This window comes from Adelges cooleyi, unplaced genomic scaffold, assembly GCF_023614345.1.
Source record: "Adelges cooleyi isolate 19-005CV unplaced genomic scaffold, UGA_ACOO_1.1 ACOO_flye_CR_arks_rails_tigmint_CR_PRNA_252, whole genome shotgun sequence".
Classification (NCBI taxonomy): domain Eukaryota; kingdom Metazoa; phylum Arthropoda; class Insecta; order Hemiptera; family Adelgidae; genus Adelges; species Adelges cooleyi.
The window spans coordinates 86,028-151,063 of record NW_026095918.1 but is presented as its reverse complement, the minus strand read 5'-3'; the positions used below and the strand labels follow the sequence as shown (position 1 = coordinate 151,063).

At 31.0% G+C, this 65,036-nt stretch overlaps 3 long non-coding RNA genes across 13 annotated transcripts; 1 reads left to right on the top strand and 2 right to left on the bottom strand.

Annotated features, from left to right (window-relative positions):
* Positions 1-4,979: 4,979 nt before the first annotated feature.
* LOC126837572 (uncharacterized) lies at positions 4,980-15,938 on the bottom strand. 3 transcript variants are annotated; one of them, XR_007685564.1, is made up of 4 exons: positions 15,800-15,938; positions 8,081-8,182; positions 7,887-8,001; positions 4,980-5,543 (listed from the first exon to the last, which is right to left on the bottom strand). It is a non-coding gene; the product is annotated as an uncharacterized LOC126837572 (long non-coding RNA). The 3 variants fall into 3 exon arrangements; XR_007685565.1 differs by lacking the exon at positions 4,980-5,543 and adding an exon at positions 5,692-7,771; XR_007685563.1 differs by lacking the exon at positions 4,980-5,543 and having other exon boundaries at positions 5,691-8,001.
* Positions 13,690-25,689, top strand: LOC126837573 (uncharacterized). Of its 9 annotated transcripts, none has more exons than XR_007685574.1 (10): positions 13,690-13,857; positions 22,451-22,535; positions 22,595-22,678; positions 22,754-22,822; positions 22,887-22,993; positions 23,855-23,939; positions 23,998-24,078; positions 24,231-24,417; positions 25,402-25,564; positions 25,655-25,689. It is a non-coding gene; the product is annotated as an uncharacterized LOC126837573 (long non-coding RNA). The 9 variants fall into 9 exon arrangements; XR_007685572.1 differs by having other exon boundaries at positions 22,883-22,993; positions 23,998-24,062; XR_007685571.1 differs by having other exon boundaries at positions 22,883-22,993; positions 23,998-24,074.
* A 6,092-nt stretch (positions 25,690-31,781) lies between these two features.
* On the bottom strand, positions 31,782-33,556 carry LOC126837577 (uncharacterized). The gene is made up of 3 exons (XR_007685577.1): positions 33,407-33,556; positions 32,209-32,267; positions 31,782-31,837 (listed from the first exon to the last, which is right to left on the bottom strand). It is a non-coding gene; the product is annotated as an uncharacterized LOC126837577 (long non-coding RNA).
* Positions 33,557-65,036: the final 31,480 nt, after the last annotated feature.

The window sequence follows — 65,036 nt, the reverse complement described above, 5'->3', positions numbered from 1 at the left end:
CTAATTTCAAGGTGAACATATTATATTAAAATTTTCTAATTATAATACTTTTAAAGTTATTTTTCTCCGCGTTATGACGAAAGTTTGATAAAAAAATGACTGTCGTAGAAGTCATTTTCTGGCGTATCTATTGGACGGATTTCAAGTTTTTTTTGCTTTTTTTGTGAAGCTTACTATTTTTTCTGTGGGGGCTAAAAGCATAGGCGCAAATGCGGGGGGCTAGGGTGGGCTTAGCCCCCCCCCCCAAAAAAAAATTAGGTTATGCATACAATTTTAAAATACAAAATATATTTACTTATATATATATTTTGAAAAAATGTCCTGCCCCCCCAAATTAAAAATTGAAATTGCGCCTATGGCTAAAAGTGAGTAAATAAGGGAAGTCCAGTGTAAACAGATAAAAAAAATACTATTAAAAAGTATTGTACCTAATGACGATAATGTGCTTGAAAATTAATTTTTAATATTAAAGTGGATACGATTATAAAGGGTTCATCGTCTGTCCCTAGTTAGTAGTTACCCGTGTACCTACCGTAATAATAATATAATGAAAATAATTTAGGGATTTCTAATAAGCGTTTTAATTTATTTATTTTTGTCAATAAAGTGCTGTACAGTATAAATGTTGTCTAATATTAATATATTCACATGCATTTTGAGAGTATAACTGATATGGACAATTTTTCATAATTACCGCAATAAATTATACAGTCTTTTTGTCAGTATGCAGACGTTAATGTCGTTAATGGAATTATTTAAAAGTTGTAAAATTGAGCCTTTGTTCTAATCAAAACGTTTTAAACTGATAGTTAATATTTATTTAATAAAAAAACACGTCTTGTTCTGTTTATGAAATATAACATTTGTATGATATTCTATAAACATGTTTTTTTTTCCTTTATTTTACATATACGATCTATACAATTTTAGTACAATAAGTTTATATGATGACACAGGTAAATTATAGACATTGAAAGCATGAAAAGAGAAGCCGTCCACTGACGACACTCTTATTAACTTCGTTTTTAATTAATTGTTAGTGAGAAGGTCTCTGCACCACTTCCTTTTAAAAGTCTTTTTGGTGGGTTGTTGGGCATTGAGGGTAATGTGAGATTATTTATTAGGGGATTTGGGTGATTTTTAAGAGAATTATGGTAACGTCTGTAGTGGTCTTTGGCAACTTGTGATAAACATGCTTAAACAAAAAACATAAATAAAAGTGCCGTATAGAAAACAATATTAACTTTGAGAATATTACAACATTCAAAAGTGGTTATTACAATATTTTACATAGCAATTATGACTTTTTTTTTAGTCACAGTTGTACTTCGGTTTGAAAAATTACACTTATTAGGTGGTATTTTTTCAAATAAAATAAAATCATGTTTTTTCATTACAGTGTGTTCCGTTATGTGCACAGAGCCAATAATTCTACCACGATATGAAATAACAAAAAAAAAAAAAAAGGACATTTTTATAAGAGAAAGCGCAGTGTCTCGATTATGCAGTTGCCAGTTATTTATTTGCACATTATTGATTCTACTCTGGCGGCAGCCCCAGACGACCCAGCGCGTACCGCACGGCGCACAATTATTATATATATAAGTATTTATTAATTGCATTGTAACCCGTCAGGAGGTACCGGGTGGATTATTGATTAATGTGCATTGTCAGCCAGGCGAGAAGTCCCGCCCACCGGTCCCGGGATCGATTAAACTGTGCAAAAGGATAGTGAAATTAATGTTATAGACACTAGCAGAAAAAAATTCCCGAACCGACAAACACCGGTTGTCAGTTTCCAGATAAACTTTAAACATAAATCATAATACAACCTACTATCATTGATTAAGTGTATTTAATCAATGCTACTATGTAGTATTAATAAGTATTAACAAATTGTAGATCATATATATATGTATGTATCATAACGTGTCCATATTATACATTTAATATATTGTGTTGTACATTTTTCTGAATTTCAACATTTTGTTTGTACTGTAACGGACCTACTTGTCTAGCTGGCTAGACTAGGCAAAGTGGCCGTCGATAAAGCTAAAATAGACGGATCCCCACGGGAAAACGGTTGGCTAGGCCGTTGTCTACGTCTAATTGGCCTTAAAGTCTCCCTTATTAACTTAATATATCGCCCGAGGAGCTAGAACGGGCGGTCACACTGTTAAATAATCTAACTCTCAGCTGCAGGCTACAAGATGTTTTATTCTAAATTAGGGTTTCTAAATAAAATACAAAATTATACAATAGATATATATATATATACACTCTGACCTGGGTTGGACGATGAAATGGTTGGTCAAAGCGGAGTTGAAACGGACGCACACAAAAGATAGTCGGATGGGCGGCTTGTAGTAAAACGGCAAAAATATAGAGCGCAAGGTCGAGGATATTGGCGGTCCGTGATGGTAAAGTCAACTGGTTAATTAGATGATACGCGACGTGCATTATCCTGTGTGTGCGACCGTTCCCCTACCTATAGTCGGGGGTGCTGTGTCAGTTGGTTTGGAACGCGAAGTAACGGTCAAGTGAAATATGATCGTTACATACCTTTCAGGTATGATTTTGATTTCTTAGAGGTGCTTCATGAATAAATTGGTTCAGCTTTTTAGATGATATGTGGGTCCACACATTATTGTAAAAACAATACTTTGTCAGCTACGCATCGAAGCTAAAAATACATTTTTATAACCAACTTTACTTGTTGTGTATAATACAATGGCTATTTAGATAGCTATTTTAAAAAGTAGGCTTAACTGTAACTGTTGGCTGTCCGATGACACGTTTTAACTAAATACTTTTAGAGTTATTAACTTTTAAAATTGAAGGCAAATCGTTTTTCAATAACAAATGAAATAACTTTTGTTTTAATGAATATTTTTAAGATTTTTTTTTTTATAATTTGTACTCATTTGCGCTGTAAGCACCGATAAGTTACTAAAGGTTAAAGGGTAGGATGGGAGATGGAGTGCGGTAGAGAAATGCGTGCAGATAAAAATAGCTCTAAGCGCTTACTCTACCGCACTCCACCTCCCATCCTACCCTTTAACCTTTAGTAACTTAAAAATTAATTATCCAAATCTTTTAACAAAATGGCTATATTGAAATTTAAAAAAAAAATGTAACAAAAAAAATTTTAAAAAAATTAAAAAAAGTAAAATAGTTAAGTGCAATAAAAAATGTAGAGCTATACTATAGCGCAAATGAGTATAAATTGTTTAAAAAAAAAAACTGAAAAATATTCACTAGAAGAAAAGTTATTTTATTTGTCAAATCATTGTGGGCCATCCTGTATAATATAGTATTATTATACTGTGGCCCTTATTATAAAAATTTATAATTATATGTAATTAATACACTTTAAATGTATTTTAATTAATCATCTTAAAAACAAAAAGTCTGTGTCATAAAACCAGTTTTATTAGCTTTCTAAACAACGAAATATATACCTTAATATTAAAAATAAATTAAAATTAAAAATATAGGTATTTGTATAAAATATAACCACAACTAACTTGTATTTTTGATAATATGATTAATCATTATTTTTGTAAATAGTTATCATAACATTAGCAACATTAATATGAGAATAACAGCCAACAGTCATATTGATAATATTATTTTCGCTGAAATGTGAACTAACGCCTAACATCCCTTTTCAACAAACCTTACCTGTATACTTACACCGTGAGATGGTTTCTTGACGAATTCGCTATCCGAGACTGGTCGTCAGTCCGTCGCCGTGTTGTTAGCTAGGTTTAGCTGTCATGCGTTTAAGTGTAAAACCAGAAATCGAAAATAAATAGATCTTTAAAAATTTGGAACTAGGTACCCACAATTGCTGGAATTACAATCTGATGCGAGGACGACGTCTATAGTCATATTACAAAGGCATGATTCGACCCCATGATGGTTTGCACTGCGATACGGAAGGCAAGGGGAAACCACCGTATAAATCATCCCAAGAAATAGCAAAAGCTACAAACAAATCTCAGGATTGAATACTAAAGAAGAAGATTCGACCCCGAGACACAAATAAACATTAAAATTTTTCATTAATTTACCAGCAAATTTACCCTGAACCATACAACTAATCATTTTTAAATAAAAACTAAAATGTAGTATTTTATGGTTTTTGTTAATTTACAAAGTCCAAATTCATTGAGTTAAGTATTATGAAATGTATGTGTCACACACTAATATTAAACCAAATTTAAATTACAAAAAAACGTACAATATAAAATATTATCTGATAAATTTATGAGGAACTTTGTTAAATAGGGCCCACGCTTTTCTCTTATGTCAAAAATTAAAGATGTTTAACATTATTTAAAATTGTAGTTAGTTTTCGGTTGTTTTCAAAGTAATTGACATTTTAAATTAAATGTGCTACAATTGATTGGTAAATTGTTCTTGTAATACAATTATTTTTTACTTTTTACTATTTATTAGAAAAGCAGTTAAGAACTGATTAGTGTCAATAAGTTCAGATCACAAACGATCTACCGACTAAAAAAAGAATGTCCGGCGCTGCTACTTGAATAAAAGTAGAGTATATTTGTTTTTATGTTTAAAAGAAGTATCTAAAGGTTAGACGGTTCAGAATTAAGTGTTTGGCGTTGTTTACTTTACGGATTTAGTAAGCAATGATTTAAAACATAAAGAATATCTAGAAATCAGTCAGCTAAAATATCAAATATCAGTAGTGTACTGTTACGGTGCAGTGGTGTACTGTTACGGTGCAGTGCAGTGAATGAATCACACACGACTGTCCGCCTTTTAAGGCTTAATTAAGGAATCCAGACGTGGTAGGAAGTTACTCTGTATCAACCCTATAATTCCTAGAGACTATTTATGTATTTTTATAATCACCTGAAAATCAAAAGGGTTGTCGTACCTTAAAATCAAGTAACTAAACTCTCAAATTGCAACGTACAATGCTATTTATTATACAAATTTAACGACGAGTAAGAACTAAGTTATCGATTAAAATATTAAAATGAATAAAAAGCAGTATGTATATAAAGGTTTTACACTTGTTACCTGGGTCCGTGTTAATTCGGATATAAAATAGGCGGAGTGACACACACAAAAAATATAAAAAAAGAGCCGAACAATTATTAGGTAATTACTTGTTAGTAAATAGGTGTTGTATGGTATATATTAAAAAAAAAAAAATTACATTTCAAAGTTGGCTTATTTCTACGTTTTATTATTAGTGTGGCACAAATAATGTGATGGTGCATTTAACAAGTTTTTTTTTAAGAAAAAATAGTTTTATTAGTTTCATATTATAATACAAAAAATGCAATTAATTTATCCTAATGGCCATGGAAAAAAGTTGCCAAAAACCATAACCATATACAATGTATTCTTAAGTTAAGGATGCATGTGCTTTGGGGTTAAACATGTTTAAAATTAAATTAAATTAAATATTTACAGTTAAATTAAATTATAAAGCTACCTATAATAATTGGACTCAGGATTTTCCGCGATAGAGAAAATTATATTATAAAATCATAACTCATAATCTGTAATATGATACAAAAAAATGTACATTTTAATATCTTGCTGATGGCTAACTTGCACTTTATATTATAATATGCTTTGTGTAATTAATAGCTTTATATTAAATATATTTACAGTTAAAACTAAAAAATATAAAAACAAATAGGTAAATAAAAATACATACTTTGAGTTAATTTATATAAACTGGAATGGAATAAACATATAATTATTGCTTTTGCTCTTTTAGAGCGAAGCATTTTATTATTATATTATAACGTTTTGAAAAAAAAGTAATGTTTTAAGCTACGAAATAGTACGTTTAGGCAAAAACCAATTATCTCAATCGATTTGTCGCCAGTTTTACTCTAAGAATCGATGTCTTACTCAATTTTGTCAAAACTGGAGATTACACGTTCAGAATGGAAACATCTCATTAATAAGGAACGGGGCTTTTAAAAATCACAGCAAAGTACGAAAAACGAAGAAAACGGTCAACGCAACGGATTTACGTCGGTCACGGAAACGACGTTTCGGAATTTTAATCACTTTAGCCGACTGATTTATTAGAAAAGAAACGATTGTAATGATATTATATTATTCAAATGTACAATTCTTGATTCGTTATGTTCCATAGTCCCAATGCTCAAATGACTCCTATTATGAACATTAATTTTGATATATAAATGTTTTTTTTAAAAATTTTAGACGTACTCGTGTGTAGTATGACTTACCAGGTTAGCAGACAGTGAAAATTAATTTTGCAAATCTATGGCCACTCGAATATTGTTATCAGAGTTAGGATTATACCGTCGTTTTTCTTATATACCAGCCGGTATGTTTTGACCAGAAACCGGGTGTGTATACAGATTGAATAAAAAAATCAATTGAAACGGAACTCTAGAAAAATGTGTAATTTTTCCGAAATATAAGACGGAATAATTACACATTTTTAATTGTCTATGCTTTATGTTGGCTACCATATATTACGGTCACCTTAAATGGTCAATTTGGTCACCCAAATATGGTACCAGTTGAAACCAATGGAATTAGTCTATTAATTGCCAAGGTAAGTCTAATCAAGTATTTTATTATCTGTTACCATAAACCGTTCAACATTTATTGTTAGAAGCCATCAGAACAACGAGATTTCCCAAGAGTCCCTGTGTGAATTTAATTGTTTTCTTGTGTGGCGCTTATGAGTGGGAAAAAGGCTGAGTGGTTTAAATTTTTCACCATGAATAACGATTAATTAAATATTTATTAAGTATAAAATAAAAAATAGAAAAAAGGTCTCTGTTACTATTTAAAAAAGCGTATGTAATAGTTATAAGTTGAATTCATTTAAATATGAAGTACAAAATAGTGTATCATTTTTAAAATTTTACAAACAGTTGTGGGTAGAGCTTAAATTTATACTTGTAATTGTAATTTACTACGAATCGTCGAAAAAAAATTGTTTATGTTAAAGGGCTAGAAGAATATCTCAAACACTAATGTAACTAGTTAGACTGGAAAATTTACATTTACACTAACATTGACTTATCTTATTGTTATTACAACTATAATAATTATATTTTCTAGAGTTCGGTTTCAATTGATTTTTTCATTCAATCTGTATACACACCCGGTTTCTGGTCAAAACATACCGGCTGGTATATAAGAAAAACGACGGTATAATCCTAATTCTGATAACAATATTCGAGTGGCCATAGATTTGCAAAATTAATTTTCACTGTCTGCTAACCTGGTAAGTCATACTACACACGAGTACGTCTAAAATTTTTAAAAAAAACATTTATATATCAAAATTAATGTTCATAATAGGAGTCATTTGAGCATTGGGACTATGGAACATAACGAATCAAGAATTGTACATTTGAATAATATAATATCATTACAATCGTTTCTTTTCTAATAAATCAGTGGGCTAAAGTGATTAAAATTCCGAAACGCCGTTTCCGTGACCGACGTAAATCCGTTGCGTTGACCGTTTTCTTCGTTTTTCGTACTTTGCTGTGATTTTTAAAAGCCCCGTTCCTTATTAATGAGATGTTTCCATTCTGAACGTGTAATCTCCAGTTTTGTCAAAATTGAGTAAGACATCGATTCTTAGAGTAAAACTGGCGACTAAACACGATTATTATTTTCTACGTATTAATCAAATAAAAAATAGGTGTTTCGATTTAAAAAAAAATTAAGTTTTTTTTTTACAAAAAAAATGATGCTTCTTATAAATAAAATGTTCATTATTCTGAAATTTATAACCGTTAAGTTTAGCAAAAATAGTTATATATTTTCCAAAGAAAAGTGTCTTTATGTCTAACGAATAATTTTGTAAAGATTTGTTGTAAATACTTGTTACGTACATCGTTTTCGTAAACCATATTTGATATTGCCAAGTTGTTTAATTTTGTAACTTCTAGTTTTCAATTGATATCTAGTTTAGTTCATCTGCTGTAATTTCATTGATCTTAATAATACCTAAATAAAAAACATAATATTTATGATTAATAATATTTGTATGCGTTGATTTGTAAAAATAATTATAATTGAAAATTACTTTTATAGCGTTTTCCACTCTTCTGAACTATTGCATCCAGGTGACAAATTAACCGGGATAATCGTAGTGAAATAAAAAAATGCAATACAGTATGCCCCAATTCTGTAGGTTAAACAAAATAATATTCATTAGGAAAACATTATAAATAACTAAATAATAATAATAAATATAATAATTAAAATTAATTTTATGTTTAACAACTCTGTGGCTTGGTGCAAGAAGGGCCAATGTCAAAATTTGTTAATATGATTTAATAATGATTTGTTAATTTGTTTTGATAATTCAGCTGTAGTCTAAATTATACCTGCTGTAATATTACTCAAAATTCTTATCTTTTATTATCCACCTCCCGTCATCAGTCATTCTCACTTTCAAATGAATATAACTTTTGAACGGATGAATAAAAATACAAATTTTTTTTACCAATTCTTTTTTCAAAATTATTTTGAACAAAATGGCTATCTTGAAAAAAAATAAAAATATGTAATAAAATTTTTTAAAAAACTATTAAAAAAAGTAAAACAGGTAAGTGCAATAAAAACCACGGTGCTTATAGCGCAAATGAGTATAAATTATTAAAAATAAAAAATCTCAAAAATATTCACTAGAACAAAAGTTATTTCATTTGTCAAATCTTTGTGGGTCACCCCGTATACTATAAACGAATTAACGCAGGTAGACGGACAGCGATGTGCTGTTTTTATTAACACTAACACACAACGTTTAACGTTAATTTAAAATATATATGCGTTTCATTCCATTGGAATATCATCCTGTATACTATAAACGAATTAACGCAGGTAGACGGACGTATATTATATCTGTACGACGTTATTCTTTATCTATGATTATTATTATATTTTGTTTGGTACTTGTTATTATTATTATATCAGGCTTTCAGTAAAAAAAAATGTAATTTTTTAATTTAAACTGCCCCTACTTGCCCCCCCCCCCTGCGGACGCCCTTATCTGAGAGGTGGTAATTAGTTTTTGTGGAAATTCTCCTCATCTATACATTTTTAGTCAAATATGATTAAGTTAAAACTGTTTGTGTAATGATATTTTATTGAATACGTGTACAATATACACTATACGAATAATACTATGAATAATAAAATAATAGTAATATATTGAACTACGTTATATTTAATTAACGTGTTCAGAAAGCTGGAAGTGTCTTAATCGAACTATGATACTTTTTTGGAAAACTACAAACTTAAAAATAGTGCTTTTCAAAATACCTACATTTATTTCTTAGTGAGAAATTTGTTGAAAAATAAATAAATGTAGCACTAATTTTAAGCTTCAAATATTTTAGAATCCCAAGGCTCCCTCCCCTAATCTCCGCTAATAAACTGTCAAAACGTTTTTTAATGTATCTAAAAATAAAGTTAAAAATAAGTATAAACCTATATGTACATGCGCTTAATTTTATTCATTGAATTTGCACAAGATAGTATTTACCTTTATACATAATAAATAAATATATACTTTAATTGTATTATAATAAACTATATTTTAAGCCTTCATAGATAATTAACTTATAGCTAATAATAACGATTTTCAATTGATATTTGCAAATTTTTCTTAATTATGTTCAACATATAAATGATTTAATATTGGTTGTTTATACAAGATTACATTAGATAATATTATGCATTCAATTTTATAGCGTAAAAACTTAACTACGCAGAATGCGTTTAATCGTTCTATTGTCGGCGTTGTGGGAAAATATCTAATATGTAACCGAAAACAAATGATATTAAAGAGATACTATCACATTTGATTTTTAGAAAAAAAAACAGTAAAACGCAATCTGCGTGGATATATTTTGGTACAATTAATGTAGTTATTAACGAACGTTGTTGATGGTCTGATAAAATAACTGATTGTACAAATAAATTTAGTCTGGACAAAAAATTACCTACGAGTACATCAAACTTTTTAATAATTAGGCTGTAAAACGTCCTTTTAACTCCGAATCCGAAATCCTATTATTTGTACATCTTTTAATGCATTTTCAGATTCGTCAGTCGTTCAATTATTGCTCTGTTGACTGTTTGTCTGTAGACATTTTTTAAAAAGTTTATTCAGGTGTTAGAGGTCTACGGCGTTTATACAATTAAAGCATTATACGCTTTTATTGGGTATCACAAACGAGGCATACACATTACGGTCGATTGCAGTCGCGTCTTAATTGTATAAGGGTGTATCAAATATTGAATTAGTATAAGTTCAATTATACGCCTTTGCCTAATAATCAAAGAGCAGTAAAAAAATGCATTTACCATGTAAACATTAGGGCGGAATTGGTAATGAGATTCAAGCTTGTTACGGGGAAAAAAGTATTAAAGGGGATAAATAACGACAAATTGTCAGATCAAATAAAAAATAATATATTTATAAAAAATAAAACAGTGCGAGTGACGAGTGTTTCATACTTTTATAAAAATATATACCAATTTTTTATTTTCTATACAATTTTTTTTTTGTATTATAGACCATAAATATTTCATACCTAATTAAAAATAAATACAAATACAATAACTTTTATTATTAAATTTCATTTTAAAAATCCAAAACAGCTTTGTTTAAAATTAGAATATTTACTATGAATTTGTGTTACATCACTGTCGATTCCATGTGGTATGCAAAACGAAAAACCATAACAAATTAACCAACTATATAAAATATTTAGCACATAAAAGAAAGATGTAAGCTTTGCTATAATATAATATTAACAGTGAAAACTAATTACCAATCTAATGCATTTGATTTGGATATTGCGATTTAAGAGAGTTGTACAAACAGAACTACTGATGAACAGCTCTAATAATTAATAGAAGGTGCAGAGTTAGACTTTAAACAATGTTTAAGAGAAATATATTTAGTTATTATTGAAACCACGAATACCTTAGGTAATATTGATCTTTTTTTGTATCATAACTTTAATAAATACTATAAAAAAGTTTAATTAAAAAAATTAAGAAAAGGTGAAATCGTAAAAAATTCATCCAAAAGCACTTACGATTTTTTTTAAATTGCATGTAGAGGAAACCAAAATAAGCATATAAAAGCTAACTATAGTTTACTAAATACTAAATGCTATTAGAAATATCGTTTGAAAAATTCAATAAAAGTTGAAAAAACGTGATTTAATGGTGAATTATAAATTTAAAACAACTTCCGTAGCGCAGAGTAAACGTTCTTAACTGGCTTTAACTGTTTGTATTTTTTTATCTAAGGTATTTATTGAGCTGTACTACTGGAAGTTCATTGAAATGTTTTTTTATTAAATTGTAAAACACATTCGGCATAAAAAAAAAATCGAACAATATTTTGGAGTACAGCTCGGTCATAGTTGGTTTGCTTATATAAAAGTAGTAAAATTGTAACTTTTTAGTTAATATACTTAACCTGACAACTTTCCAAGAACTTACAGCAGTTTAAAGTTAAATTTGGAACATTTAAAATTGTTTTTATAATTTTCAAAAGGGAGTAGTAACCTTGTAACCTTGTAGTTATTTATTTGTTATGAATATATCTATATATATATATATACAATTACATATTTTAAACACGTAGCGGTCTTAACTTATAGGCCCTAATAATAGTACAAAAAAGGAAGTTCCCACAAAAACGGTATATTAGTATTCTAACATCCGAGTTCGGTCTCTCCTGAAATAGCCATTCCGGGTTCACACTGAAAGAAAATTCTTATTCGCGTAGATGGCTGTCAAACGCCGAATATAGAAACCGCCTGGAGTGCACAAGCGGAAATCACTTCTCAAAGTACATTTATATACATTGACAGTATAGCTGTGGTCGATAGGGATAAAACCAAGTTGTATCAACAATTTTAAGTCACCGTGTAGAGCTAATAGTCATACAGTAGGTAATACGAAAATGAAATACTTTTATAAGAAGAAAATATGTCATTTCCACTGATATTCAGTAATAGCTTTTCCATTGTTGACAATTGAAATTGAAATAAACTGTCATCGTAGTAAAATGTTAGCACAGTAGGGGAAATAAGCAATTACGCTATATTGATTGAAGTATGAAAAAGTTTAAACGAAATAAAATCGCCTACCACAATATGTAATACAGAACGACGTAAGACTCATTTTCTAGGAAAATGTTTTTCCCCTAAACTTTGAGGTAAGTATTTTACTATATTTTTCAATACGAAAAAAAGTTTTGCATTTATCGCTTATAATAAAAGAAGTATGGACTTCATTTTTTTCAAATGAGAACATGTGTTTTTAGTTCCAAAAATATGTAGGTTTGAATTTTGAATTTTCATCAATCTGTTCGTTTGCTATGACATTACAAAGATTTGAATTTAAGATCAATATTTCAATATTCGTTTGGTTTCTACAACAGTAGTACAATAGTTTTCCATTAAATAAAAATATTGACCCCCGTCGATAACACTTGTCACCGTCACTGTGCTTGAATATGTAGATAAGGTCCACTTGTCTATCATTATTACAAAACGTTTCATTATGTCTAGTTATTGGGTTCTCACATACAAAACAATGCGAACATAAATATGAATTTAGCAAACCGAAAACATATGATAATTGTAAGAGGAAATGTAATATATTTGCAAAGCATATAGCAAATTAACAGATTGACGAAAATTATAAAATTCAAACGCTAACATTGTTTGTCTACATATTAATGGAATTAAAAACATGTGATCCATACACGCATTACGTATAATGGATGAAGATAACTAACCTAACCTAACATACAAACATAGGAAAAACATTATTATTAAAACATTCATATTTTCTGAGACAATTATTGCCTTACATCAAATGGATACACTCTGTATATGTGTTATGGTAAGTTGTATATAGTACTGTCAAATTAAGATCAGTAACACAAATTTAATATAATATGTAACATAAACTGCAACTAAATAAAAGACTTTTACAAAAAAAAACACTAATTTGTTTATTTCTTGCTTCTTGCGTGAAACACAAAAGTATTTTTTTCATGGGAAGTCTATAAGGTTCTATATGATGGTGGTGATCCATTTTGTGTAATTCCGGCGATACTGTTTATCGCATGCAAGCGTTATCACCAGGGTCGTTTGACGATATTAAATTATGTTATGTATGATTAAATATCAATATCCTTCATGAAATTAATTAAATCACGATTTAACAACATGTTATACCGGTAATACTATGTACTGCATATTAATGAACGGGCGTTCGTGAATTGTCACCTTCCATATTAAATTTAAAAACTAAGCCTCCGAAATGTTAAAACAGTTATAGGAAACTAATTTATTAGCTGTACCCGGTAGTAGAAAAAAATTCAAATATGTGTAATTAGTTGTAATAGAATGTGTTATAAATTATGTTGAGTTGATATTATTTTCAAACGTTGACAGTCTTTTGATCCAGTCCTATCGTCTGAGGTTGCGTTAAATATTAGCCCTTTGAGTGTTTTTTGTTTAATGTTTTGTGTAAACACCACGCGTAGACTACCAAAGGGATGTGGACGACACGAAAACGAGAATCAGAACGGGTGAACCCTTTTTTGAAATTTAACACCACCACGACCCTTCCCTTACTAGCTGCAGTCTCCCAGGGCAGTACCCGACAGTCTGTTATTAAATGTTAACCGAGCCGCACGCACACTCCGGTTAGGCAGTCTGTTAGCCGCGTAAATTTCGAAATTATGTCTACTTTATAATTTGGTCGACAACGAGCAAACTTTGAACCATCAGTTATCAGCGGTCCTGTTAAAAGTAAACGGTAAGTAAATCTCACATCGTTTTATATTTTTTATGTGCTAGTGTTGTATAGTTTTTTCTGGACCAATTACGGTGATGAGACAACGTCTGTCTATAATAATTTGTTTCCATGGTTACTTATATCGTAATAATAATATAATGAAAATATTTTCAAATATTTGTTAACTGTTGATTCATAAACATTAGTGACCTAGAAATTTACAACGGTCAAAGTTTATGATCTTCTCTGTTTTTGGGTTTTCCTTAATATAAAAAAACTTTGACTACAGATTTTTTTTTAAAAAAACCGTACATGCTCTAGATCTATCTTCAGTCTAATATTCAGACCTTCAGTCCTAAAACTTAGAAACAAAGGAAAACATTTCTACCCCTTTTTTAAAATAAAAGTTTTATGATATAAGGTATAATAATATTATCTTTTAATAATACCACGTATAAAAGATAAAGATAGCGACATAATCAGAATAAACAAAAATATTTAAAAAAAAAAACTATGCAGTCACAATCAACAGATTTAATTTTATAAAAATGATTGTGTTTGTTTAAAATGTATAATAATGTAATTTTTCAAATGGTTTTTTAAATATTTTTTCTATTTTTGTGACTGGACTCACGTTTACCCTGCGTTACTACTCTATACAAGTGTTACACCGCTGCTACTCTGGGTCTCCTGGACCCAGTTTTTCAAATTTACCTCAAATTCCCAAATATACTTCTAGAATATTTATTTAACATAGTAAAAACAAATTCCTTTTTTATTTATAATATACCGATAATATATACCGAGATTTGAACCACGGCTAGTGCGTAGAAACACTGCACAGTGGTCTAAAATCAAAAAACGGTGGCCAAAAATAAAAAAATAAAAATGGAAGATGTAATTTTTTTTTTAGGTTGTTACAATACTACTTAAGTTCTCTGAAAATTAAAATTAGAATTTAAAATATTGATTTGAAATTTTACTGACGAGTTGTTGAAGTTGGAAGAATCGAAAATAATTTGGTTGCTAATTCACGATTTTTATTATAATATATAATTATTTAAATTTTTTGGTAGTTAATTATTTTTTTAGGACAATTACATCATACTCAATCGTGATTTAAATGATTTTTTTCATCTAGAATGCATTTTACCCGGTGCATATTACAATTAGTGTAAAAACTCTTATTATAAAATCAAAAGATAACAACATTTTGCAGACAATATGTTATCGAATTAAAAAAAAATAATAGGAAAAAAGTTAAAATTATTTTGAAAAAGTAAAAAAAAGGTGATTTAAATCTTTAAATATTAGGTTTATAAAAAAAAGCTATGACATTGTTTCCAAAATCTTGTTATCCCCTCATTTTCGTTATAGGTATTTTGGTTTTAAATCGACAAGCAGCGATGGAACGCAATATGTGTAGGTATGTTTTAACGCTGGCAAATAAGATGTAATCGACGCGTCATAATGGGTACAATTTAAAATTATTAAACATAAATGTTGTCTACTGTTGTACTAAAACATAAATAAAAAAATTCTCAAAAAGAAACATCACAAATTTGCAAATATTTTAAGAGTAAACTCTAGTATAGGGAAAGAATAACCCGGTATATACTATAGTAAAGAGGAGCGAAAACTTTGTTTATTAAATAGCAAAATATATGCAACAAATGACAAAAATCTATTTTGTAGCCATTTTAAATATACCATCTAGTTTTAAAAAGAAAAAATATTAAGTTTTTCTAGTTATACAACTTTAATTTTTTAAACGGATTTAAATTTTGTTTCATGTAGCTTACTATTTTCTCTGTTCGAGCTAAAATGCTGATTTTTGATGAAAAGTTATTAATAAGTAAAAACTTAAATGCTTTAATGACATTTTAAAAACAAAAATAAAAAATAGAAAATTTGCCGGTTTTTGTTCCATTTAATTTTAAGGTATTTAAAATAAAAGTCTTACTTGAAGTCGTGACTGATGTCGTATTCTTTTCTGTCTGGTATAACCATCGGGTGATATCGGATAGCTAACTGATGGCAGAAAATTTTATCCACTCTTGTTAAAGTTCCAACATTGACTACAACGCCTTTATCGGAAAAATTGAATATATGTACCGCCTCTGGGGTAGAGTAAGCGCGTAGAGCTATTTTTATCTGCGCGCATTACTCTACCGCACTCTACCTCCCATCGTACCCTTTAACGTTTAGTAGCTTAAAAAGTAATTATCAAAATCTAGTTATCGACCAGTCAACATTTTCATCAAACTAATCTTAGTAAAATGGCTATCTTGAACTAAAAAAAAAAATAAAAACATTATTTAAAAAAGTAAAATAGTTAAGTGCAATAAAAAACGTGTTGCTTGTAGCGCAATTGAGTATAAATTGATAAAAAAAAAAAATAAAAAAATATATTTTTTTCGTAACGTACTTATATTTGCAACAATTTTTTTAATGCTTTTAATCTGAAAATTCTATTTGTTATCATTAAATGTTTTAATATAATAAAAACATATTTAAAAAACCAGTGCAGTGGGGTCGGGGCATAGTGGGGACGGGGAGGTCACAGGTTTACAGGAATTTTTAATTTTGAAAGTGATAAAATCACTTCCGAAAAACTCCTTTGATGCAAATCGGTAGTTAGATTTTCAAGCCAGTACAGTCCAAACCAAGCGCAGTATAAACCAGCAAAGTTAGAAAGTATTAAATTGAGTGCATCTACTGTTTTTTTTGCAAAAACATAGTTGACCAAATAACACATATACTTGTTTGTCTTGTTATTTTACTATATGTCAATAAAAATAATAATACTCGGAACGACAGCGGATTGACACTCCAGATCAATGTTAAATCAATAACTGATTGTCGAATTACCGAATACCGACTACGTACAAATGTCATCACCCCCGACCTCTCTCTCATACACCATGGCCGGCTCGGTCCGATAAGGGGTTTTTCGTTCCCACCTGTACCGTGTACATGAGACGATGAACAGTTGATAACGCGACCAGGCTAATCGCTATAAACGTTTTCAAATAAATGTTCACTTAAAAATTACAAAATAAAAAACCGATTATCAATAAACAATATTATTTTAGTTTTGATTTTTGCAAAAAAAAACTCTAATATTTTTGTATTAAACTTTTATCGATTATCACTTTACAAATGTCATAATACCTGAAAAAAAAATTGAATTTGTGTAAAATAAAAGTCAAAAGTGGTACTTGAGTACAAAACTTAGTAGTATCATTCTACATAGGTCAACATAAAATTGTTTTAATTATTTGATACATTTTTTTTTAAGATTTTAGGTCTGTTTGTTAAAATATACGCAATCTGCGAAAACACAGTTTTCAGGCTATTAAAAAAAAACTGTAGTGCCGAATTTTTTTTCCGTTTTATATAGTTATGGATACATATGAGTTCTAACTACTGGCAAATTTTCAACCCAAAGGTCTTAAAATTACGGCTAAAAACCCCGAAAAACAAAAAACTTGTACCCCCCTAGGGAGGTGGGAAATGGGTATAGTTTAAATTTGATACAACTGACGTATGCGGGCATACCAAATAATTATTTCTTATACATCTCAACTCGATCCGACTCTTTTTCTCGAAATCATAGCCAGTAAAAGTTCTAACTTAAAAACTCGTACGTTTTTTTTTTTGTTTTTTCAAATTTCGTCTGTAAAGAATTAAACTTTTTCAACTTTTACCCCCCCCCCCCCCCCCCCCAAAGTACAAACTAGATAAAATTTGTGATTTATAGAGTTGCTATTCGAAGGAATTGGTCAAGTATTAAAAAAGTTACAGTGTATACAGCGAAAAAAAAGCCCACATCAGAGTAAAACCAATACCTTCTCGCTTTGCATCGAAGTTAAAAATTAAAGGTTACAATAATATTTATGGAAGACTATAGATAGGTTATTTTTATACAAAGTAGAAGACTATAATAAGTTCTACGTTTTAATAAGGAAATTAATTATTTTTTTTTTTTTTTTAAATCTTTTGTTGCATCAAATTTATTTTTTGCTTTACTAAAATCAAAACCTAGTTTTACGCCATAAGAAATAATCATTGGAAAAAAAAAACAATTATATATTTAATGTTGATTAATATAATGTATCACACCAAATCTAACTTAATTTATTATTAAATTACAAACGTATTTGTTTAATACAAATTCACAACGTTTTATGAGCGTATTACTTAATATTTTTATGTTTTTATTAAATTTCGACCATGTTGATTAATTTACCGGTTAATTTATATGAGCTTCATGGTATTATTTTTAATTTAAATAATTTTGTCTATGAGTAAAAGCCATTTTAGTTAATATAATAGTACATTTTTTGTCCATCGCACAGGCTGAACCAGTAATCCGATAAGTAATCTGAAAACAGATTTGAATTTGTCATGAAGTTTACTTGAGATCGGTCAGCGTACTTTTTTGATATCTTATTCCTACTACGCATAAAACACGTTTGAACATTTTATAAAATTTAAATTTTAAAATCAAATTTGGAAAGGGTTAAAACTAAAAATTGAAAAAAGTGCTCTGACCGATCTCAAGTAAACTTCATGACAAGTGAATTAGTAAATTCATATCTGTTTTTTGATTGCTTATCGGATCAATGGTTCACCCTGTGCGTTGGACAAAAAATTATGTGTTTTGGCTGAAAAAAACGGTCGGTATCCAGGGGCCTTAAGCTGCGTGACGTTTTGGAGTTGCAGTAGGAGGAGAGGGATGTGGGTAACTTTCGGAGGGTAATGCATAGCAGCAATGCATCCCACCTGTTGCCCAGCGTTATTGATTTATTGCGGAGAAACGCACCCTACTGGTTTGACTTCCATTTATGGCCTTGCAGTTCTGGTAATATAATAATTGCATAATGATTTATACAGGGTGGCCCACAATTATTTGACAAATGAAAAAACTTTTGTTCTAGTGAATATTTTTAAGATTTTTTTTTTAAAAATAATTTATACTCATTTGCGATATAAGCACCACGGGTTTCATTGCGCTTACCTGTTTTACTTTTTTAAATTGTTTTATTACATTTTCAATTTTTTTTCAAATTGAATTCATTTTATTCAAAATAATTTTTAAAAAAGAATGGGTGAAAATCTCAAAAATATTCACCAGAACAAAAGTTATTTCATTTGTCTAATCATTGTGGACCACCTTGTATATGAATAGTTACAAAACTCAAATATGCAATTAAATATTTTAATAAATAACTAATTTAGTAAAGTTTAAAACACGAATTACGCTACTAATTTGTATTTAAAACACTGTTGTTTTATTTGTTAGTATTTACTGTGGTTTGATTTAGTATAACATTACTCCTTAAAGTATAGTTCTAGAAGTATCGCCCCAATTTGTTAAGTAGATTTTTATACAAGAAACTATGTTTAACATTTTTTTCTGTAATGTTGATTTAGAAATTGAGTTAAGTATACTTGATTTAAATATTTTATCTTTATTTATAAATAATTAAACTTAACTGCTCTTGAAGATTTTTTTTTCTTTGATGCGGAGCTGAAAAGTTGTATTTACAATGATGTGTTTTTATTTATTTATTTTTTTTGTGTCTACCGGTCTTCTAAGCCACTTATCCGATTTTTTCGTATAGCAACTCTAAAGATTAGAAGTCGTAGCTGTTTGATAAATTTAAGAAGTGTATCCCTTTCCCTTTAAAATGTAGAAAAAAAAATTGTTCGACCTAAAATTCGTATCCACCATTTTACTAAAATGTATTTTTAAGTAAATAATTGTCATTAGGTACAATGCTTTTAACAATATTTTGTATTTTTGTCTGTAAATACTGGACTTACCTTACTTACTCACTACTACTAATACTAATTACTACTACTACTCACTTACGTGCTATACTTTCTTACTATGCTGGTTTATACTTGGTTTGGAGTTTGGACTGTTCTGGTTTGTACAAACTACCTATCCTTAGATTCGCATCGAAGCGTTCATTTGAAAGTTATCTTATAACTTTTAATTATAATAATTCCTATATAGACATATGACCTCTCCACCATCCTAATCATAGATAACAATACTTTTTTTTTTTATAGATAAATCTAATTTTATTATAAGTACTATAAAGTACGAACCAGTATTAACTAGTAAAAATTATCTACATGCAATAATTCTTAAAATCCATGTTTGATAATTTTTTTTTTTTTAAACAACTGTGTAGTGAAATGTGAATACTGTAGGCAATGGTTTAAACATATACAGTTAAGTGTTACGTATATTATACTAAGTCTATGTTTCTCTTTATATTACTAAGCCTATACAAAAGAAAAGCGACCAATTTTATGCGGTATTTCCTCTTCATAGTTATTATCCGCCCGTTTATAAACTATGGCGGGGTACCTCTGCTTGACACGCGAGAATCCGTTATCCGTCTTTATTTATAAGTTATGACCCTTTGTAAAATTTTCAAGGGGATTGATAATAACGACTTTCTATTTTATTATTCATTACGAACTCCGTACAATGTAATTTATTTCGCCAAGTTATTTCCTGATAGTGTTCTACGGCAATTATCTTTCAATTTTTTACCCCATTAAATAAAAAAAACAAAACAACCTTTACCACAAAATATGTTTATGTTATGCAAAATTACACATTTTGCATAACATAATGCCTTTTTCTATAATAACCTCATGCCGTATAAGCTTTTACTTTGACAAATGTTGTTATCCAACGATAAAGAAATTATACTTTATGAAAGGTTGTTAATTTTTCAATATTATGCAAATTGAATTTTCATTCTTACTCCGTCGAGTGTATTTATGAACCTTAATTGAAGTCGAAAGTGTTAAATTCATTTTATAATATACCCATTTTGGTTTTTAAGAGGACTAGTCGCTAAGATGGTTAGCGTCAGTGTACACTGTTTGCCGGGCGAGAGAAACCGTCTGATAAAAAAAGGCCACCCTTCTCTTATTCCCCGTCTCTGGCGACAGACTGACGCGGCGACCCTTCCCGGATAGCGATTTTTTTTAGAAAGGTGTAAAGGTGTGTACACTTAGGCAAACTTTTAGCAATTTCTAAATTTGATTGCGGACGAAGCTAAATCGCATTATGCCTACTTTTTTTTTACAGCCTACCAACCGATTTTATTAAATTGAATTGAACGATGAAATACCACTTGATTTCTATTTGGCATTGAGTATATAAGATAATTATATACTCTTTATCCGGTATATTACGATAAATCTTTAAAAAAAATGGTGTGGTCAATTCTACGTTGAGTATACTATAAGTTTTTACATTCAGGGGGGTTAAAATGTTATGAGTTTATACGTAATTAGTTTAATTAATAGATGGTGTGTGCAAAGTATTCCGCATTGATACATTTTCCTAAAAACGTTTAATATCTTATAAAATAATGTAATTTAATGTGGAATTTAATTCAAAATAGTCTCTCAGCTCTGCATCGAAACTAAAATGTGATATTTGTGGTTGACACCGGCTAACACATTTTCATGTTAACAAAAATTGTTAAAATTAATTAATGTGGCAGATAAATTATCTGTTATATTTTGAAACTATCCTATTTTTTTGTATACTTCAAATAACAATTTTATTACCCATAAGGATTTGACCTTTCTGATATATATCTTCTGAAAATTATTATTTAAAAATAAATCCTTTTCAGAATCAACATTTGTTCTTCAGCGGTGTATAAGACTTTACTCTAATGATCATAATAGGGTATACCCTACAATTGTCAAAGTTAATCTCATACTATAATAATAGATGAAGTCCTAGTGTTCTATTTCTCACTTTGTTTAACGCACATAGTATTATATTGTTTAACAAATCTTTTGGACTTTATTTTAAAAAACAATGTATTTTGTTTCCGTAAAACTCTTGGAATGTTTATCAAACCCGGTTTTGACTTAATTAAAAATGATAATATTATATAAGCTAAGCACTTAGTTAAAAAATCGATACACATTTTATTTGTATTCACATCATCAATGTGACTTAGAAAATAATAAATATTATGTTATTATTTAACAAACAGCTAAGCAACTATGGTTATTATAGTTAAAAAAAAAAGTTAAGTATTTCAAAAACCCTAAACTACAAAAAATAATTAACTTTATTGTTTACGCGTATTTTAGTAGCAATGCTATCATTGTCAGGGCTTACAACAGATTTGGTCTGAACTTTTAAATATTTGGTTATTTTAATTCTTATCCATCATGTTATAAGAGGTTAGTGAAGTGTGGTGAAACCACCATTATATTTATATACCATTCGGTTCAGAAGAATGAATAAAATTTAAAGACAATTTGACGACAGTCAGTTTTGGTTCAAACAATGCTTTTTTTGGACTGTGATTGGTTTAGAATATGCAGATTTACACTGTACTAATTTTTTGAATAGATTTTTATTTTAAGTTATTACTAAAACGTTTAGTTAAAACAGCGATAGATATTTTGTTTATACGCGAAGCTATTAAACGTCCAAAGATGATATTTACAAATTATAATGTAAAAGTTCGAATTTATCATATTTTAACAAGTTTAATGACAAAAACCTTATAACTGTAAATAATACGTTATTATTTTTTTGTTTTTGCAGGAACCTCATTTACAGCCGTCAATTCCTGGGGGTCCTGCTGAAATACAACATTTCTCATTATTGGATTAAGACAGTTGTGGTTATAGTTAGTATAAACGAAATTACTGATAATTTTAAAATAATAATTGTTTTACCTTACCTTAGGAAACTTGAATAATGGCAACCGATTCTTACAATTTTCACTGACTGGCAACATATCTTCTGTTTTTAATTTAATAATCGTTCGTGGTAAGTATAGCCATAAATAATGATGATTAAAATAATTATTAATTTTTGTATTTTTTTAACGAACATAATTTACAGCGACCAATTTTTGTGACATGCGCTGAGTGGCTACAAGTCATCTTTTTTTAATTAGAATAGTCGTGTTTGGTGAGTATATACATAATAATTGGTTATTGTAAAATTTTAACTTTTTTTTTCTTCCCCCAGGAAGTATTTATTTATAGCAACCAATCTTATAGCTGCTCATTTCAACTATTGTAGTTATCAAATGGAGTATTTGCTGTCAATTCATAATCTGGAATAATTAAGAAATTACAAGTATTTCAAAGAATTCAATATTCTTTATGATTAAGGTTATAATATATCAACCTAACAAGATGTGGATTAAGTGGAAATTATAATTTGTTTATATACTTGTAATAAAATATTTGTTCATACATTCCAATACTTTTGAATATATTCTCCTAAATATATTAAAAAAAAAAATTAGAAAAGGCAGAGTAAAAAAGGAGGAGAGTAACTACTCCAAAATTAATTTACTCAAAATTGTTTGTTGCGCCTTGGTTCCAAAAGAAAAGTCTATTTAATTAAATTGTATTTTTCATGGTCTCTTCGGTTTATTTAAAATCTATTCTAGGAGAGTTACTAATTTAAGGGAATGAAAATCCCTTTTACTGTTTTCTGCGGTAGGTAAATAGGGTTCCAGAAAAAAATGTTACCTAAAAACCATATCATAAAAATTGATCGGTTTTTAAAATAAACTGTGTACAATATCTAAAAGTTAACATTTAAACCTTAAAAAACTACCTAAGTGTACCTCAGGAAACTCTGTCTTATTTTAAATACGTTTTTATTCATCTTTTATTTAGAATGTACCAATGGGTTAAAATACTTTTTAGAAGTATCTTTTTACAAGACAATATATTGTAACTGTTACGCTCTAAAAATACCCTAGAAAAACTTTTACAACAAATATTTCATAGAAAAAGTTACTAGTTAAAAATACATTTTTTTAATTTAAAGCCCTCTACAGACAAAAGTTTTATTCGTGACGTGATATGCAAAAAGCATATCCAAAGTTTATGAATGTTTGTTTATCAATAATATTAGAATACATTTAACGTGCTTTTAAGTAATCTAAATTTTAGTTCTTGTCACTAATATTCCGTCTCTTTTTAGATTATACCGCACTATCAACACTAAACAATTAAAGAATAACATAAAAATAAGTTACAGTGGTTACAGACAAAAAAATCATTATAAAGTATGGTTTAATGTTATAAATTATATTAATAACTAACTAACTTAGAAAATGATTAAAGGTTATACATTATAATGCGAAATAAATTGGATACTCAACGTTTCTGGGCTCATAGAAGTTATTTAAGTACACACTTATGTTGGTCTGTTATTAAATAATACTATCTATAATATAATCGTTTTACTTTTGGTGTGTACATGCATATAATAAATATACATATAGTATATTTAATCTATGGTACATGTAAATATGCACTCCACAATGCAATATTTTAATTTGGTTTGTTGTTTGTAGGACACTGGATTAAAAGTGGACGCCTTGCAAAGAGCTAGTGGCCGTCTTTGTTAAATCAACCGATTTATGGAGCGCTTTCCATGCAGCTTATAACAATTAAAAAACTGGGAAAGCTACCTATCCCTAAGAAAAGATGCTTGGAATTGGGAATACCACTCAAAAAATTCTTCGATGCGAATTTTAGATGGTAATATTATTAAATATCAATATAAATTACAATATAGACATTAGGTATATGTGTTTATGGTGATAGGTTGTATGTATTTTCGGAAGACATCAATTTTCTCGAAAAATAATTAAAATTGTACGATTACTTAGCCGTCTACAGTTATAATAAAAAAAAATTGTTTGATGTTTGATAGAGTCCCACCAACCTAATCTAAAAAACAAAACTATAAAATTGACTCGAAAAAAAACGAAATTTGGAATATTATGGCTGAATTGGAACAATGAATGTTTTGAGAATGAAAAAAGTGAAATAAGATAGTTAAAGTTTCCAAGTAAATAAACACACCCCTGGACCTCATATCCTCGAAATTGGGCTTATTGAATTATCGGGTGAATGAAAAACTAAACGTTTTAGAATCTATATAATAACATACCTACTATTTTACAAAATAAATGTAAAAGTGTGTAGTGAGTAGTATATTTGTCAGTCGATATAGCGGTTATCATTATTATTTACTATCGGTGAATTATTTACCTAAAGTAAATAGTGTTTGGTACGGTTATGATTTTTAAACGCTACAATAGCTATTGTCAAAGTTAATTGTCAATAAATAATAACAGAGAGCAGTCACATTAATATGTTAGCGTCTCCAAGATATTTAATTTATTTTTTACACTCCCTTTAATTTTAAAACTGTGTAGCTCGTTAACTACTCAATCGATTTAGCTAATTTGTATGCCTAAAATTAAATTTAAAAAAAATAAACACGATCATCAAAAAAAAATTGGGGGTTACCATTTAAAAATCTAAAGTTGATATGGTTTTAAACGCATAAGGGATGGTGTTAAAATTTTGAAAAATACATTAAATTTGTCCCACCTAATAACTATAATAGTACAAAAAAAAAATAATTAAAAAAGTCTAATATCTTCTAAGATATTGAGTGGTCCTTAGTTAACTAATCACCCGTTATTATAATAATATAGTATCATAACTTACTAGATCTATGAACTTGTCAACATTTATTGTGTTTTAAATAATAACATTGATATTAAATATCCATAATCAATGTGAATACCAAGATGGAGTTTTGCTCAAGTGACAAGTCTATAAAACCTATAACCTTACTTATAAAATGTATGCACATCAAATATCAAAATTAAAGGTACTTATAATAATAATATGTTATTTAAAATAAATAGAGTAATTTGAATTATGCTTGATGATATTTTAATTGAAACTTTTATTCTTACAGTATTATGTCTTTGTTCTGAGAAACTTATAAATGTGTAGCTTTGTGTTTTAATATATTGGTATCTGAATTCAAAGAAAAAAATAACATTTTTTATGAAAAAATTGAATCTTCAATCATCATTTACTGAATCAACAATAGGTAAGATAATGTATTTATTAATATAGGTGTATTGTATAAGTACATTTTTTTATTAGAAAAATATAATTAATCGTTTTTCATTATTCATGAACATGTAAAATGTTTTTAAATAATAAGTTTTTTTGGATTACTTATGTTTATCATACTTAATATGTTTAATTAAAATGCGTTACTTAAAAATTAACGTTTGACTTAAAAATTATCATACTTGTATAATTATAAAAAATATATGTGTATACTGATATTTGTTGCTTAACCATATAATTATTTAAGTATCTAAGGAACTTATTTAATTTTTTTAATTATATGTTTCAGTATGTTCAATATTAATATGGACTATCTCAACTTAAATTGATATTTGTTATTGTCTACAACTACACTACTACCAACGTCAAATTCGGTGTATTATATTATTGTAGTCAATCAGTCTAATCTTATTCCATCAATACATTGTCAAATGTTGTGGTATTCAATTTTCAGTAAATTTATAGGTGTTTTATTTTAAGGTAAAATATATAAGATCATCAGTTTGCAATAATTTAGTTAATTTCTATGAATTCATCTCTAACAATTTATTTTTATTATTATTTTTTTTTAGTTACTGTGGCACACTATTGCAGATAACGAATTTCCATTAAGTCAGTAAGAAGAAAAAGATGGATTCACAAGTTCAAATCAAATATTAGACAACTATATATATTTAGTTATTCGGCTAAAAATGTAATTCAATAAAATAATTTAAAAGTACTTTATCATTTTAAAAGTGACATAAAGTTTTTAAACACACATATACTTAACATATCTATAATTATTATACATTATTTATTAATTATTAATGATGAATTCTTTATTTAATATTAATTTAATCTAAAATGCTGCTGAGAATGTTAATATTTCTAAAATATGTTATTGTCTTAATCCAAATCTTGAAATTATTTTCATGATGGCATAGTTTTGGCATTAGCTATTACAGAATTTATTGACAACTTTCTAGTGGTTTACGATTAAGTTTTTATAAGTAATAAAGTAAATAAAATTATAAAACACAAAATAGAAAAAAAAAATGTTAACTATTGAATTAAGTGTAAAAAAGTAAATTGAATGAATATACTTATAAATATTTTTTAACTTAAATATGTAAATGGAGATGGATTTCTTCTAGTGGGAAATTATCAAACAAACTTTACTGTCCAAGGTAACTTCCTATAAATACATCACTATATACAGCAATATGTTGTACCTCTATTATTTACAAGTTAATTATAGATATGTTAATTTTATTTAGTCTTAGTTTTTCAATATGATTTAGCAAATAAAAATGTTTATTGGTATCTTATAAGCGTATTATTTATCTTGTTACTTGTTTTTTTATTTTACTATTATCATAATAAACATAACATAATATAGTATTTAAATGTTTGTTAGTAATATTATTATTGAATTTTAAACTTATGACTGTTAAAAAAGCCATACAAAAACAAAAAAAATTGTACTTTTTCATTGTCACTCTAAATTTTTGTTTATACCTCGTACAACGAAAAAAACAATCATTTATTAAATAAAAAACATACTTTTACTCTTCATATTATGAACACATTAAAATAAGTAAGAATAGTCAATACTATGAAATATATACAGTATAATATAGTAGTGTAATATAATAAAGAGTTAATAAATAAATACAGCTTTTAATAATTAAAAACACTGAACTAGAAATAGTTAAAATTAACGCGTTACAACTTTAAATTATAAAAATGAAAATTTATTTTAGTGCACAAGTATTGGATGAACGTATTTCTTATGGAATCCTTTGTTATCTAAACATTTTAAGAAACACACTAGATGCCTTATAAAGATGTTGTTTGACATCTTAAGTGCCTATCATAACCAGTTCAGACAAATGCTAAAATAGTTTCTGTACATATTAAGTTTAGTTTTTGTTTATTTCTGTATATATTCTGTACATATTATCTATAAACTGTATGTAATACAACATTATACTAAAAAAACAAAAAATTGAATGTTATTTATTAAAGTTTTTTTGAAAATATTTTCACTAACAGAATTAATAATTTGACTAGTTAAGACACCAGTACAAGTAACACTTATTAAGACCAAGACGCTAAATATTTAAAGTAAAAACCAAGACGCTAAATAACCATAATAATTGAAAAATTAGAATAATGAACTTTTTTATTAGTTTTCAAGTAGTCGTATTTTTATAATAATTTGTTCTGTGTTGGTATTAATCTACACTAGTAACGAATCGTTTTGGTAGAACCACGGTATATACTCTATATAAGACCGTGATTAGACCACGGTAACCTATGGTTGAAATTGAAAAAAAAACTATTTACTAGGGCTCATAATATTGTTTGTTAACAGCAGCTAATGCCTAATATTCAATACGTACAGGTACACCGCACCGCTAGGAACACTACAGAAAAAACAGATAAGAAGACATTACCCATATAATATTGTTATAGATTTATTATTAGTTCGTTTTCATTGTGACCGACGACCGTCAACTATTAACTTTAATCTACAACCGTATCGTTGATCAATCTTATTTTGTGAAACGTGAGATCCGGCGATAAACGATTTTTTTCTTTAGCTGTAAAACTTATAAAAGCATCTCATATAAGCTAATATTATAATATTACGTATACAACGATTTGTTTTTGAAAAATCGATCAGCACATAAAAAAACACCACGACGTCGTCGTGTCGGCGATGATAGCGTATAATCCTCTAAACAATATTTCCTTATAATAATAATATTACTATGACGTATCTTAAGACAATCTTAAGATCATGGGCCGTCGCGTACTACCGCACAGCTGAAAGAATATTGTGACCCACACTGCAAAAGCGAGTACTTTGGGTAAACAACGATTTAAAAAGTTGTTGTAACAAATCGAGTTTCGTTTGCATAGAGTTGTTTTCTATTCAAATCTTTACTACTAACCTGACCGCCACCACGTGGTATAGGTAGGGTTAAGCGGGACAAATGTAAAAGCGTTTTTTTCAAATGTCAGTAAAAGTATTGAGTTAAAAGTAATTGTCGACGGTATCTAAAAATAGCTTCACTACATATGTTCTGTTGTATAACGGTATTAATAAAAAAGATCCGATAACATGCGATATTTCTACAAAATATATTTGCATAAAAAAACAAACTAGTAAACTTGTGAAATACAAAATCATTTTATGATTGTATAAGTGTTGTATATGTGTATAAGACGGGTTACGCACCATGGCTGTGGTGTACAGCTACTTGGAGTATATACAATTATTTTGTACAAAAATAATATAAGTTATGTGAAAATTGTTAATGTATGATAACATTATATGATATGTGAACGTTTCAAATGAATAACGATATAAATTACAATGACACTGACGATTATCCATACTAGAAACAGCGGCAGAAATACCATGATGGTCAGTAGTTTCAGGAACAGTGCATAAGAAGTCAATATAAGTATCAAAGGTGCAATAGCCGTGAGTAAGAGTACCAGTATGACAATACTAGCAAAAATCAGCACAATAGCTACTGCACTGACCACAACTCCGTAACACACCTTTGCGAATAGGCCTTTGCCCATTTCTCGGATGCCAGTCAGAAAGGTCGTTCCAACAACCTGTTAAATAGATTTAAAGAATACAGCGATAGAGTAAAATTCAACAATTAATTTTAAACTTACAAGTTCTGGTCGGTGGGGTAGGTATATAACTGTTAAAAACAAAATAATATGTAAATTTCTATGAGAAGTTTATTACCTGTGTGTCGACCTGCAGGATCGGCAAATTTGGTTTTCCAAATTCAATAAGTGAAGTTCTGTCAAGGTTTTTGACTTCGGGCAACACCATGCCAAAACCCGGGTAGGAAATCATATGTACATTGCAGTGCAAATGGCGGCTGTCCATCGTCAAATTCCAACTGACTTGTTCTTCCTTATATAACTTTTTAAGAGAGGTATTTTATATTTTAATAGATTTCGGAGAAACTTTTAAGCACAAAATATTTAAATTTCTATGAGAAGTTTATTACCTGTGTGTCGACCTGCAGGATCGGCAAATTTGGTTTTCCAAATTCAATAAGTGAAGTTCTGTCAAGGTTTTTGACTTCGGGCAACACCATGCTAAAACCCGGGTAGGAAATCATATGTGCACTGCAGTGCAAATGGCGGCTGTCCATCGTCAAATTCCAAATGACTTTATCTAGTCCTGACTGGCACGTTGTTCCAATCAACACAACGACCATCAACACAAAAACAGTAAAATACAGTTTAAACATATTGTATTAACTGTAAGAAATTCATTGAAACAGGAAAAATTAGCAAAAACAGTTTGGAGAAATATGTTGTTTTACACTGAAAGGGTGCGGTGAAACAAATGTAATATTAACATCAATAATAACAGTTACTATATAAACAAGCCGTTTTAATACATATGTACCTATATTAAGAGTATTTGCCAGCATATAAATAAGTATATAATGTTTTTTAAATAACACATGTGCTACTTTTTCTCTTTTGAGTGCCGTATTCGTATATGTTAGACTTATCTTTTAAGACTAATTTCCAACTCGAAAATTCTAAAATTGCGCATAAAAAGAAAATAACGCATACATTTTATGAAAAAAATTGTGTTTTATTTTATAAAATATTATTTTACACCAATTCCTTATAACTATAGATATATTGTAGGAAAATGTATTTATTATTTTATCGGGTGAGCCCAGCATTGGTTCACTCTCAAAATAATTGTAATTTTTTATTTTTGTAAACATTTTTTACTACAATATTGAACAATATTTAAATTTTTATCTTTTTTTTTTTGGCATTTTCTAGAGCTTTATCGACCTTTAAAACTATATATTTATTTAGTTAACTATACAGGGCGATCCAACTAACGTAAAACGCTGATTTTCTCGGAAAATATGAATATTTTGAAAAAACATGTTTTCCTATTCTCTTATGCATAAGTTATACTACATTTTTCAATGCTTTGAACATTTGTATTTTCGTCCTTTATACGATTAAAAGGGTCTAAGTTCACGTTTTAAAATGGCAACATATGTTTTTAATTCCATAAATTTGTAGGCGAAAAATTAAAAAATATGTTATCGTTTGAATTATTAGTTTTTATCCATCTAGTCGTTAGCTATGACTTTGTAAAGATATTACATTTTCTCTTAAATATTGTTATATTTCTTTGGTTTTCCAAAGACCGGGAGCCAATAAAATACTTATTTATGATCGCATTGTCCGATAGATGAGTATACAGATAACCAAACACAATAAAATGTTTTGTGATATTTTGGTTGACCAACGATTCATATTTTTTGATTACCGACTTTTCTAACACACCGTCATGACAGGTAGGTTGACGGACCTATATTGACAGCGGCTAACGAATGGCTATTTAACCAAAACAATCAAAAACCGAGTTGGGGGTAGTTTTTTTTAAGAAATGATAACGCGTGATAAGAAATAAATGTTACATAACATGTCATGATATCCCTGACTTATACTTTATCCAAAGTATTGGAAAAACGTATAATAATCTAAAAATAACGTTTTTATGCGCCTTAAAAAGTATAAAATAACCCTCCGGTGGTCTTGATAACCAAATAGGACAAGTGAACTAGAAAAACGTGGGGCGAATCTTTCTACTTAGATATTAAAACCTAAGCTTTCATCAATGTACAATGCAGTTATTTAGGAAAAATAATTCCTATTGAACTAATATATTCTGACAACAGTATTTTATACGACCAAGTTTCTGATAGTATCGACTCCTTAGGACATCTTGAAAGTTTAATATCAAAGTTTCAAGAAAAATATATATGTAAAGGAGTTGATATAAAAGAATAAAATATTATACTTAAAACACAAGTTACAAATATTGATACTTTAATAATAATTGACATAATAATTGTGGTTGGACCCTGGTGTTATTCACCAGGATCACTACTGTTGCGGGCCTAGTCTGGTAATGTGTCGTTCATGATGATGGTTGATGTTGATGTCCAATATGCTGTAAATAGATTTAGTTCGACATAAAATTAGAGAAAATAATAGAGAAATTAAAGATTGACGAAGAATTATTTACAGTATACAAATATGTAAAGATGAGTTAGCCGAAAGAGTTAGAAATTAATATTAAATATTCTGTTAAACTAAGAAATATTAAGAATCCTCTTAAGTGGGCTGATTTCAAGGAGTTTTATTTAGGCAATAACTAAGAATAAATTGTTTTTTTAAAAAATGTACACCATGTCAATTTATTGACAGATTTATTTGTAAAAGTATTATTATTGTTGGAATGAAATCCTTATTCAAAAACGTATCAAAATAAAATTGGTTTTAATATTTTTAAAATATGAAAAAAAAAAATGATATACTTACTTATGTAAATGGGCCTAACACTCGAATAGTCCTGGCCGTGGCTCTCTGATACTTCGTTTCTGAAAATTAATTTTTTTTTAAATCAGGCTCATATTTATTATACATAGTTTCCAGGAACTCTAGGGTGTAAGAACTAAGATCTGAGACACAAATGTTAAGAAGGGGATAGACAACTGTAAATAATAATATACAAATATAAATCATAATAATTGTGTTGGTTTTATGCAGACTTCCAAGCTTCTGTCAGACAAAAATATTTATAGTTTATATGGTGGTAATTTTTTTAAAAAATGTACATGAGTTATCAGGTTTGATCTAGAGCTGAAACAGTTAAATGGCTGCGGGGAAAAAAGATCAATGTCAATTATTGTTTATTCTGAGAAAATCATGTTTTTAACTTCAAAACGTAATACATTTTGCCTGTATGTCTAAATTTCCGGCGGTCGTTACTCTCGATTAATCTGTATTTTTCCTTGATTCGAGTGCATGAAAAATACAATACGTCAATACAAATAATTTGATACCAAAATCTTATTTTCAAAAAAAAAAATTGACATTGATCTGTTTTCCCCCCAGCCCCTTCAGTTTTTTAAATAATACAAAGGCATTTCTATAGTGAACAATTGTGAACTCGAATATTGCATTAGGAAAACTATATGAAATGCAGTTTAATGACGTTGTCGAGTTCATAGGGAAGTGTGACGATTTAGTAGTTGACTCTGAAGAAAAGGTACATTATTCTATTTACTAGTAAAAATACTTAATTATTTTAATGAAGGTTGTATACTTAAATACAAAATGTATATTTTAGATATTTGATTTTATCATTGGTTGGGTAAGCGTTAACACGAATGAACGAAATCACTTGTTACTAGAATTAATGAAACACAAACGGTTGCATTTAATTTCAAAAGTGGAACTTCGTCAAATTCGTAATGAAACTTTAGTGGGAAAAAAACAATATTAATTTATTTTAATGATGTCACTCTAAAACTGTACGGTATTCACATGTAGGTAATACATTTTTTTATTTATATTTTGAATATGCCCAGCAGCGTACACCTCTAATTTGTTATACATAATACTAAATGTAATAGTTGAATTATTGTTGGACCGTTTGAACGAGTTGTTGTTTGGCTCTGCTCTACTAGTAAACCATATCTTATCAAATATAGCCGGCATACAGGGCCGTACTCACCTGGATACGATCTTTAAGATGAACTAAAAATGATCTGATAACGAGGTTTCTTGAAATACTCCTATTTATCCTTTTTTTGTTCACGCCATGGTTGCCATATAATTGTTGTCTGTCCGCTTCAATTGTCCTTTGTAAATTTCTCTTTTTATCTTTAATTTCTTTATGTAACCTTGAAATTTACAAATTTTATAACATTAAAATGATGCTATACTATATTCAGAATAAGAACAGGGTTCGGCGGCCGACCAGTTTTCGTCGGGCGGCGGTCAGGCACCGCCCATTTTACATTTCGTCTGTAGCCCCCACCGGCGGCAGTGTTCGTGCCGCCGAAGCCTGTTCTTATTCTGATTAGAGTATATGTTCAAACACATTTTATTTTTTTATATTGAAAAGTATATTTGCCAAATGTATTCAAATTGAGGGGAAGTAGTCATGTGACTAACAGTTCCCCCTCATTGGTTCTGTATATTTAATAGAATGTATTTAAATGTACATTTTTTGTAAATATAAAAATAAATTTGATAATTTTTAAAAAACGAACATTTTTTTAAGCTTTTGTGGATTTTGAACATTGTTTATCATTAATTAATTTTTAAGTCAAATTGCACCCCCGTCACCCCATCGAATAATATAGATTAAATACGACGTGACGGTACTTTTGTAGATGATTATATCAAATTTAGTTGCCCAACTATATTTATGTCCAGTAACCCACCAAATGAAATTCAATGAAAAAATCTTTCATAGGTTTTGACCATTGTTTGTCAATAATGAATTTATTATGAATTATGAAACCGCTGACAAAATGTCTAAAAAAAACTTACCGCTCTAATTCCATTTCTGCCGTAGACGGCAAAGCGTCCTCTGCAGTCTGAAACATATAAAAAATTAAATAATTAGTGTAAACTTAATGTGTAATAATATACTATTTTAATTACTCTATTATAATTGTACAAATCAAATTGTTTTTTTTTTATATTTTACTGCAAGTGTATAGGATCATGGTACATAAAATGTGCAACCCGGACCGCTCTTATTCTGAATAGAGTATTGAAATAGTAGAAAATATCGCAGACAAGTTGGGTATAAAATTGTCAGTAACTAAAGCCTTTCGTACGCTTTCAAACATTTTAAATAAACCAAAAAAAATCACAAGATGTCACGAGGGTGATCAATACCAAATTAACAATCCTAATTAACCTAACCAGCAGAGTCTACAAATGCGATCGATAAAAATCAAAATTATCTACTGGATGGCAAATATTACAAAATACTGTCGGTTGACGGATCAAAAATTACTGTTAACTGTCAAATTATTTTTATTATTTGTGTTAGATAGATATACTATTATATAAACTTTGGAAAAATGTGTTAAGTGTAATATTTGTTTGCGGTTTTAAAAGTAATTCATTTGTAGCAGTTATCAAATTTTAATATTTAATTCTCTGCTAAGTATATATCACAAAAGTATATAAGTATTTATATAAAATGTTCACTCATACATTTTCGTATAACATATTTTATGAAGGTTAAAATATAATTTATCTATTTTTCATCTAGATAAAATTGTATTTATCTTTTATCTTTTAACTAGATAAATGTTAAATGAATAATTCAATATCTTATCTAGATGATATATTACTCAATTGTCCGTTATCTTATCTAGATAACTTTATAGTTTTTATAGAAAAAAAAAATGACCGCAAGTCAATTATTTGTCGGCTGGACGCCTCTCGCGCAAAAAAACAGGTGCGTCGAATAGCCGACAAAACGGCCCGTGCCAAGCGAACCGAGCATAAATGTAGTCGGCATACAGGGCCGTACTTACCTCAGAACCACTTTCCAGATCTTCTATAAAAATTTTTAAATCTTGACATTTGGACAAACACAATCTTAATTTTTTATTTCTGGCCCTTGTTAGTGGGCTATTTTCAGTTACTGCTAAAAGTCTTATTTCTTCGTAATATTGTTGACATTTGGTTATGACATGTTGCTTTTCTTCTATTAGTATGTTTTTAATCCTTTAAATTTACAAATTTAAAAACATTAAAAAGATGTACAAACATAGGTTATTAGGAAATAGATAAGCATGCAAAACCAAATAGTTAATACTAATTTCATTTAGAACTATATTCAAGCTATATAAGGTTAGTAAGTACTTATGTTCTAACATATTTTATTTTCTTATTTTGAAAAGTATATTTTCCAAATAAATTCAAATTGAGGGAAAGTAGTCATGTGGCTAACAGTTCCCCCTCATTGGTTTTTTATACTTAATATATTGTATTTAAATGTACATTTTTTATAAATATAAAAATAAATTTGATAATTTTTTAAAAACGAAAATTTTTTAAGCTTTTGTGGATTTTGATTATTGTTTATCATTAAAGAATTTTTTTTAATTTTATATAAATAGTTATTTTTAAAGAACCTGAAATTATGAAACCGCTGACAAAATGTCTAAAAAGACTTACTGTTCTAATTCCTCGGACGCTTCAGTGGCCGTGGCCAACCGGTCATTTAACGGCAAAGCGTCCCTTGCAGTCTGAAATATATAAAAAATTAAATAATTAGTGTAAACTTAATGTGTAATAGTATACTATTTTAATTACTCTATTATAATTGTACAAACCAAATTGTTTTTTTAAAAATATTTTCCTGGAAGTTTATAGGATCATGGCACCTATCAATATGTAAAAACAGATTGACAGGTAAGCCAACCTATAATGACCTCCACTCCCTAAATCTATTGAAGAAGTTCAATTAGTACTTGACGAACGCGGTGTTCAAACAAATAGATAAGAGTTATTTGTATTAATAAACAACAAGGAGTTCAAATGTGTAGTTTTCAGTTGCGTTTCTAATTTAAATACTCTTGCAATAACAAAATGGTTTTACATGGGCGGTACATTTTCATACTACCCTAATTACTTCACACAAATGTTTACAATACATGGTTTTATCAACGGCTATTATATAACACTCGTTATATGTTTACTATCCAATAAAAGTACAATATCTTGCACTTTTTGCCTAAAATCAATTTGTGAATATGGTTTTCAAAACCATATATCACCGCCCGATGTTGTAATAGATTTTGAGAAAACTATTCAATTTTCATGTAAAACTGTTTCGCCTTTAGATAAAGTTACACGGATGTCGCTTTCATCTAACATTATCGTGGAATATATGATGATAACATTATTTTCAGCTAATTCATAAAATAACAATGTTACTAACAAGAAGAAGAAGAGACTTACCTTATATTCAGAAGACTGTTCCAAACTTTCTACAGAAGCTTCAGCGTAATGTGTGTTTGGTAATGTTGCCTTAGCGTTTTGGTTATCATCCTAGGTTAACATAAATAATAACACATGTATAATTAGTTGTAAAATTGTAATAAAATTGTAAGCTCAATAAGTCGCGAAGCGACCGAACAAACCTTTTAGAAAACACGACAAGGTATGTACTATATACAATATTATAACACTGTGTAATAGTAAGTCTAGAGGCAGGAAGTGAGTTCTTGTAGTAAATATACACACATACACACCCCGATTAAGAGACTAATTTATAAATATTTAAAATAGCCATTCATCGCCACTTCCCCCTTGCTTTTCTTCTATTACAAATCTATTCCAAGAATTTTCTAAAATCATTGTGGACAGAGGCAGTTAACTTAACAATGTTTGTGTTAAAACGCACAGGTAATTCGGGTCAAGTAAGCAAATCTCCTTATGAATTATGGTTCGAAAAATCATGTAAAATAGACAAGTACATAGTAGGTAAAATATACAAATCCTATACCTATACCTAGTTTGCTAACTATCAAATAACAAAACAAAGTACCTCCTATTGTACCGTTATTCCACTTCTAGTCCTATATTACTTCACGGTAATTATATTGATCAGTGTACCAGAAAAGTTTAGGATGTAAAAAAAATATATGTAGAAATAATTTAAGTAAAATTGTATGTTGTAATTATTATGATTACTTTCTGGACGTTGTTTACGGCCGTTTACCTTGGTTGACTAAGTATAAAGAAGAAAATTAACTATCAATATTAATGTTCTTATATTCTAAGAACATCCCTGTTCGCATACATAAGTTTATGAGAAAAATATACAAGTAATCGACTCCTATCAGTATAATGTGTTATTTAATTAGAAATATTGAAGTCGTAAGTATAGGTAGTACCTATAATAAAATACGTTTAGAGTTTTTTGTTACTTCTGCTAATAAAATAAAATGTGATAAACTCTTCATATTTACTTTTTAGAATTCCTATTTAAAATTAAACATAATATTTGTACTATTGTTTTATTATACCAAACAGTAGATACATTTTTGTAATTAGATCCGAAAAATAAATCTTTAATAATATGGTCTTATCTATAATTAACTCACTTATCTCTTATCGGCGATTTTAAACTGCGCCCAAGGCACAGGTAAACACAAAATCATACAATATGTAAACTGCGACCGAGTTTTTATCAAGTGTAAAAAGGTTACATGTTAACTGCGCCCGAGTTCTTATCGAGTGAAGTTAAGGGTCATTTATACTATTTAATTTAATGTAGGTATGTTTCTATTAAAATTGCTTTTAACTTTTCTAAAAACATAAAAATATTTGGATGAGTTGTTTAAAAACTAGAACTAAAATGGGTATGGAATGACTCGCATGCATTGATGGTTAAAAATGGCTCTTCTGATGCTTGAGCCATATTTCAGGTGATACTGACTTCTTCACACTATAATAATCTACTAAATAATTCGCAAACGTGTCACTCTTTCGTCGTCGGCCTTAGATATCATTAAATAATTTATAAAATACTCAGTTACACTGTTTATGAACCCCTGAAATATTTAGTATTAATTAGAGTAGTATATAAGTTATATTAATATTTCGCAATTGGAGCAACAGAGTATCATGCGTAGACGCGGTCGGCCTAAAAGAATGTGTCTATTATTTAAAAACCGGGGAAAGTCTATAGTATCGAATTACAGACAAAAAGCAAAACTCGCTCCAATACCTAAGCTTTTAGAAAAACTCATAATGTCCATTCTCTCACAGACATTTAAAAATACCTTAGACTCCAATCGACATGGTTTTTTATCTGGCAGGTCGACCGACACTAATTAGATTTGTTTTCTATCTAACTTAATAAAATCTACGGAAATTGGCCTTCAAGTAGACGTTATATATATATACTGATTTTAGTAAGGCGTTCGACTCTGTTAACCATTCAATCCTTATTTCTAAACTTAAATCCATAGGCATCTCTGATCCTCTTCGATCCTGGTTTAGCTCTTACCTGTCAAACAGGTGTCAACAAGTTAAAGTAAATGACCATCTATCCTCACGTTTTCCTACTACCTCTGGAGTTCTCCAAGGCGGTCACATTTCTCCTCTCCTATTCCTTATTTTTATTATGGGCATTGTTATACACAATTAGATTAATATAAATAATAATATTCGCTGATGTTTGTTATGAAACCCAAATTACACGAATGGCAAGTTGTGCCGGTGTAGCACTCGCGTATGGTAGACAATTGTACCATATGTTGCATGGAGTTTGTTTGGTCAACACTAGGCGTGTCTGAATAATTAAAAGCAGGAGATAACTCATTTTCTTTTTGGCCGTGTGGCCATATCTGATCATTGTGCCTTAGTCAGAACCATCATTTAAAACTACTTTATGACTAATATTATCAGTAATTGTACCCTTCTGCCAATTTTCACCTGTTTTTCTGTAATCATTAACTAACACACCATCCCCCTTATCTAAATTTAAGTCTCTTTTACCCCCGTTTTTTATTTGTGTTACTTGATTATTAATAACTACTTCGTTGGTGTTTGGTATTAATAAATCAAATAGTGTTCGTGTCGAATGACCCAACATGAGTTGAGCGGGAAATTCGTGTGTTGTCGGGTGAGAAGGGACTCTTGTTAAATGCTTAATACCTAGTTTTTTACAGGCGTGAAAAGGCGTGCATTCGGGCTTTACTTCAACGTCGGACTTGTTTCATGCTATAAAGAAGATGGCCGTCATATGTCTGATGTAATTTTTAAAAAATGAAATGGCACTCATTTACATATCATAAAATATTAATAAAATGTTTGTACATCTAAAATATACTGAGTTACGTCTATCTATTTTTGACCCTATTCGTTGGCAGCGGGGGCACGCTGCACCTTAACTATCAATTCATTGTTTTTCACAAACGCGTCGTACGCAAACACACGGTGAACGACACTCCACTGCGCTATAGTGATAACTAAATGGCATTATCTGACGGATCGAATGAGCTTATCTAGACCTGCCTACTCCCATTCAATGTTGAGAAAAACCCATCTATTTTTGTCCCTATTTCCGTGGCTCACCCTGTATTATATTGTATTAAACTTATATATATATACATTATAATAATAATGTACGATTGTGTTAAATGAAAGCGACATCCATGTATGTTTATCCGAGGCCAAATAGCGAGCGAGTGCTAAAACACTCGGATATCTGCCGTCCTCATTATCAATGCTAATTCCACATGCTGACAAGAAACCTCGTCATGGCAATTTATGCAATTTGGTAAAAGTGGTAGAAACCCTAAAATGTTAATATTCCCGTGATTTTATTGATTCGGACGCTGTTTGCATTTCATACCGATGACGAGAAGCTGGGCGCAGCTTACATGTAGGTACTAATCTTTTTCCACTTGATAAAAACTCGGGCGCAGTTTACACATACGTTTTTTAAACCAAATTATAAACGAGGCGCGGTTTACGTATGCCCAAAAACTCAATAGATAATCGTTTTCTTGCACCCGGCCTTAAAGGTGCGCGTCCACAAGTCCGCATCGGACGGATTTTAGTGTGCTATAGCCAATACTGGAAAAATTGTACATCCGGTTGAAACGACCCGTCCGATGCGGACATATGGACGCTTGCCTTAACACGTAAAGATTGTCAGCTGGCCCTGGACAAGCGGAGTTGTGTGTGCGACCGTTTCCCTAAGTATGACAATGAAATATTTTTGAAATTCATACGTACGGATTGTAACCACCGAGAGCAGCAATAGTCAACCAGGTAGGCACAACCGAACCCCGCCACAAATCCGCCGGCCGCATACAATTTAAGTGACATCATGTTTCACAAAATCGAGTATGTTGCTGAAACGTGATGACGAATAACGAAAAACTGAATACTGTTATAAGAATAACGAAAAACTGAATACTGTTATAAGAATAACGTAAAACTGAATTCTGTTATATAATAATAAATAACAACCAATAATACCTAACAATGATTTAAAAAGCCAATATTATTATTTATTCTATTCGGATAGCTTTTAATCAGCTGTTAAAATTCCGAGCTTTTTAAAAACCCAAAAATGTTTTTTTTTTAATACATTTCATAACCAATACTCTTTAATGTCTATACAAATGACCAGGCCATTATGGGAACTACTCGTCGTTTCCTGTATGCCGACGATTTAGCGATAACTGCGCAGGGGAAAACTTTCAGTGAAGTGGAACACACACTCGCACATGCGCTGGAGAAATTGGACAGATTCTATACACAGAACTCACTAAAACCCAACCGAGCAAAAACGCAAATAAGTGTATTCCAGCACAACCAAAATAGGTTATTATTTGTTCGCGGCTTTTGGCGATTTAAATAAAAATTGTAACATTTGAATTTAAAAAACTAGTAAACGAGTAAAACAACATTTTTTTGTTACTATGTAATAGTCATAATATGTCATAAGTGTAATTAATCATTAACGTGTATTAATAGTCCTACAACTTTACAGGTTGAATTCTAAAATAGTGCAATTATATAAAACAAATGTGTGGTTCAATCATCTGTATGAGAAGTATAATAAATTATGTAAAACATAAAAATAAATAACATTTATATTCGCAATTTGAAGAAAATCCGTCACGCCTTTACTGTGACCTGCCCTTGTTAGAATATGGCTGCTGTTTTTCGTTTACATAATAGCGTTCAATCAGCCAATCAGAAGGTCCCATTTGAGCGCACGCACGTGATAGGCGGGTGTACGACAAAATTTAATGTTAGGTATAAATTCAGGGTTGGACTAGCTCACCGGACATCTCAGTTTAAAAACGTTGGGCCTCCTTGTTCAAAAGTTGTATTCAATGATTCAGTAAGTGAATAATTCGATTTCTTTTAGTAATTACATTAATTTGACGGTATTTAATATTATGATGTAATATAAGGATGAACCGACAGACATACAGGCTGACATTACTGGACTGGACAATTTTCATCCTGTTAATTCAATAGAAATATTAAACATTCCAGTAAGTAAATGAATTAACAGTTTTATAATTTATTTGAATTTAATTGTTTAAAAAATAAAATGTTTACCTATACGATCAGTCAAAATTCAAGGGCTCACCAGAAAAAACAGACATGTCTATTTTTTTATAACAACATTTTAATTATTATGAATTATACAAAAACTTTAACTAGATACTCGACAACATATATATATATATATATATTAGTATTATACAATTATTTGTTTAAATAACATAAAATCAACAAATTTTAAATAACCTTCGGTCACTCGGCCGGACAAGTGGAACGTGACGAAAGTCTTCGTGGCGAATAGTTGTGGTTCAGAACCGAAGAAAACCCTTTTTTTTTTTGCATTTTCTTAATTATTTTTGAGACTTCTTAACGGGTACAATAGGTGAACGTCACAAAGCTCGGTGTTTTCTATGTTTTCATTTGTTTATACATTTATCGGAGTTGCTTTTCTTTATTATAATGAAATATATAAATAAATGTGCCTCCGCAATGAGCAAAAATTAAACAATTTTTAACAGTAAAAGTACATTCAGTACAAAACTAAACGATCCAAAGATTTTGAAATTTTTTATTAGCCTATACTCGGTCAATATGTACTATTTTAAAAACACAATTAAGTGTTTAAATAGCATAAAATCAACAAATGTAAAATAACCTTCAATAAAATAAAGGTCTACAAAAGTTAGATAAGGGCAGATCATGACCGAGTCGTGCATTCGGAATACATTATATTGTTTGTTTAATCTCTCGAATATAGAGTGCACTCTTATCTTGTCAGTGTTTTAAATATGTTATATTTTGTTAGTTTGTCCTATCTCATAATATTCTAGTTTAAAGCCACCTTGACCGAATTCTCTGGCTTAAAGACGGCGTACCCGCGACATTTATGCATTTACTTGAAAATAAATAAGAAAAAGTTCAATTTTGTCAAATTATTTTTGTTATATTACTTGTCCACCCTCTGATTGGGGTTCGTTTTATTAGTTACCACGTTCAATCGTTCTGACTGCATTTTTTTTTTTTGACATGGACATGTCTTATGGCAGGGGTCGTTCACAGTGCTGACGTCATTAAGTATATATATATATATATTTCTTCTGTCCGTGTGTAAGTATGCAAACTTCTCTCGATTAATGACTATATTTTTTTTAAATTTTTTTATGTCAACTTTTTTTGAGTGAAGTTAAACGGTTCCACGTTAAATACCCAAACAATTACCCATTAGAGTGAAAATGTCTTAGTGGCGTAACGGTTAACACTTTGAACTAATAATCAAGAGGTTTCGGGTTCGAATCGAGTCAGGCTCAACTACCTATTTTGTATTTTTTTAATTTTTTAATTTATATTTCAACGGTTAGAAACATTTGAAGCCTCAAAAAAAATCAATTTAACTTGACCTATCGGCTTCTAGACAAAAAAAAAAATCTATTATCGTCAGCGGATTTATATTACACAATTTTTTCTTTCTCTTTATAAGAATAACTACAGTGATCCGATCAGCCTAATACGCCGGCAAAGATAACAGATATGGACATAGGTTTTAAGTACTCATGAGCTCGACAAAACAAAAAAAACTCCCCGTTGACCGGCACCCCGTACCGGTAAAAGGGCGTTTAACGACACCAAAGCACTGTGTACTATTATATAAAGCCGTGACAAGACGTGACAGCGTTTCTCGGTGATGTCAAAAAAAAAAATGAGTTGGCCGTCGAAACGACTTTGCCCTTAAAAAAAAACGTCACAAAAAACCCGTACCTATCGTCGCTCAAAATCCAAAAAACCTTCAAGTACTTAAGGGCAAAGACTACGACGGTTTTATGTTGTAAGACTTGGTGGTGATAGGGTTTTTCATTTTTTTTTTTTGAGAAAACATGTACGGCAATGGTCGATTGTACCCCATATGTTACGGCCCCACTAACAATAAACGCGATTTTTCGCCATTACCCTTTGTCTTAGGGTCACCAGCCCTTTACATAAAGGTTCTGGCGCGATTCAGACAGGTCGCCGACGTCAAAATGGCATAAAAATCCACTCCTTGACCGAAAACCCGCCAAAACCAAAAAACTTACCCGGCCGCCGGCGGCCGTTGCTATGCAAAATAACAAAGCCTGAAAATTACTAATTTTCAAATGAAAATGGGAGTTTTCCCGGATTTCTCAGCCGCTAGGGCGCATCGAAGGCCGCTCGATCCCTCGTTAGATCCACGAGATCACGGTCTGCCCGACGATGCCAGGCGCGCGAAGAAACAGCGGTTGTTAGCGCCGCGATTTGCCACTAAACCTACTGCGCTTAACCACGACGTACCCTGTTAGTTTCGCGTCTTCCGCCGGTCTCAGGGCCTCGGCCTGATGTTGCTTAATGTTGCCTACAAAATGTTGTCTTACTGGCCCCACTCGACGGTGTCGAGCCACGGACAAAGGAGAGATCTCAGGGGACGACAAATGCATGTATATGCTAGTCGAAGGGTTTGCTATAATATGTGCTACAGCTTGTGTCTACGGTATGTGTCTATTTTTCCAATCGTAAATCCATCGGTTCAGCACTAATTACTCGGTCGACAGCAATATGCACCTGTGTAGGTAATAACAGCTGTTGTTAGGCTTTTAGTTATTAGGCTTTTGTGCTGGCCGATTTCAGTATTAATATTACTTGTTAGCGACCTCGAGTAAACAACCAATGTTTCACCAGACGTCGAACAGACACGCAACGCGAAAGTATTTTTTGTTGTTACGAGTCAATCCAAGTCATTTCAAGTCATTCCAAGTCATTCCAAGTCATTCCAAGTTTACCGAAGTCTTTAAAGGATGTATGAATACATTGCGGCGGCATTAGCGGGCGGCGTCGTGACCGGCGCTGGTTTTCTCTATTACAATGTAAGTATCGACAGTCCAGTAAACCTACCCTAATGCCTCGGTGCTTCCTTAAATAATAATAATAATTATAACTATAAACAGAGGAAATGCGCCGCAAAGTACGCCGCGGAGTATGAGAGATTGCGTCGTGAGCACGCAAGAGAAATCGACAACTTAAACAACGAATGGGCGCGAGTGCTTTCAAATAGCAATGACGCAATGAGAAAGCTGCATGAAGAAAAAGATAAGCTACAGTCAAGTTACAATGATGTAGTAAACAAAATGCGAATGCTGCAGCATGAAAACGAAAAGCTCGAATCGATACGTCAAAACCTGCAGGCAAAAAAAGAAAATCTAGAATCAAGTTATGACGACGTAGTAAACCAAATTCAAATGCTACTGGCGGAAAAAGAAAAGCTAGAATCGATGTGTCAAAAGTTACAAGCGGAAAAAGAAAAGCTAGAATCGATGTGTCAAAAGCTGCAGGGAGAAAATGATAAGCTAGAATCAAATAACGCAGACATACTAAACCAAATTCAAAAGCTGCGGGGCGAAAAAGAATTGCTAGAATCGATATTTCAAAAGCTGCAGGGAGAAAAAAAAATGTTAGAATCGATATGGCAAAAGCTGCAGGGAGCAAATGAAAAGCTACAATCCGACTACGATGAAATATTAAACAAATTGGAAAAACTGCAGGAAGAAAAAGAGAATCTTGAGTCAAAGTACAACGACATAGTAAACAAATACCAAGTACTGCAGAAAGAAATGAAAAAAAGAGAATCGGCACACTTGGGCGAGATGGAGATAAAGACAGACGAGCTAAACGATTTAAAGTTCAAATTAGGGAAAAAAACGCATCGCTTAAATTGCACCCAAACGGCATTGTACCAGCTCGAAAATGGTCCCCGCCGCCGCCCTAGGAACGTGCAGATGGCCAATAAGGGCGGTAAGTGAAAATACAAATAATAGCAGTTTTTTTTTTTTTAGGGACTATAACACACGCCTCGCAATTAATCTAACTACTACCCCTTGATGATTTCAGTGAGCGTTGAGTTATGTAACCATAGACCAACCAATTGACAACCGGTTGTTCGCACTCGGTTGCTCGCACTCGGACGAGCACACTGCTTTTGGGCGTCGACGATGTCAACCTTTAAGTTATCCATAGTATTAATATGTTTGTGACGATTTTAACGAAATTCTTGATCTGTTTGAAAGGCCGGTTGCTTATGAAATATGACACGGTTGAAACGTCGGCCGCGGCTTCGCACGGTGGCACACAGGTGCGACAGGTGGATTTTCAACGACTCTGCCCCCGCACGGATCCGGCTGAGCTTGAGCACGACGGCTTGGGTCGTGTCGACTTTGAGGGCATCCGGCGATTGCGGCGACATAGACCTGCGCATCTCCGGAAAACGTCTGGCTGGGCCGATTAACGTGACCTCTGCGAGAGATAAACACGTGCCCTCGAGCCGTTCGTGCGGAACGTCCGTCGTGGCGCCGTCATACTGGAACCAAACGTCGTCCGCGTCCGCGTGGTTGATGAGAAAAAACTGGTTATCAATGGTCTCGACAATAGAGTGCGTAACTGATGATAAACGATTTTTTTTTCAGCCGTACGGTCGTAGACTACGTGTGGTTTCGGCGGACGCCACGGCGGAAGTTCCCGGAGTTGCGGGTGTATGCTGCCAGACATCACCGATGACCTCGCAGTCAACCCGGCCCGTGCCACCGCTCGTTCAGCCGGATCTATGCGGCAGACTCGTGGAAATCCGCCCCAGCGGCGGCGGACGTTTCAACGATGACATATTTGAAGAAAAAAAACGGCCACAAGAATTTCGTTAAGATTGTGTTTTTTATTTATTCAATGTACAGCTTATAAAAATGTAAAAATATTCTACTAATACCAATGTAAAAATGTGTTAAATAAACCATCTATAACTGTATATACTTGTTATTATTGAGAAGTTCTTGCACGGGGCCTACCGTACATTATAATTTATGAGTATTATTGTACAAAACAAAAAAATATGCCTAATTATTACTGCATAGCAATTAATAGGAGGTAAAATGTTAGCTCGACGGTCGAATATGACTATTTATTATTGAAGATTTCAGTTTACATAACATGATAGATAATAAGATTGATTAATATCATAGTTAATGTGTAGGTAGATATTATATATTGTATTAATGTTGGTTTCAATGAGACAGGACAGACTTGCAGATTTGCTAATACTACATATAGAAAAAGACATGACAAATTTAATCAACACAAACAAAGTTATTGACACATTTGCAGAACAAGCAAAGGATAATAATAAAACTCTTGTAGAGGTGTATTGTTTTTTTATCACAGCATCTTGATCCACGTTCTCTATATTAAGTGTATTATTTTACCCTTTGAACAATAGACCTCTGGTTCCTCTAACGGATTTATTTATCGACCGTTTACCTTTTTACGGTTAACTCGGAGGGGGGGGGGGCAAAGAAGAAGACATATTTTGTTCAATATATTATCCGATAGGTATCTTTTACGGTTAGAGAAAACTTCTGCTGGATTTTTATTCTACCTGCAAATATATTATAATGACAAATAAACGGCAAAGCGGTTTAAACGGTAGTGACAAACAGATAATATATAAAATTTAGATTTTTATTTCAATCAGACTAGACACAACGTTGCCTATAAGGTACTATGGTTTAGTCTGTGTTAAGACAAAAAAAAACTAATAAATATTGACAAAAAAATTGCCCAATTTTGTTGAAATCTGCACGTGGGTATAAGTTACGTTTTCTTTAAACTAATTTAAACCTAATTCAATTCGATAAATGAACTGAGATTATTTTTTTTTTTACCACGTTTATTCCAAAAATCAACATTTGCAAAAAAAAACTACTGTTTTTAAATCCTAAAAAAAAACATTGCTAACAAACAAATGGCTAACGCGAAATGTCGACTTGAAAAGTCAAATTTGTTTAGTTTTGCCTTTTTGTTAATAGCTAACTGCTAATTGATAATAATTATTAGCACTTACCTAATACCACGATGGGACATTTTTTTTTTTTTTTGAAATTCAATTATTTAAAAGAAAAAAAATTACATATCCATATAAATACAGGATGTATTGTTGAAAAAAATATATACACCAAAAATACTATATTGTACTCGTCCATTATAGTATATAACATGCCCATTTACCTATAAATATATATATATATATTTATAGGTAAATGGGCATGTTATATACTATTTTATATATATATATATATATATATATAGATTATATACCCATTAGGACCCGTTAAGTCGTAATCCGGCTAATGTCGACGGCCGTGGAGTGGCAATTTTCAATATTTTATCCCTTGTTGGAACTTTGCCCAGTGTCTCTTGAACCCTCATTAAACCGATGTAGCAGTTCCCGAGGGAATATCCAGGCTAGTCATCGTTTGTCTACCGACCAATGCAATTAGAAAGTCTGCTAGTCTACGGTTCAAAAATCCTACCTGAAAGGTATTACATTGAGTGAACATTTTAAAAATTTTACCCCTTCCCATTAAAAAAACCAAGAAAAAACACCAAAATAAAAATGTAAAACTGTGCACATTATTCAAATTAAAATCAAAACAAGTATCCTAAAAATATATTAATTTTGAATAAAATAATTACTCAATGATTAAGCAATACTTAATGATTTTTCCAACGTTTTTGTTTCGTTGAAAATGACTGTTTGCGCCGGGGGTAGATAAAAACAAGCCGCTTTACCCGATAGCTTGGCTGACCGACCCAAATGGTCAGCTGCGTGCGTGTAGTGTTGTGAATAGCTCTACTGGGACTGGGAGATATCGCCTACGCAGAAACCAGAGAGCTATGAGGTGAGATTTGTGTGAGTGTGTATATATGAGGGTGTGTAGGAAAACTTAAAACTAAGACAAAAAAGAAAAATGCCGGTTCAAATAATAATTAATAATAATATTTTCAATAACTCACTAAATGTATAGTTGCTTCCTTGGCACAAATAATATATCAACAATGAAAATAATTAATTGATAAAAAATATAAAAATTGATAATAAAAAAACTAATTATTAACTGCCCCTATGGCACAAGATAATATAATAAAATATAATTCAACCACAATGATAAAAAATAACTCAACAAAAAAAGATAATAAATAATTCAATAATAAACAAAATGACTAAAAAAAAATATTGTAAAATAGGAACTTTTAATGTGAGCAAACTATAATTAACGCCTTTGGTGGTATAAATAAGACGTGACCCATTTAGTGTTGCTTTATTTGAACTTATACAAACAGCCGCGTCTCTATTGTAAGTATTTTGGCTCAATATATATATATATATATATATGTTTTGTCTTTGTTCAAATAGCATACTACAATTATTATTATATTTTATTGCAGTGTTTTTATTTCCTATACAGTAAACGAGTTATTAAACGACGTCTCGTTATTACTTGTAAATCAAATATTATGTGTATGCGATATTGTTTTCCGTTGGTCGCAAAAAATATAACCTTCGACAGCGGTAAAAATAAAATTTGTTAAAAAAAACTTTCCGGCCAAAACAATATTATTAACTCTCCCCCTTCACCCCTGCCCCACTGGAACTCAAGTCGTGTAAACTTTACTCGCTCACAGTGTGTATACACGCTTTTCAATAGCAATATTCTATTTTTATTTTTTCTAGTGCTTCCGCGTTCAAGTATAATAACGCCGCCGGACGAGGGAAAAAAAGTTTCTTTTTACGTTGTATTATATTTATCAATTCTCAACGTCCATTTCTTCGAGACCAGAAAACCGTCTATGTCTACTGAACATACCGTTAACAGCTGTGGGGTTTGTACGTTTCATTTTTTTTTCACATTATAATAATATTTTCCGGTGGCGGAAGTTGTTATGATAATATTACAATTACAACATGACTTCTGTTGATTTTATATATGTATCTATAGAACTTATAGTAATGCCATTAGGTTAGGTTACGAATGGAATGGTGAGAAAGGATTTTGATAATTCCTGAATAAATGATAAGAAATTATTGATAACAATTAAACTATATCGCTCACCAGTGATAAGATATTATGCAAAACGCCGGCAATTCAAGACGGTATTCTTTTATTAAATTCCATACGGTAGATTCTGGCGCGAAACTGAACGAGTCTTACCGGTTACCGGGTATTAAATTATGTACCTATACGGTTACCACTCTGGGTACTGTATAAAACCGCTACAGTACCGTGTAGAAGTCTGGTTTCAAATGAGAAATATTTGTAGGACGAGTACCCGTTAAGAAGTCTCAAAAAAAGCGTTCTATAATAACTTCTCAAGACTATAATTTCATTGTACCAAACGATAGAAACGATACTCCAATTCTGTTTATCGAAGCGTGAATCTTTAGATTAAAGGCAACTCGTATGCCCTTTATTCGGTACATCACATCTTATATATTAGGTATAATAAAATCTAGCTATATGTCATTAAAACAAAATCGAATGCGAAATCGAAATTAGTTTATCGCAAATCTATATGAAACTGCGAACCGTAACAAGTCTGTTGACACGTAAATTTGTATTTAAGTTCCTACCTATGTTAATTAAATATTATAATTTAAATATACTTTGCAACCTCCAAATTTCGGTCCAACTTACGCCGCTGTATGTTATAGTTATTAATTGGCTTTGTGGCGTTAAACTATTGTACCCGTTAAGAAGTCTCAAACATGATTAAGACTATTATGCTATAGTTATTTATTGGCTTTTTCACACCAAACTATTATAACCCGTTTAGAAGTCTCGAAAAAAATGAAAAAATAAATGTAAAAAAATGCAAAAAAAAAAAATTCTCCTTCGGTTCTGTACCGCGCAACGTAGGCACTCTGATGGCTTCACTCGTCCGACCGAATGACCGAAGGTTATTTGGAGTTTGTTGATTTTATGTTATTTAAACACATTATTGTATATTACTAACACGTATTTATTTATTTAAAATATTTTGTTTGTAACCATGGTAACCACGGCCATCCTTGGTTGAAGGGTTGGAATTTTCGAAAAGTACTGTGCCAGTTAAGAGACAGAAATTCATAGCTGATTATAAGACATAATGACGATCGACAATGTCTTTGCTCCAAGGGAAAGATTTAATATGTTCCTATTGCATAATGCATATTTTAGAGACAAATTTTTTTCGATTATTCAACAATTTACGTTTAAACTAGAAAACTTCTCGCTAATCTGACTGATACTCGATTTGTGACATAAATTATTTGCACATTATACTCTTTCCAGTAACGGTCGTAAATGCCTAGCTATTGATATTACAATGTAAAACCTCAATCTACCTCAGTTGGTTTAGTTTAATGGAAAATTGAGTTTTTTATGGTTTAGCTAAATTAACCGTTAAAAAATAGTTTCCAAAATTAGTTTAATAACCTTTAATTAATTTAACTGCTCGATTGAGTGATACGATCAAGTCATGATCGATTCGTACGACTCATTCGTTGATAGCTTTTGGCAACTGTCTGTATGGTAAGACTGAATTAAATGTGCTATCTGTTAAAATTACCCTATTTTGGGCCAATGTGGGAAAGCGAGAAAGGGTAGTTTAGTGAACAGGCAGTGGTGCAATTTATTACATTATACCTTATAACGGCTCGATAAATTGTGCTTAAATATTTAAACAGTCATTGAAGTAATAATTATTATTCGGGGCTCGTGTAACCTTAACAAACCAAGTGTATAATATTTAGGTTTCTGTACTAGATTTCTGTCCTGTTTGGATGTTTTATTACATGATAATTGTAATACCACAAAGGTTATAAATAATACACAATGTGCAACTTTAAATGAAGATTACAATAGATGTACACTATTTAATAAAAAAACAATTTCAACGCATGAAAAACGTAAACAACCGGTGGCTACCATGTGAATGGCGTCTGAAGAGAACTGTACCGGTTATCAATGTGAATATACATAACATAAAGGGAATAATGGTATTGTATAATTTGCAATAACGTTATGCTATGGACAGGAGAGCAATAACGGGCAGCATTTATTGTACATTTTATAATTGTATTGTGTTGCGGGTGTCTATATATTATACATAGACACGGGTACAGATAATACACATGGGCGCATTGTGTTTGTATAATAAATTACAATATTATCTGAGCTGTGTAATTATTTTATCAAACTGATATACTGTATCAAAAAAATATATACTCTTTCTAACCTTATTGTTTAAAACATACATGCGACATTTTTACTAAGGTTATGTTTCATACTGTAAAAACTACTTTTGTTGATGACATAAATATTATATTTGAACCGAGCTAAAATATTTAATTCGCATCTTCAATAACGAGGACAATTTTGTTTGTTTAGCAAACTGAATATAATTTATTACACAATTAAGTTAATAAAATACTCTCCATTAATGAGTTTTACGTTTTTAAGATTATCGAAGTTAATTAGCATAAAGATTAAACACCGCTCGCCCATCGATTATTTTAATCAATTAAAAATAGTAGTAGCTATGGTTTGCTTGTTAAAGCTTTTACAACTCCTCGACAGGGCTCTAAAAGTTGTCAGAAAATAAATTTTAAAAAAAGTAATGCCAACTAGGCGAAAATGACGAACCGTTAAAAAATGTCTGACGCAGAGAACAATATAATCTGATCAATAAATTTTATAATTTAGCTGAAATATTTACATTAAAAAAAAAAAAAAATTGTAAAAACTACTTTAACATGAAAAAACGTTAACGAAAAGCCGTTAAGGGAAATTATATTACACCTAACTTAATTTTGAAGCCCTTACAAGTGTTCCAACTTGTTTATAATGTTTATTTTACAATAATTATCAATAAGAAATTGTGGATCCGAGTTATGGCGAAAGTTTAAAAAAAAAATAAAAGTTATTAAAGGCACTTTTTGGCATGTCTACCGAACGGATATAATGGTTTTTTTTACATTTTTTATAGTACACTTACAACTTTCTCTGTGGGGGCTGAATGGTCGATTTTTACTTTACATCTTGTGGCTCTTCATCTGTTATCAAACATTCTTATCTCTTATTATGGCTTTGTGTTTTCCGAATAAATGTTTAGTTAGAATTAGGAACGGTTGAGCGCCACGAAACACAATATATGGTCCATGAGTATTTCTAATTGGACAAGAGGAGTTTTTTTTCCACTTATACATCAGCACAGTCTGTAAATAAAACTTCCACTCCACATGGCACCCTTCTCTCTTTCTCGTCACGATTGGTTTCAGCAGAAGAATATTGTGCAATTTTTAACAGTAAATGTACATAACTAAACGACCTAATGATTTTGAGATTTTTATTAGTCCATACTCATCAATATTTATTTATTAAAATACAATTATGTGTTTAAATAACATAAAGTCAACAAATTTAAAATAACATTCGGTCACTCGGTCGGACGAGTGTGTGACTCGAAGAACGTCGTCTGGCGCATAGTTGTGGTTAGGAAGAGCCGAAGGAGAATTTTTTTTGCATTTTTTAATTAAATTTTTTTTACTGTTTTTGTGATTCTCCAACGGATAGAATAGTTTGGCGTCACAAAGCCAATGGATACCTATAACGTAATAGCTGTTTTGTTCATGATGTATGAGAATTATCACGGTTTACTGTTTGTATTATTAAGAGACCACCAAGTTTTGTAAAATACTTACGCATACGACATTTGACATTTATTTTTTAGGCTTTTTAACGGATATGAGTTTTTGATAAAACCAAGGAAATCTAGCTGCATTCATTACGATGTCAGCAGACTTCTTGGCGGTTCGCCGTTTCATATTGATTTGCGATATACTAATTTCGATTTCACTGCATTTTGTTTTTATGGGATATAGGTAGATTTTAATATACCTTATATAGAATGTGATGTACCGAATAAAAGGCATACGACTTGCCTTTGATCTAAAGATTCGCGCTTCTATAAACAGAATTGTAGTCTCGTTTGGTACAATGAAATAATAATCTGCAGAAGTTATTATAGAACGCTTTTTTTTAGACTTCTCAACCGCTACTCGACCAGCAAATATTTCTCATTTAAAACCAGACCTTATACGGTACTGTAGCAGTTTTATACGGTACCCAGAGTGGTAACCGTATAGGTACATAATGTAATACCCGGTAACTGGTAAGACTCGTTCAGTTTCGCGCCGAAATCTACATTGCCGGCGTCTCGCATAGGCATTTTGGCTACTCGAGTGTAACCGCATTAAATGCGACATAATAATACAATTTTTTTCAATTCTTTGTTGGCTGTATCAGCAAATCTTTTTCAATAGTTAGACAGATAACTTCCAATCCACATGTCACCTTTCTCTCTTTCTCGGCACGATTGGTTTGAGCCGAAAATATTGTGCAATTTTAGTTAAACATTTAAAGTACATTTAGTACAAAACTGAACGACCTAATGATTTTGAAATGTTTTATTATACTCTGCGCCACGAGAGAAGTAACCCGTTTCGCGCATCACGACTGACGGCCGCGACTGTTCCGAGGCCCCATTTCCTCCACTTTGTGCCATTCAGTGTCAAGCTGAGGCGTGCATACAGCGCGAAACAAGCGATATACAGAGTATATTATTTATTATAATTGTGAATGATTAATGATTAGAAGTTATGTGTGTCTTCAGTAATATTATAATATTATTAAAATGTAATAATATTTAGTAAGACAAAGCAGGTAAGCAATTTTTTAGTGTACTGATAAACGAATTTAAATTTACAAAAAAAAATTATATATATAAATATTTGTTTATCATTAAAATAAAACACTTTTTGATGTATGTAAATAAATGTATGTAAAATTAAACAGAAAAATAACTATGCAGAACTCGTGCATCGGTGTCAACCCGAGTCGTTCCATCGTCTCCTCGTCACTCATTGTCTGGAGTACTGCCGTCTGCATTACCGCTACACATCTTCCCCGACAGACTGTCCAGGATACGGTTAGATGGGACGGTGGGCCAGCATTTCGCGCTACTGGCTTGCACCGTCACCATCGTTCCCGAGTTGTCCCTATTCGTTTCCATCGTCTGGATTACTACTTCACGTCTTCCTCAACAGGCCGGCCGGACAAGTTCGGGATGCGATTGGACGGAGACAGTGGCTGCAGCATCTTGCGCTACTACAGCACACGTGTCCGCCAACGGCTTCGCCGACTTGCCGGCCACAGTTTATCGGCTGGAGTACTATTGAAAGTTGTCCGACTCGCTTTCTTCGCTTTCTGACTGGTACGACGTTGGCCGTCTCCGCTTTGTTGACCTGGGTTGCTCATCATCAGAGTCTAAACGCGGTCTCTTCAGACCTGATGATGAGCACGGCTGCGGGTCGTCCGAGTCTGACTCAACTGGTCGGCGTTCGTCGACAGGCGGGCGAATGGCGCTAAAAGTATTACAGTATGTATTCCAGTTGTTTTCTAATACTATTTCTCGGATTAGGTTATCTAAGTCGTCATCAATGATAATAAAATATGATCACCCGGCCGGAAGGAAATACATCATTTTTTTGATGTACACATTAATTTACACGATAAGCTATATGGTGCACAAAATATGAAAAATGTAATACCAAGCGGTCGTACTTACTTGAAATATGCAAGCCTTGCATCGAAGCTGTATGTAGGCATGAAGTTCCGGGAATATTCGTCGTCGTCGTGGATTTTGTCGGTTTCGTCTGTCTCAATTGACTCGTCATCGTTGTCCTCTGTCTCTGTGTCATCGTTGTCCTCTGTCTCTGTGTCATCGTTGTCTTCTGTCTCTCTGTCGTCGGTTTTGTCTGTCTCTGTGTCATCGTTGTCTTCTGTCTCTCTGTCGTCGGTTTCGTCTGTCTCTGTGTCATCGTTGTCCTCTGTCTCTGTGTCATCGCTGTCCTCTGTCTCTTTGTCATCGCTGTCCTCTGTCTCTCTGTCGTCGCTGTCCTCTGTGTTTCTGTCATGGTTGTTGACAAGTGGCGGAACAGCACTATTAAAGTATGTACTCCATTGTCTAATGACTTCCAATACTATTTCAGGTATATAGTTATTTAACTCGTCGGTGTTTATGTCAATCTCTTCGTCCGTGTCTCTATCTCTTGTGTCTATGTCGCTAAAACGAATTACACATAAAAAAAACAATTGTATTATTAACACTAGCTGTTGTTAAACTCGACTAGTCAGCTACTATTTTGTCAAGCTTTAGTACTTGTATATAAGGCGTTCTGGAAATAACTCTTCTTCGTCGTCCGTCAAGAAGTCTTCGTTTATGTCTGTTATATGATCAAATAAGAATTTGGGTGGGTCTCTTTCTAACGGTGCCATTTTAGCTAAAAAGTGACAATATTTTCTAACTTAGTCCTATGACAATATAAATAAAATACTGTGTTTAAAAAATAAGCTCTGAACGCATGTCGCGTGACTTTGATTTGAGGCCACTCTAAGAATATTATATGAACATATTGAAAAACATATTTTATCTTTTAAAAAAAATGTACAAGTTTTAATAGTGAAAATAATTAGTCATTTAGTTTATTAAATTGCTTTTGGTAAGATAAAATTATCAGCTTTTCTTTTTCAAAATTCCTTCAGTAATAAATATTATTGAAACGCCGGATCAAGAAAGCTACAATATACAGCCCACACATGTTGTTAAATTGATTTTTTTTACTAACTAAAAATACATTTTTTTCTAAAGCAGTTTTTTAGTATCTATACTAACAACAGAACACTTAAGTTTCTATGACTGTTAGAGTTTTATTAAATAAGTACATCCTAAAAATTTTAACCTAGTCGTACGAACACATATCATAAAAATGTGTATCATAGAAATAGTTATTAATTATAAAAACGTAACGAGAAGAGAAAAAAAAGTATGTGCACACTATTGTACTAATTGAGAATAGTATTTTATCTTTAGTTTATAACATCATCTTATATATAAGAACTTACCTGTAATCGGTCAACGTTGTATAAAAAACCAAAAGAATGAAACTTAATAAATATATAAAAAAAAAAAATGAAATAAACAAAAAAACAATTAACACAAACTACAAAAGTGTTACAAGTAAATATACAAAAATAATAAAAAATGTAGAAAAAACTGAAAATAATTATGCAATAAAAGTGTAAGTAACAAGAATAAGTAAGTATAAGTTTGATATGATAATCGAAATAAGCTTTTTGATTTAACAGAGGTTGGTTAGAATAATTCAAAGTGTTTATCCGGGCTGTCAAGATCAAAATGCGAAGAAAACCGTGTTGTTTACAAGGTACAAGACAAAAATTGCCTTGACGACCAAACGGTGAAACTATTATTAAAAATTAAAATGTTATGGTTTTTTAAATAAACGACAAATAACACAATTATTTTATATATTATATACATAAATATATACAGGGTGATTGTTTTATCATAGACCACTTGTTATCTCATAGGGTTAATAAGAAATTGTTGAAGTTTAAATGGGATTTAACATAATATAGAATTTTGACACTTGTGCATAAATCAATGCATAACTTTTTTCCTACTGTTAGGTTAAGCTTAAATTTTGATGGTTTTATAGCTTGGAGTCTGCAGGGAGAAATGTATTTTTTGTGTAATTGAGTAGGTACTAGTCGTTTTTTACAAATACACATTGAATCTTGGCGCACTTAACATCAGCAGATAGGGCTTGACTTAGCGGTTACTATGCGGGGTCGTGCGTCTCTCTAGCTGCACTTTCCGCCGGGTTAGAGCCCTTAAAGGGCAAATTTGGGAAATTTTCCCAGCAAAAGTCAATTGTTGTTTTGCATAGCAACAGCCGCCGACGGCCGGATATCATTACTTAGCCGGTTGAAAGTTATAAGAGTTTAAAAGTTAGGATGGGTGGGGAAATGCGGTTTGTAGATATTGAGTGGTTCACGATAAGTTGATCACTCAACAAAATGATACCGAAAACAGTTCTCTATTAACGAGATACGTTCAAACGGTAACTATTTATAGTAAATTGTTATATTTTATTAAGCAAAGATAAAAATGTCAACCGGTACTTGGCGTTTTAATGAAACAACCATTGGTTGTTAGTAAACAACAGAAGTTAAAGTATATAAAGAATACACACCGTTATTAGTTTTATATTTAAAAGTATCGAAACAAAATAAACCTAAAAATTAACAAATGCTCTTTGTACGAGATTAAAGTAAATCGAACATATTGACTTGGCTTATAAGTATTTTATTTTTTCGCCGCTAATAGTTGGAGTTTAATATGTTAGCGAAATATAAATGACCATCGTAGTATTTTATTAGTTTAAAGTACATACTTGCTACTTCCTAAGGGCTACTACACTAGCATTTATTAAAGCATATTGTATAAGTAATTTGTCACTAAAACTGTTAACATTCAGCTAACATTTTTAAACGTACATATTATAAAACATTTATCTTCAAAAAAATGTTATTCGAATAACAAATAGTTTTCCTTGATATACTGGTTTTATATATTTTATACATTTTATAGGTATTTTATTGTATTTATAAAAAATAATGCTCTAAAAATAATTTCTAAAACAAAATCTTACGAACCATTTAAATAATATATTTGAAAGCTATTCGAATATATATTACTCAAAAAAGAATATTAATTATATAACGATTTATTCGAATCATACACAACTCTGTTTTTGACTAGCTCAAAATTCTAGTATTTTGGCCGGTTTGAGAACTATAATATTTTCCTTAATTATAGTTTTTGTATAAAAGTATTGAACATTTAATTAGAATTTACTAAATGGTTAATAAATTGACAGCTGGCAGCGTAATAGGTAAAAAATTAACGTAATAAAAAAAACCAAGTGAGCCGCGAAAAGTACTCACAATAGTTGTGTGTAAACATCTTATTTCGGGTTTTACAAAAAAAAAAAAGGTAGTCAAGGTAATTAGATGGAGAGAAATGTTTATATGTGAATATGGGCATGAATATGTACTATTATATTATTCTTCCGCTATACCTAGTTGGAGATAATATTTAATCCTTTAGTGTGTGTATTTGATGCTGCCAAGATGTGTTCGACGTTTATCGTATATAAATATATATGTATGTATACGCAACCAAGACCGGTGGCTATGACCACAGACACTAATAGCGTGTTTGAAGGGGTCCATGCAAAAACGAGACAACTCCATTTTTTTAAACTTTTCAAGAAACAAAAAAAACCTGTTTTAAAAATATTGAGTTTAAGGTAAAACTAATGTTAATATCAATTAATATATATTAGACCATGATGAAAAAGATGACGTAGTACGTGATTTGATTAAGGTTTTTGATTTGAGATGTGAGCTAAAATTAACCCAAAATTGTTGGAGCTATCTTGTTTTTTGACCCGAACTTTGTATTTATTATTTCAATTTTTTTTTTTATCAAAAAATTATTAATATTATTTATTCTTACTTTAAGACAACTGATTTTAGTGTAGACAACATTCGGCGCAAAAACCAGATAACTCCGGAGCTATCTGATTTTTCAATGGAAAAAAAAAAACCAGACAGCTCCAGTTCCATTATTTTCCTATACCGGTGGTCGGATTTGTCTCGTTCTTACACAAATATACTCGTCAAATTTTTCTTAATTGGAAACGGCCAAAAACCCATTTTCGCCAAAATTGGAGTTGTCTCGTTTTTGCACGGACCCTTCGTTTTAAGTTCTCGCGTCATAACGCTACCCTTATTATTAACCTATCTCGACAGAGTACAATTCTATATACAGTTTTTTAGCATATATAATAATAATTTAATACATGCTAATAGCAACACCAAAGAATTATTATAGCAGACTATATTGCTCGCTGGTTAAATTAACCTCATATAATGTAGCCAGGCTATTTACACGTAATACAGGGTGATCCAATTACGGGGAAACACTCAAGATCTCACTGGGCTTAAGTAATAAATTCATTTTTTTTTTCCAAAATTGTTTCATATATAATGTGATCTCAATTTTTCACAGTTTTTTTGGTTTTACCCCCCTCTCAAATTAGTTTTTCGATAGAAACTTTTGATTTTCAAATGGGATAATAGGTTTTTTTTTAAATTATGGTGCAAAACTAAAAAATAAAATATCCGGTCTAAAAAAATGTTAATTAGCTTAACGCATTGGTAAGTTATTAATATACAAAGATTTTAATATTGTGCCTCTTCAGTACATTAATTCTCGTTACCAACGACGACGGGACTTTTTTAGTTATAGTATATTTTGTAAGGGTAGTCGGCACTAGTATTCCGTTTCTTAATAAATAATATATATACACATTTTATGCATAGGACCCTAATACATTTTCTTAATAAAATACAACGCGACGGAGTCGGCCGTCAGGATGTGCCGGACGAAGTAGCCGAAGTGTTTGGCGGCATAATTTGGTAACGTCGGACCAGCGCCTAGAAATCGTTGCCTGAGCCTGCCGATGAGTTGATCGGTAGTAAATATGCTGGCAGCCGGTCAGCCTCAATTCGGTTACAAGCAGTGACTGTTGGTTGTCGATTTTGGGTTCGGCTTGCGGGATGGTGAACAGGCTGCCCAGGTACGCCAGTTGGATTGGAACACCTGCTGCGGTTTCCGCAGCCGATCAACGTGCCGAACGCGTAGAAAAACACTGACTGCCGGTCGCAGAACAAGGACGGCTGGTCGGAGAACAGGAACGCCGATGGCGCTGGGCAGACCCCAAGTGAAGCATTCCATTTGGGCTTTCTTGTTGAAGTCCACTTCGGAATCGCCGTCGAACATCTATTATTTTAAAAATACTTGTAATAATACTGGTAAGTATTGAACTAAATATTGTACCATTCAGATTCCAATGACTTAGTTTTTAAGAAAATATAGAAAGTACACTAGAGGTTTTCAAATGTTTTATTTAACTTTTTAATATTTAAGGACTCGAGCGTCGTTAACTTAAATATTAGATACTGGTAAAGTAAATAAATTGAAATATACAAAAATAAATGATTGATAAAAGCCCAATAAAAAAAAGGTTTTATGTAGTTCTTCTGACAAAAACAAATTGAATGAATTATAAATATATATATATACAAATAAGAATAAAAAATTAGCAGTTTTAAATAGGTCTTTTGCTTTTTTAATATTTAAGAAGACAAGGTTAAACCAAATTATATAAGTACTGATAATAAAATATTCTTAATATTTAACGAATGTTTTACATTGTTGAAAATAAGAATAACTTTTACAAGTTCTAAAAGTAAAATTATGTATTCGCATTTTTATTTTTCAAATAAATTTGATAGAGGACAAAATTTCCAAAGGAAACCTAATATGTGTTTTGTATTATCCACGATGCATAGATCAATATGATTTAATTTAAAAATACAATTTCCTGGCCCAGAAGTAATGCCAAGTATATTTAGACAACAAAATACTTTTTAATATGTACTATTCGAAATTCTCCTATGATTAGAGGTATGGAATTAGTCGATACATTTCATATTGATTTATTTTCACGTTCGACTATTGATGACAGCTTTAATTTAAATAAAATAGTACTACATTTAAATAGTTTGTGTGAAATATCCAAAGACCTACGATTAGATGTATATATTGTATATATTTATAATTATTGTAATCGAATTATTGTCATTATTCGGATCGTCAAGGCGCCGGTGTCTTAGGAACCACGGTTTGTTACATATTAAGCAACTCCGTTAGTCTTGGTTGTGTTTTCACATATCATAATTTATTCGCATAATATATAAATTGTGTATCCTTTGTTTTTTCATTTTTACCTATAATAAAAATGAGTGACTTCAAGTCCTTCGAGGGACACCTCGCTGAAGCGAAGCCAGCGTTGTCTGGAAAACGTGGAAGGTCGGTTGATGATTAACTCTGAAAATGATTATAAAAATTATTTGGTTTTTCTCATATGTTTGCAGATCCGACGACGGTGCACCGGATTATTCGCTTCCGCCGCCGTTTAAAATGCATAAACCCGTCGACCCACATGCTTCTTGCACGGCTACCATTGCTGAACTAAGAGAACAAATAGCTAAGATGCAACAGTCATCAAAGCAAAAAGATTCGCAAATTTTGACCAAAGATAAATTGGTAAGTAGAAATTTACACCGGCTCCGGTAGGGCTCGAACGAACGAAGGAGATTCCATCCTGAATTTTTCTTTTCTTTGATAGATTTTCGTTCTGAAAGCAAAACGTTTCGCCGCCGAAATTGAGCTTCGCAAAAAGATGGACTCCGAAAAAAAAGTTCATAACAGGAAAGCGGAAATGTTAACGAATAAAGTCGAAACACTACAAAACGAAGTTGACGCTTTGACCAAAAGCAACCCCAAACTGAGTGGAAAGTGCGGCGGCAAGGCGAAATAAATTCCATATGGGTAGCTACTACCAACTTTATATTTGTTTACGGCGTGGTGGTAAACGTATAATATTTGGTAACCATGTATTTATTTTGTAGTGATATTTATATATATTAATATTTAAATATCGTAAAAAGGATTACTCTTTGAATATAAATTCAATGTGTAATCCTTTTTCTTGTACACAAGTTAACCTTGTATAATATTTTGTGATATAAATAATTTTGTGTTTTTATGTTTTGTATATAATTATTTTCAATTGTTTATTTATGTTGTACTTGTGACTGTGTGATGTTGTACTTCAAACTTTGTTAAAATGTAAAATTTATTAATATGTATTAAATGAATTTGTATTGTTATAACCTATCTAATATTGTCATGCTGTGTAAAAAAATTAATTATGTGATTTGAAAATGAAAGTTATTTTTCGGTCGTTATTAGATATCTTAGGAGAATAAGTATAGATCATTTTTTTTTTTAAATAATCGATGAAATCTTTTGATAATAGTATATTGCCGCCGCGACGGGCTGGTGAGCTTTCCGCGCGCGCCGCGGCCTGGTCGCGCCGACCGCCTGCCCCGTTCCGTTGTCCCAGCCGGGCGTCCCGCCACGTGCCGCCGCCTATGGGAACGCAAAATTACCGTATATTATTGAAAATTATTTGTAAAACGGACACACTGTGATAGCCGTTATTTACCTTAAAAAAATACTTATTTTAATTTTTGGAAAACAATTTTTTTTTTGAGAAAAAACGATCGTCTAAACGGATAACATCAAATTGAATCCATCCTACTTTTAGTTATCTGAATTGAGTCCTGTTTATTATCTTAATATGTTTGATTTTATTACGTAGATAAGATCGTAAGCATAGTGTCCTTTGCTATTATTAGTAGGGAATTTGGACGGACTATATTGAATTGAGTCCCGAAAAATGGTGTTGGTAAAATAAAGCTGGTGGCGAAAAATTCAGAAGTTGGGTCTGTCTAAGGAACATAAGTCTAATTCGGAGAAAAGTAGATATCTCAAGTACTTTTTCGGGTTTCCATTTTCAAACGAAAATGACATAGTTGAATGTTTCACGGAAGATTTGATGGTGAACCATGTGATGTGATTTGAATTGACAGTTTCACAGATTACATTTTAGATAATTACATTGACAATGAATTTGGACAGTTTCCCCTTAAAAATTTGGTGTGATTTGTCAGCAAACACTAATCGGACAACTAACAGTTGTGAAAGTTTTCATGCAAAATTAAATGCATTGTTTCACCCAGGACATCCGAATATTTTTATTCTTGTTGACACTCTTCTGGGCATACAGTCAGATACCTACATAAAAATACGAAGCAATGCAACAAAACCATGTAAAAAAAACATTGGAAAAAGAACCATTTTTTACGGGAGCAGATTATCAAACATCAACAAAAATAATTAGCAGATTTGACTATGTGAAATCGGTTTAATTTTAATTTTTACCAGCAACTATTTAAATTTTGACATTATTTTAATTATTTTTAAAAGTTATTAAAATTGAAAAAATTTTTTTTGACCATTTATAAACAGTGTACACAAGCACACACATGTTTTGGGAGACTAATCAGTCAAACTCCATGTGTTGTCTCCTGGATAATGCTAATAGACTGAAGGCTCAACTCAAAAAACCAAAAAATATATACTTTTGGTCAATGTATTTTATTTTATATTTTTTTTTAGTAACTTCAGGGTTGTAAGCCGTCAAAGATCCATGCTATAAGTCTTATGGGGTGTTTATTATCTCATGTTTTTTTTTATAGTGGTTCAATTTGATGAGAACAATTTTCATTTTTGAAATAGCGGGTTTTTAGGGGTTTTTGTCGATTTAAAAATTTATTTTCTCAAAAACTTGACGTGCTATGACAATATTTTAAACACACATTTGGATTGCTCGCGAAAAAAAAATCTATCGGACAATGTTGGTGTTTCATCGTTTGCACAAAACTCACCCAAATATAACAACAACGCTTAGTTATTCACAAGTAATATTGTCCTTTATCTTTTCTATTGTAGGCGTTTTAAAATCACTTTGACAGGCAAGGTATAATACTACATCTATTAACCAACTTGTCTGAAAGGGGTAAATTTATCATTATGTTTTTGCCATTGAAAAGATCATCGACGAGATGATCTCGAATGTGTAATTAACACTACAAATTGCGCCGTTCAAATGGAATAATTTAGGTGTTATGTTTTGCACAGTTCAGAGTGTACCACTTAAGTCATTAAAAAAAAGGGTTAAATATAGTAACCGTGTTTATTTATACACATACCTGCACTACTTGATCGATTTGTAAATCAAAATATGATGCTGTTACTTAGGCTAAGTGTAACTAGGCTAAAGTCTTTATTGAGATTGTCCGTCACTCTGGATCCAGGGATCACTGATACTCATCTTTGCTACCTATTTATTCGTGTAAATAAACAACAAAGACAATAACAGTAAAGTGTAGTATTTTTGTTTTATAAGGTAAGGCAATAAAATTGAGCAATTTAAAAAAAATATACACACAAAAGTTTCATAGAAGTTTTTATATATTCAAAAAATTACTTGTCACCTTTCAGGTGTTGATGGAGGTAAGTTTTTTAATTAAATTTTGCTAATTTTATTCCTTAATCGATATTCCAATGAATAAAGTAATAAATAAACTGGCCAAGTGTCAAGTCATAATACAAATAAAAGAGCAGTGTTGCTGAACTGAGAGGTTATGGACTAAATAAAATGTTTCTGCTGTATATAATAATCATTTTTATGTCATTGGTAATCTCGTGCACTCATGTAAATTTAAAATTTGTTATTATTAGGCGATATTATAATCTCCCATAATATTTATCGCTTTGGTCCAATGCTGTTAAAATAGTTTTTTTTAGAAAATCTAAACCGCTTAAATTTTAAAACATGATGTGTCCTGGCCCAGATGCAACGCCAAGTATAATATTTAGACAACAAAATACTTTTTAATATGTACTATTCAAAATTCTCCTATGATTAGAGGTATGGAATTAGTCGATACATTTCA